Genomic DNA, 71,087 nt, shown 5'->3' on the forward strand with positions numbered 1-71,087 from the left:
TGGGAGGCTGAGGCAGGAAAATCTGCAAGTTCCCAGCCTGAGATACATAGTGAGTTCAAGGCCAGCCTGAACTACATAGCAAGACCCTGCCTCAAAAACCAAACAAACAAACAAGAGGCAATACACTGTAGCACTGCTGCAACAGCTGAGCATTGGATGACAGCACACATAATGGCTGTGGACATGGTTGGAAAGGAGTAGCAGCACCAGGCAATGATGTCACATGCTGAGACTCATTAGCTATGACTTGTCTGAGCTTTCCCATTGCCAGCCAGTATTCAGGTTTACTTGTAGTGTTGGCACTTTCTGATAAATAAGTGGGTTTTAGGTTGAAGTTTGGGCACTCAGTCTCTAAAAGCTTTGCCATCACTGCTATGGGTCTTACTTATTGGGGATTGTGTATTTTCTGACCACCTTGGAATGTGGGGGCTCTTCAACTGAGCTGAAAAGAACCTGTCTGAAGACAATGAGAAAATGAGTTAGTGCTTATATGTCAAGAATTGTTGGGCCAGGGATTTAGCTCAGTGGCACCATTCCCACCTCACAAGTGCAAGGTCTGAGTTCAATCCCTGGTACATTGTTGAGCTGCCTGTTCAATGGGAGAAAGCTTGGTGAATTTGCAGGACAGTCATGGACTGTATAGTCTGGATCATTGTTTGAAAGTGGCTCTTTAAGCCTTGAATGGATAAAGTTTACTATTAGGTTGAGGAGGTGGAGGCCAAGTATGAGAAGCAGCATGTCAGAATATTTTCTGGTCTGTCTTAAAAGGTGGACTATGACAGATCTAGCAATTGTAGTCATTATTTTTCTGTGCTAATTTTCTAAGGAGTTTTATTTCCATGTTCCTTGTGAAGAATAAAGCCTGGTGAAGAGGGCTATTAAATAAACTAGCAAGAGCCTGAGAGTTGTAGCCCTAGCAGAATTACCTACACTATCTATTCAATTAAAAGCAGGAGTTCCAATATATGTTCCCATTGAAGCTGCAGTGGATCAGGGTCATTAATGATTCTACTTATCTGCACCCAGCTCAGTACTGAAGCCTTGCTTTCTGAAGAGGAGCCTCGGGTCTTCCAGTGGTCCACAGGAGTAGCTTTCTTCTTTTGGGTGGTCTTTTGCTTCCAACAGTTCAGGTGAGGCTGGCTTTATCCTAGAAGGATGAATCCAGCTATCTATCTCTGCCACATGTGCCTCAGTGGATATGGCAAGGATCACTGAAAAGGGACCATCCCATTTTGGTTTTAATTGATCTGGAGGAGTCCCTTCTTTCCAAATTTTAATGAGCACTTCGTCTCCAGGGCTGACGCTAGGTGGGCCTCCTGGGTCAGGAGATGTCAGGACTTTGTTCCTATACAGTTGGATAGCCTGGATATCAATGCCTGTTATACTTGGCCCAGATTAATAAGATACTATAAGAGTCTTGTGGCCTCTGGGTCCACTATCATATCAGATCATAGAAAAAGTCTCCCATAGAGCATCACAAATGGGCTCATATTTAGCCTGGTTTGGGATGTGTTTCAAATTCTCATGAGGACTATTGGCAATAATCAGAGCTAAGACTCAGAAGTCTCTTGGCAAAGTTTTTGCCAGAGTTCACTTTAGTGTCAGGTTCACTTTTTCAACCTTTCTGGAGGACTGAGGTCTCCACACTGAATGGAGATGGTATTTTATTCCTAAAGGCTTTGCCACAGTTGGAGAACTCTCCCCAATTTTACTAGTAAATCTGTTTCTAGTAATGGAGTAGGACACCATGGGACAATTAAAAACTCATGGAAAGATCAATTAGTTTTCCAAATGCTACCAAAGCCCCTTTTTAATTCTTCCTTGTGCTAAGGCCCATTTATCTTCCTGGAGGTACAGACTGGTTTTAATGGTTCCCCAGGAACAGGGAATAAGTTTTAATAAGTTTCCAAGTCATTAATGATACTACTTATCTGCACCCAGAGCAGTCCAGGAGTCTTGCTTTCTGAATAGGAGCCTCAGGTCTTCCAGAGGTTTACAGGGACTTGAGGGCCTGTAAGGTTGCCCTTTTTACCTATTAGCCTTTTGATTTCCCAAGGAGACTTTAAACATCTCTTTAATGTTCATTGCTTGTTTGTTTTTGTTTTGGAGACATGGTCACACCATGTAGTTCAGGTTGGCCTTGAACTCACTATGTTGCCCAGGCTGACCTCAAACTTGGCAATCCTCCTGCCTCAGCCCCCCAAGTGCTGGGATTGCTATGCACCTCCATGCCTGGCTATCTCTTGCAATAAAGGACAGCAACCTGCCTGGGAATATAGACTGACATTAGGAGTTGTAGAATTACTTGCTTGTGTTTTATAGGTGATTGTTTATTAGTTAGCAAGTTCCTTTCTTTCCGGATTACTGCATGAAGATGTAGAATCAAAAAGGCATATTTAGAATCTGTGTAAATATTTACCTTCTTACGTTTTCCTAGTATCAATGCCTGAGTAATGGCTATGAGTTCTGCTTTTTGAGCCAAGGTCTCTGGGAGAAGGGGTTTGGCCTCAATGACTTGTTTGAACTGACAACTGCATAACCTGCCATTTGATGTCCTTCTTGGACCAAACTACTTCTATCAGCAAACTCTTCTTCCTTGGTCTTGGAGGGTCAGGTCACAGATGTCCTGCCTACTTGCATAGGTCTAGGAAATCACCTGTTCACAAGACTGGCTAGTCTCTGAGTCAGTATGCATCAGTGAAGCAGGATTAAGAGTAGTGTAAGTCCTGTTTCTTTTACATCAGGAACTGGAGCTGGCTTCTCTTGAGAGCAATGTCCCCGTTTTTCAGAGGTATATCAGAGTGTTTATGTGCACATGCCAAGTTGCATGAGAAAATTCCAGACCATCTACCAGAATCTTTAATGGAAAAATACTTGCTCAAAACTTGACAGTCAAACCAGTGTCATCAGTGTTGATAAATGATATTGAAGCTATAGAGATCACTGGCCAGCTATTTCATTTTAAATCAGTAGTAAGCATTACAATGTGCCCAAAAGCCATCTCACTAGGAAGTGCCTAGGGTGGATCAATTTCTGGATGGTACCATAATGGTTTTTCCTGTTGTATGAAAGGCTGATGAAAACAACCAAAAAGGCACACATCAAGACCACTTTGAAAGTTGGGATTGTATTAGTTTTACTTTTGCTTGGTATTGGAGATCTGTCAGGCAAACAGTTCAGTGGTAGCTGGTAAAATAGCCTGGGTTTCTCAGGCATTCTTAGCTAATCATCCTCTGTGAGAAAACAACTGAATCTGAGTTGCCCAGTTTGAGGATCATCTAACATGCCTTTAAATCATCTGTTTGGATTAAAAATAGTTCCAATTAAAAGTGAAAATTTATACAATTAAGGGGACAGTCTATGGCATATTTGTAGACCTGGCCTGGTTTGTTCATTGATAAGCAATGGCTAGTCTGGTTATTGAGTTAATACATGAAATTTTTACATATCAAAAAAAAAGTAGTGTAAGTCCTTCTGGTAACCTCAGAGGCACCTAAAAGCATGGCCTGGCACATGGTAAGACATTCCTCTGTCAACCACAAGTAACCTTTCATCTCAAGAATAGCCCTGACCTGATGGGGAGTCAGGACTTGTGGTTTTTGTCCCAAAGTTTTGTGGCTTTCTTCAGTTAGCATTGATGTAGCTGCTATTGCTCTCAAGCAGGGTGGCCATCCAGCAGCCCCTCCATTTAACTTTTTTTTAAAGTATGCCATTGGGCAGGGTTCCTGTCTCAGCTGTTGGGTCAAAACACCCAATGTAATTCCTCTCTTTTCTGATACATGGAGAAAGAAGAGCTTTTCTTAAATTGGGCATTCTTAGTGCTGTAGCCTGAGTGAGAGCATGTTTTATTTCTTGAAAAGCATTGTCAGTCACTTTTGTCCATTCTAAGGACTCAAACTCAGGATCTTTAAGTCTTATATAAAGGCTTTGTCATTAGCCAAATATTGGGTATCTAGATCCAGCAAAAGCTGGCCATTCCCAGGAAGAAATGAAGGTGTTTTTTTGGTGGCAGTGGGCCTGAGATCACAGATAGTCTGGATCCAATTCCTAGATATTCCCTAGATCATTACCTGGGTGTAAGAATGCATCCCAATTATTGCCCTTTCTGATGGGAAATCTGAGCCTTTTTCTTTGGGAAAAAGGCTCTTTTAGCTAGAAAAAAGGCCTCTTTTAGCTAGAAAATTGTGAGTTTAGGTAGTATTATGGTCGGATAGCTCTGGATTTGGGCTGCAGATTACAATATTATCTACATACTACCAGATCCCCTACAGTAGGTCACCTGTTTAAGCTCAAGGTTTCTTAAGTCCTTTCCCAGTTCCTGAGCAAAAAGGTGAGGGCCAGCTCTAAAGCCTTGTGGGATGACTAAGTATATTGTTTTTCCTTTGAGATGAGATCCTCCCATTCAAAGGCAAATGGGAGCTGAGAGTGGATGAAGAGGAATAGAAAAGAAAACATCTTTGAGGTCCAAGACTGAACAAATTTGTGTCTCCTGGAATTTGGGAGAAGGCTGTATACGGATTTGTTGTTAGAGGGAGGATTGGGAGTATAGCCTCATTAATGAGGCAGAGGTCTTGTACCACTGGGCACTCTCCTGAAAGTTTTAGTATGGGGAGAACAGAAGTACTGCAAGGGAACTGACAAGCACACAGAAGTCCATGTTTGAGAAACTGGTGTATGAGAGGCTGGAGGCCTTTATGTGTTTCTTCTTTGATTGAATATTGGCTTTGGTTGGGAAATTGGCTAGGATCTTTTAGTTTTATAACTGTCAGGATTGCTGAATTTGCCCTCCCGGGTACAGTAATACCTCAATCCCCGGATGCTTCTGTTTGCAAACAGTTCAGTTCACAAACGAAAGTGTTTGGCAAAATCTTGCTTCCATTCACAGTCTCCACATCGGGTGACAATTACAACCATGGCCATCTTCCTCACACAAACACAAATGCAGCCATCTTCTCCAAAATCATAAAACAAATTAAGTTCATAAACTGAGGTACCACTGTATTCCATTATACCATCAGCAGGATCCACCTGTTAACTAATTAGGTCAGGGAGACCTGGTGTAGTCTCAACAGGTAAAATCTGCTATGGTCTTTGTCAGTATTGGAGAACTACCCCCAGTTTTACTAGTAAATTTCTTCCTAGTAAGGGAGTAGGAAACTGGGACAATTAAAAACTCATGGTCGAACATTTAGTCTTTAAATTGACATGCTAAAGCAGAAGTAAAGAAGCCTCTGCATGGCCTGGGAAATTGCTTAGGACAGTCACATGCCCACTGTCCAGTTTCCTTGCATTTAAAACAGAAACTCTTTCCTTCAGCGGGCCTGGGCTTTCCCTTGGACAAGTTGGATGTGCTTAAAGCACTGCCAATTGCAACAACCACAATTTGTCCTGCCTTTTTTCTCAGATCCTCTCCTTTTTATTCTCCTACAAATCCTTATTGTTGAATACAAAAAAGGCTGTGTCTAGCAACTGAGTCAAAGGGGTCTGGGGGCCCATCTGAAGATTTTTGTAATTTGTGCCAAATATCTGGGCTTGACTAATAAAATGTTGTCCCATTAGTGCCTGTCCTTCCTTGGAAGTTGGATCTAAGTTTACATATTTATGGACAGCTTCTACAAATTGGCTATGAAAGACAGCTGATTTTCCTCTTTGTCCAATGTAACTTTTCATAATTATCAAATTTCTTAATGCATCTTTTTATTCCCATGATAAGAGCAGTCTTCATTTTAGACCTTATGTCTAGTCCATCCCCAGTGTTGTAGTCCCAATTTGATTCTGTCAGAAGGTCAGTAATCTCTTCGGGATGATTCTTTTCTCTTTCTGTAGCATATTGTTCATCTGCATATCTCCTAGCCTCTTCTAGGATTATTTCTTTTTCATCTAGGGTACAGCAAATGGCCAAGACAAATTGGACATTTCACCATGAGAGGTAAAAAGCAGAGATCAAAGTTTTATACCCATCTTAAAAACCTGCTAGGATCTTCTAAAAATTGGCCTAAATGTTCTTTGCATTGTTCGATATCTGCCCCTAAAATAGGAACCTGGACTTTAGTAGTCACCTCTACTCCTGGGAACTCTTTTGGAGGCAAGATGATCTATGAGTTGGAAGAGTAAGAAATTCCACTTTGAATATGTTCTATGAGGCTTAAAGCTGTCTGAGGAGCACAGGGAGAGAGCTGGGCAATATTGGTACTCTATGGGGAGCTAGCCTCTGATGGAATTTCTGAGTCATCTGAAGAAGGTAGTATTGTTTTACTTGCCTAGTGATTTCTTTCATTAAACTTGCCTAGTGATTTCTTTTACTGCCATTGTGATTTCTTTCATTTAACAAGTGGAGGAGGCCTATATCCCTGAGATACAGGTGGGGGGGGTCTAAGGATGGGATTATTAATGATATCAATCTCCTCTTCAGGGGCTTCTTTAAGTATTATATCTCTTGGGCCTTTGCAGAAGGATGGTTTCTGATAAAGAGCCATAAAAGCCTAAACATAAGGGATTTCATAGTACTTTCCTTGCCTTTTGCAGAAAAGATCTAACTGAAGAATACTATTCTAATTTAGACTTCCATACTGTACCCATCTCTTGCCATTTCCTACTTTATTTTGGATCCAAATAGCATTGCAGTAGAAGATAAGTTATTTTTTTCTCAGATAGTCACGTCAAATTTTTTCCAATTTTTAAGGATACAGCCTAATGATGACATTAATAGGATCTGCATGGTACATTGTGGGGCCTATGGAGAGGAAGATTCGACTAGGCTTGGGTCCTTCTGAGGGTATCCCCATACCAGTGCCTATTTCTTTAGAACTCTTCATAGCCCTTGGCCTACTCAGACTCCTTAAAGGCCAGGATGAAGCCCCTGTCTCTCCATCTAGCTACTTGAAAAATAGTATCCCTTTCACTTAGCTCAGTAACAAAAGGCTTTGGTAATTATTTCTTAAGGCAGTAGAGATAGAAGCCTATTTTTTCAGTATTTAAGGAAAAAAACCTTGGAAAGTTCCAAGTACAAAGATCAGGTCTATTATCTATTGACTAAAATACTCCAGCTCTACTTCTGCATACTTACAACCAGTTGGGTTGACCTTCATTGTCTGTTCCTTTGTTCCGTTCAGACCCTCAGGCACATGTTTCTAAATTACTTGAATTTCTGTTAGAAGAAATAGGGAGGGGAACTAATCAGATTTAGGAGGGAGGTCTTATCTATGAGGTTAAGAGTTCCTGAGGTCCACAGGGACAGTTGTGAAAATGGCAGAAAGGTGAATTGGGATGCCTCCCTGAGGTTTTAGAAATGGGACCCTGAAGCAAGTGATTCAGTAAGGATACCTAGAGATAAAAGTCCATCTAAGGGAAAAACAAAAATGAGACTTTGATCATGGTGAGCATAAAAAGGGGCAAGATGGAGTAGGTGGCTACCCAAGCAGGAGACCAAGTTACTGATAGCTATTCCCCCCTCTCCTCTGGAAAAGAATGAGAAAGTTAAATAAAATATTGGGAAGAAGAAAAGTGTGGAAGCAAAAGAGGCATAGTAAATTTTAGCTTGCACACACATGGGACCTGCATGGTGCATAGAAGTTTTCTTTCATCAGGTGGAGCTTAAAATAGTCTGTTCTGCATCCAAGTTAGCATTGGTGGCCCTTAATCGTCTGACTTGTGTCCACAATAAGTGACCAAAAAACAAAACAAAACAAAACACAGGAACAAAACAAAACAAAAAGCAGGAAAGAAAAAAGAGAGAAAAAAATTCCCCAAAGGCATCTTACCTCTTGGCTGACCCACCAAGAAAATAATGGTTGAATGGCTCCCAGGGGAATTCTTTCCAGGTTCTTGGTGTTCTGAACAAAGAATTGGACAAGACACACATAAAAGGTAGCTAGGATGTATATTTATTAAAGGTAGAAAAGAAGTGCACTCCACAGGGTGAGAGTGAGCCAATGAATAGACTAACAGCAGCAGTCAGGATAAGAGACAGGGGTCTTTTTGGTTTGGAACTCCTGGATTGTTCTCTCTCCCTCATGCAAATAAGGCATTGGAACAGTTGTCCTATCAAAAACTCACTTTGTGCCAGATTTAAGCTGCCCAATTGAAGGCTCACTTGGTTTCATAACCAAGGTAAATGAAGAATTGAAAATAGCACTTTTCTGATTGGTTCCATGTACAGTGCTCCGGACCTGCAGTGTCAACTTGGATCCTGTGTTCTGTGAATACACTCTGAGTTTCATGACATTGATCAATTCTGCCCAGCTGTTTGACTGTTTTTTTTTTGTACTGGGGATTGAACTCAGGACCTTGTGCTTGTGAGGCAGTTGCGGTGCCACTGAGCTGAATCCCCGGCCCTGTTTGACTGGTTTTTCCCAAGCCCTAATCTCCTACATCAATTAGGTAAGGTTTTGGATGCTATCTTGGTCCATTTTGTATTGCAATAACAAAATGCCTGACACAGGGTAATTTATAAAGAGTAGAGCATTATTTGGCTCACAATTCTAAAGGCACAGAAGCCCATGAGCATGGCACCAGTGCTATAGTTTAGAATTGGAGGGTCACCCAAAGGTTCATGTGTTCAAGCATTTGTTGCCAGCCTATGTACTATTGGGAGGCAGTGAAACCTTGAGGAGGTGAGGTCTAATAGAAAGAAATTAGGTCACTGCTTCCTCTCTCTTTTTTCCCTAGTCATCATAAGGCGAACAGATCTCCTCTGCCACACACTCCCTCCATGATGTGCTATGCCATCACAGGTCCAAAGTGACAGGGCCAAGTGATCACAGACTGACACCTCTGAAACCATGAGCCCAAATAAACCTTTAAGTTGACTTTCTCAGGTATTTTTTTATCAGGACAGAATGCTGACTAACACACTAACTGCTTACCATCTGGTGGGGCCTTCTTGCTGCATCATCACATGGCAAAGGCCATCTCTTGGTGAGACACAGCAAGTGGCTCTCATCTTCTTCTTATAAAGTCACTAATGCCATTGTGGGAGCCCTACTCTCTCAACCTCATGTAATCCTAATTACATCCCAAAGGCTCCACCTTCAAATACCATTAACATATGAATATGAGGATTGCCTCCAACATATGAATTTAGGGCACGGGGAGGGGCACATTTAAACCATAACAGATGCTGAGCAGAAAATAATCTGTATATCTACCCACACAAAGAGGGAAGTCATATTCCAAGTCCTGCCTTTCTTCTGACACCCACCCTTCTGCCTCCACATCTGTCTTCCCTACTTTCACCTCATCCATAGGACCTGATTATATTTCCTGGAAGCTGAACCCAAAAAGCCAGGGATGGGTTTTAGAGTAAAGTTTAACTTTTAAATATTTATTTATTGGCAGTGCTGGGAACTGAAATTAGGGCCTTCACACTGAGCTACATCCCCAGCCCTTTTTACTTTATTTTGAGACAGGTTATTATTAAGTCTCTAAATTTCCCAGGCTAGACTTGAATTTACAATCCTCTTGCGTCAGCCTCCCAGTGTGCTGGGATTGTAGGTGTATACCACCTGGCCTGCATAGCAAATTTTAGAGCAAAAGAAGACAATTCCTTTGTAACACTATTCTCATGTCTCATACTGGCCATGGTGGGACAGCACAGAGCCGTCACCTGTGTTGTGGGCCTGTGTGAGCTGTGCCAGCTTTAGCAAGGCACACTGGAGCACAGACTCTTACTTGCTGTCCTTTGTGATGTTCTTCTTTACATCTGGCCCTCCAAGGCTTGACATGCTCTATCTTCATATGGCTCATGTCTTCACTCACTTCACCTTTGGCAAGTAAATGCCATAAAAGTGAGAGTCACAACTGCCCACCTTTAAATTCCTTATTCCCTTTTCCTGTTCTAGTTTTCCCAACCTTGAAACATACTATGTCATTGACTTTCTATGTTTTTTCTTCCCTCTAGAATGCTGGCTCCAAAAAGATAGGAATTTGTATCTATTTTGTTTACTTCTCTATACCTACAGTATCCTACAAAAGTGCCTGGCACATAGTAAATATTCAATACACTTTTTTTTTTAGAAATAGTACCATTAGATCTCAACAGACATGGGTTCCATCCCTGCGCTGCCTCTTCCCTCCTAGTGACCTTGAGCAAATGTCTTCATTTGTGCAATTGAGAGATAACATGACAGCGAGTCTTCATGTGGAGAGATTTCTTATTCCATAGAATGAACAGGGAAGCAGGCAGAAGTTTAAGGGCTCTGTGATGGAGAGAAGAAAGAGCTGGAGAAGAGCCGAGGGGACAGAAGAAGGAACTGTAAAAGGGAATGGACAGACATCAGGTGACACTGACAAGAATTGGAGGCAGGGGCAGAGGATGGGCTTGAGTCTCAATCGATTCCTGTTTCCCTGGGCCTACATTGGCACACAGAGGAGCAGTGCCCTCTTGTGGACTCTACCATGGCCTGCTGGCTGTGGGCTGTTTCCCCCCTGTCCACTAGAGAGATACAGCTCTCACAAAGGCTTTCTGTATACTTTCTGTGTACTTTAGTGTTTGCAGCCCTGAGCACAGTTGCAAGCCAAACACAGACATCTCCTCCTTTGAGAATCTTCTGCTTCACACCTGTGTTTGGGTTACTGTCTGTGCCACCTCCCTGGGCAGCCTTTCCATGAAGCATGTGCATTCCTGCTTGGTGCCTGAGTACAGTCCACATGCCATGCTCCTCACAAGCCTGAGCTGCGAGTGTGGGGTGGCACTGGGCAGCCCCTGACCCCATGCAGGGCCTGGCTCAAGAAGGAAAGGATGCCTGGTTATGTCCATGGAAGAGCAACACATCATTTTGCAAAGATGGTCCTAGAGTAGAGGGTGCAAACCAGTGGGTATTCATATTTGCATGTTTGGCTGTTGTGTTTTATTTTTAGAAGTTTTTAAATTTAATTGCCAATATTTAAAATGGAAAGATTTCACATTAAATATCTGGATTTGTAGATTCCCTAGAAAAAAATAGAAGTGTAGCTGTCTGGATTTAGACTTACCTTTCCACCTGTCTAGAAGGGAAGAGCTTCTGCCCCTTTTAGATGGGACATGCATTCTCCAATCACCGTGGTCTTTAACCAGCATGCTTTGCTTATCTGGCTACCTGCCTGGCCCCTATAAGAACTTCAGTTTAATACTCCTCTAGTATTCCAGAAAGAGAGTGGGTAGCCTTATTAAAATGAAACACAGTCAACACTGTCTGAGCAGAGGAAGGTCTTGGAAGGAGAATCTCCAGAAGAGAAGACTAAAGAGTGATACAGCTTGGGGCCAGGGAGGATGTTCCAGAATAGGCACCTTTTCTGACCTCCTCTCCTGCAGAATTTCCTTCTCAAGCTTATCTGCCCAAACCTAGCAGTGGGCTCTGTTCTATGCAACAAATGAAGATGTGCATCATTGCTAACAATAGAAATAGCATGAAGGTGATGTATCACTTAGTAATTGTTAAGTGGTGGCTATTCATAACCTTCTTATTAGATAGTATTACTCCCATCTTTAAGGTGAGAAAATCGAGGCTCACAGAGGGAAGTAAGCCACATGGCTAGAAAGGGGTAATGCCTTTGAGCCCTTGTGTCCCTGCTTTACAGAAACTGCACTGGAATGAGGGGGAGCTTAAATACCTACTTCAAATTCAACTGGATGAAACTTGTGTCGTTATCATCAGCCTGCTCACTTTATAGGTCAGTGGGTTTTGAAGTATGGTCCCTGAACGAGTGACATCATCCTCACCTGCGAACTTGTCAGAAATGCAAGTTCTCAACTCCCATCCAGACACACAGAGTCAGAAACCTCAGGGGGCAGGCCCAGAAATCCATGTTGTAGCGGGCTCTCTGGATGATGCTGAGGCTCACACAAGCTTGCACCCACTGGAGTAATTACACACACATGCTTTGCTATCACGCAACTGGGTTAACTAGCTGTAAGGTCACCCAAGTTACTAGCTACACAACTACTTGAAATAATGACATAGAGAGATAGTAAATGGTGATGCCGAGTTACTATCTCCAGAGCTCAGGCTCTTAATCACCACCCTATACCCTCTTGTTGTAATGAGGCCTGACCTGGGCTTCCTGATCACTGGCGGCTGGTCCAGTCCAGTGCTGAAAAGTTGGGACAAATTCTCTGGCTTTCCCAAGAGCCCCCTCCTAACTGTTTCCTAGTGACATCACCCCCTGGATGGTCAGTCTCATAGTACCCATTATCAGCATGCTGAGCCCCAGTCTCATTACAGCCTCTTTCCAGGACAGGGTGGGACAGTGCTGTGCCAGAAGGCCCCTGATGCCTTCTTGAAAAACAACCAGAGCTGCATACTTGTGTCCATCAAGCCCATCACTGCTTATGCTAACTCCTACCCAAAGGCATATCTGGGGTGCCTCTGTCTAGCTTTCCCTAAGGTAAAGGGCTACCTAGTCCACACTACTCTACCTCACTGCCTTCCAGGGTACACATGTCCCCTCATCAATAGCAGTGAGCACAGGCCCAAGGTATGTAGGGTCAACTGAACCCAGAAGGATAATGGAAGGTGATAGAGGAATGAGATTGACAGGTACTCGAATCTGTTTACACTGGGTGGAAGTACCACTGACCTCAGGAGGCTAAGAGACCGCATGACTTGCTCGCATGGGATACTGACAGCACCGAAGGGATCCAAGTTCCAAAGCTTGTACAGTCATGTACCATGTAACATTCCAGTCAACAATGGGTGGTCTATATAGTAGTGGTCCCATACAGTTATATACCCTGGTGATGTTGTAGCCCTTTCAGTTTGTATAAAAACACTCTATGTTGGTTTTGCATCATCTAACAATGCATATGTCAGTGTGTATCCTGTCTTGGTCACTTTCTCATAGCTGAGACGTAATATCCAAATACCCTCCTCAGAGAAGTAGAGGTATATTTTGTCTCAGTTATAATTCATGGTCAGCAGGTGCCAAGGCATAAAATGGCACAGAGGGACATAATAGAGAAAAAGCTGCTCAGTGGTCAAGGCAGCCAAGGAAGTGGAGAGAAGGGAGGAACCAGGGAAGGAGATACACCTTTCCAGGCCACGCCCCCAGTAACCTGCCTTCTCTGACCAGTTATGAGTGAGTATAGTGCTCCCATGATCCAATCAACTTCCAAACACATGAGATGGGGGGGGGGGCGGAATCCAGATCTAAACCATAACAGATCCTCATGGGGACTGTACATACTAACCGCTCCTTAAAACGTAGGAATTTCATGGCTATAGCAGTAAGGCAAAGGAAACCTCCTCCCTTGGGGAAAGTCAAGATAAGGGCTCTTCCTTTGGCTTTGCTGGTCACTGGAGGTGGGCCAGAGTTCAGTCTCAAGACACTCAGATCTCTCTTAGGTTGCCTTATTTGTAAAACAAAGCCTAAGCCTCCTGGAGCTGGGTCTCCAGTCTTTATCCTTTGCATAGCCTGTGTGTGGGTGGGGAAGGAAGAAGAGCTTGGCCGGGCCCGTCTCTCCCTAGGGTTACTGTTAGGGGCACCTGAAGTCATATTTGTGGGCAGTATCTGGGACCCTGGAGTTATGGTTTATGTCTAGATGTCCTCCCCAAAGCCTCAAGCAGTCATAGGTGGGGCTTATCAGGCTGGATCTAGAGTGTGTGATAGTAGGATTAAGAGCGTGTGATTACTTAACCAGTACACTGATTAATTTGGCATAGTTCTGAGTGTGGATAATGGGAAGGTCCACCCTTCGTGTGAGTGCTACCTACCCTAAGGGTACGTAGCCTGGATAGAATATAAGGAACAGAAAGAAGGCTGCTGTAGTTACTTGCTACTTGCTGGTTTTGCTGCCTTCCACCTGCCTTGAACTCTGTGATGCCCCTCTGCCATGCTACCCTGCCTTGGAGCCAGGTAACTATGAACTGAAACCTCTATAAATTGTGAACCAAAAATAAATCTTTCCTCCTTTAACTTTGGGTATTGGGTATTTTGTCTCAGCAATGAAAAAAAGTAACTAAGACACCTGGTCAGATCATGGAATGCACAATCCTTGGCTTTTCCACATTCTGCCTCTCCTCACCCAAATTACCTCCCCAAGACAAGCAAAAGCTGAGGTCCTCCCCATTCCTCCCTGGCCTCACCATAAGTCCTGGCAGCAGTGAGCTAGGATTCAGGAGAGGGCGAAGTGAATGCTCACCATCTCTTACCTCTGAGCCTGAGTTGTAAGCCCTTTCCCTAGTCCCTAGCCCATTGGCTCAGCAAAAAGACAACCATAGAGCCCAAATGCATCTCTAGTAATGCTTTATTGTTCTGCTGAGAAATCCTGCTGTATCTTGCTCTCCACCTCTTTGCTTTCATCAGAAGTGTCCTACCTCGAGGCCCTCCAGATCAAGCTCCCACCCAGAGATTATTATACACTCAGAAGAGTGCACATATGTGTGTGCATATGTATGTATGTATGTATCTTCATGCACACATGCAAATACACATATACATTCTGACTGTACAGTATTTATAGGTACAAATAAAACAAGCTTAAAAATTACAATAGTGGCTGGGACACACCTCGTTCTGTTTTTTTCAGCAGAAAGAACAATGAAGCACCAGTGTGCCTTTGAATGGCATTTAGATTTTTATATAAACAAAGGTGGCCAGTGTGTAGGCTGGTAAAGACGGCTTTTCTGTCTTCCTGGCCCAGGGACCGGGTCTCTGCTCCAGAGATGTTATGTCAGGCCGCTATCATAGGCAAAAGGGTCAAGGGGACAGATTCAGGTCTCTCCTCCACTATGTGCTTTTGCTTGGCCTAGGCATGAACTCATTTACTCTACAGACATGGCAGCGCATGGTCAAAGGCTAATCGGGAGCCTAGAGAGTGGCAGATAGAGACTGGTTCATTGGTCTCTTGAGACTTCAGAAGGGAAGGTTCCCCTGCCCATATCCCAAGCTAGCCCAAATCGTCATGTGGCCTACTAGGGACTCATCAGTGCCCTCTCTAAATCAGCCTTATAAAAACTGGTATTGTAATTACATAAATAAAAAAGTGGCTGGGAATGCCCTCTGTTCTGTCCCTGTGCACATCCACTCCAGTTCCATTTCTGGAAAAGCCAGTTCAAGACTAATGTTGGCTCCCAAGGCAGGACCAGAATCTCCTGTCCAACCTCAGAAGGGCCTTAGCATCAAAAAGGATGGCTTGGCCTCTTAGCCTGGCAGAGAGCTGTTCCCTACCTCCATTCCCCTACACATTGGGGGTTGTTCAGGTTTTGGATTGAGTGAGGCTTCACAGGCAGATGGCAGGCAATGTTGATTTTCTTGCTACTAACATGACTCTGCTTCTCTGAAGATGAAGGTGAAGTACAGATGAGACACCTAAACTCTCTCTTGCCCTGTATGTGCAAAGGAGCATTAGAAGGTAAGAGGGTCAAACAACTGGAGCCACCTGGGCCTGACTCTGCCGCTGGCAGCAGCCTCTAGGGGACTCTCTAGTCCTATTTCTGCTCATTCTCTTGGTGTCAGGGGACCTGGGGAATGTCAGCCTGAGGCTCACAGCTTTGTCTCAGGGCCAGCTGCCTGCAGTGTGGGGAAGGAGTCCCGGATCTTGGTCACTTCCATGGCACACAGGTGCCCGAAGACTTTGTTGTACCAGTCAGGAGAACGGCCCCTGGGGAAGCAGAAGAATCCAGGCATGAGTGGTGGGTTTTCCCCTGGGGCCTTCACCAGGGAAAGGGTAGAAAGGATCCCGCCCCCTAGTATCAATGGCATGGGGTAGAGGCAGGGGACAGGTCAGAGCCAAGGAAGTAAAGCAGGCCATCCTAGGCCTGGTACCTGAGGTCAGCACGGCAGATGTGAGTGAGGCGAGAGCGACCCAGGCCGCAGGGTTCCATGAGGTACTGGGAAGTGAGCATGAGGGCCCGCACCCCTGACTCTGGCACAGGCTGCTCAGGATCCAGGGACTGGGAGACAAGCAGGCAACCCCCTCGAGGCAGGTCTGAGCGCCACATCCTGTGGAGGAGAGAACATACATTCAGATTCCTAGTTCTGGCTCCCACCCCACCTCTCTTGACCCCCCTAACAGCAGGGTGGCAGCTGCATCCCCTCACCGGAGCACCACAAAGTCGCGGCAAGGATGGGGTGCCATGCTGTCAGTGACGTAGTGGTACAGCTCTACCCCTGGCATCAGAGCTTCCAGCACCTGGGCCCGCAGTAGGTCCTCATCCCAAAGTGCCCGCTCTCGTAGGACACGATGTAATACCACAGCTGGTGGGGCTGCCACTTCTGTGGACACTTTCCACATCTGCAAGGGGTGCCCATCTGGTGCCTGCAAGCCATGGCAGTGGGGACAGGGCAGTGGTCAGGGCCGGAGAACTCCAAGTTGAGGCCTCAAACTGTAGGGCTAGGGACTCCCTTTGTTCCACCCCGGCAAGGGAAGGCTGTAGGGCTCCTCCTCTAACCCTGGACAGTCCCACATAGGCCCAGCCTATGCCCTCATCCTCCAAGAAGGAACATGACCAGTGCCAAGACTGGTACAGAGAGAAAGCACATCCAGTTTGGGGCATGGCAGAAAGCTGAATGGAGGAGGGGCCTATGATATGGAGGCTAACAGTGGCTTGGTAAACATCATGCTTAGGGGCAGGCAATTCAAGGGAGCAGGAGCAGAAGCATAAAGGTGGAAACGCAAGGGGTTCTGCCTGACTGTAGTACAGGGAGAGAAGGTAGCAATGTGTCTGGAATGGGGCTTTCAGAAGACAAATCTGGAAGGTAATCCCTGAGAGAGATCCCTTGGTCTCATTTGGTTCCCTCCCTTTTTTTTAAAGTAGTATATGTTTGCAATATATACTAATTACATTCATACTGAGGAATTGGTATACATACACATCACATGTTACACATTACATATTGTATCTTGATCATTTTTACTCCCTCCCCACCCTCTTTTCCCCCTATCCCCTTCCCAAGTCCACAGAGTCTACCTTTCTGTTTCCTACCATTTCTCTTTTATTTTGCTCTTCAAATTATTTATATTTTGGAGTCTCTCATAGTAGAGAAACCATGTGATATTTAACCTTCTGCATCTGATTTATTTCACTTAGTGTTATGATCTCAAGATCCATATTCTCCAAATATCCAACCCAGGCCCAGTGAGACTGGCAGAACAGTTCTTATGGGTGCTTCCTTTGGTTCCTTGGCCCCCTTGCCTGCATCATGCCCTTGCCCAGGCCTATGGCAGTCATGGGTATGCAGCACTCACCTTCCTGCAAGCCAGCTCTGTGTACTGGGGCCCCGGCACGCTCATCCAGCCCTTGAAGCGCTCAGCAGCATCATGGAGCAGCTCCTGCACGCTCTCCTCCATGTAGAGGCTCAGGCTCACCCCTGCGGCCTGTGCCTGTCGCAACTCAGCCAGGGCTGGCCCAGGAGGGCTGAGTTCAGCTGCGCTGTAGGAGCCACACAGTTGCACCACCATGTCCTGGGGCACCTGAGCAGGAACATACATACTAAACTGGGGGCCTTAGGGAGCAGGACACCCCATGGTCTTTCAGGTTCATGTTCAGGACAGTGAAGCAGATGAAAAACCTCTGGGAGAAAAGCTGGGAGTAGGACTTTGAGGGGAGTCCAGTTGGGCCCTGTTCTTGACTTGGGGTGCAAAGGTCAGGCTTGATGATTCTTGTGGTCTGATAAGTGGGCACCATGGCCTGGGCTGACTCACCTGGAAAAGTTTCTTGCAGTCGCTGATCATGTGCGATAGGCCCTGGGTGGCAGCCATGTTCTCACTGAGGTCCCTAGGGCCTGGCCGGCCAACCCGGCTGCGTTTGCTCTTGATCCTGGAGGGATAGGGTGAGAGAAGAGGATGGCACCGCATTAGAAGACAAGATGAATGACAGGCTGTCTTCCAGCTCCCAGGAAGCCAGTTTGCCTGTCCTGACCATAACACTACCTGCTGTCTTTTAAAAAGGCCTTGCTCCACAGTAGCCAATGAGCCCCAACTGCTGAGGAATCAGGCTGACTCCTTATGGTAAGGCCAGAAAATAGCAGTGCCAGCCACCAAAAGCCTACCCCACCCTCACCCCACCCCCTCCCCACCCGCACCCCGTCCCAATGGGACCAAATCCTCCTGGCCTGGACCTGCCATGCTCTTCCCCAGTTCACCTGGGCGACAAGCTATCCTTTTTGGAGACATTAAGGTGGAAGATGGAGGGGGCCAGGCACACTGCCAAGTTTCCAGCTGTCATCTGGTTTTCCTCAGCAGATGCAATGTCACTTAGGAAGTAGAGCAAGGTCTGTAGCACTTCTCGGTTCTCATCAGGAAGAAGCAATGTGGCAGCTTGTGCTGCTGCCAACCACTGATCCTTGGGGAGGACTGTGGGGAAGAAAGGGCAAAAGGGCCTTCCTTACCTCCCCAGAGGCACCGGCAGCAGACCTCCTACCTCCAAGAATGCACAAGGCACAGCAGTCCCCAGGGGAGCCAAGTTCAGCTCTGGGAGGTCTCTGGGGGCTCAATCCAGTTCTGTTCCTAATATGCAGTGTCACCACAGGTAAGTCCCTTCTTTGCCTCAGGGCTTCAGTCTACCCTTCCATATAGTGGGAGTAGAATGGTCTCCAAGTGCTTTTCGAACTCCAGATAGTAAGTGTTTTCCTGAGCTCATGGGTCTGGCCCCAGGCTTTGCCCTCACAAGCCCTAAGATTCAGGAAGAGTGTGAATAGAGCAGGTTTGGGGGGAGAGGTGCAGGTGACTCACGCTGGTAGATCTGCAGGAAAGTGGTGGTGAGCTTGCTGGTAAAGATGGGCTCAGGCAGGTCCCGGAAATACTGCTTCAGCAGGTCAGCCACATCATAGGCAGACTGGCCCTCATAGCACACATTGTCAGGGGAGTTCTCATTCATCTGGCGCAAGCTCTCGATCCTGGACTTGACACCAGACTTTCGGAAGATGCCCACCTGGCTCATGCAGAACAGGGACAGAGGACAACATGGGGGGAGGAGGGAGACTGTGAGCTTAGGCCATCATAGAGACTCCAAAGCCTGGTGGGCTTCCCACTGGGCTAGGTGAGAGGTAAATGGCAAGACCAAAGCAAAAGCTTTTTACAGCCCAGGGGCCAAGGAGAAAGATGGGTTTCTTAGAGGTGAGGTGGAAAAGATGACCTTTGGCTAAGGCAGGCTCCTAGCAGATGAAGGCTATAGAGCCTGGGCCAGAAAGCAACTGCCACAAAGGTGGACTCAAGGCTCCAGCCCTAAGGAGCCTGGCTGAGGACAGGAGGTCTCTGCTGGACAGTCCAACCTAGGGGAAGGCAGATCAGCTCCCTCCCTAGCTCCTCAGCATGGGCCTCCTGCCCCAGTACCATCTCTCCACAGCCCACCCCAGGGCTCACCTGGTCCAGGCATTGGCTGCGCAAGTAACGCATGGCTTGCTGAATGCTCTGTGGCAGTGGCTGGCCTGTGCGCTGCACATGGATGAGGGGGGGCACCCCAAATACATGCTGTCCACGGTAGTCTGGGGTCTTGTTCCTTTTCATGAACTTGGGCACTGACCTGTTTGGGAGAGTTACAAGCAAGGAGGGAAGGAGAGCAGTATACTCTATCTATGGTCTCAGGGGGCTGAGGAAACAAGGATGGTGAAGTGGGGAGGAAGACACCATAGCCCAGAGGCCAGACTCACTGAGCACCTGCTATGGACCCAGCCTGAATGAGTCCAGGATACGGGGAGCTCTTGGTCAAGGAGATAACTGTGTCAACAGGCAATGACAAATCGTGTGGCCAGTAGTCAGCCAAGAACCCAGGGAGCCCCATGAGGGAGGAGAACTGTCAGGGAAGGTTCTAAAGAGGTGGTAACTCATCAGGCTCTTGAGGGACAAGAAGGCTTCTTTCAGAGGAGAAGTGGGGCAAAGGCATGCCAGGCATAGAGAACAGCGTGAACAAAGGCAGAGAGGTGGGAAAAAGAGCATGGCATATTCAGAGAAGGGCAACTAGTCCCACTGCTGGGTAAGATACGGCTACTTGAGAGTGGCAGGCTAAAGATGAGGGGGATAAGAACATGAAAGGATCATGATGGAAAGGAATCCTGTCAAAGGGGAGACACAGGGAGTGGGGGTATTTATTTATCTGGAGTGTGAAAACCACAGCTACATTTTTGGACAATCTCATCAATGGCAGCATGGAGGCTAGATGGAGAAGGAACGGCTGGAGAACCTACAGTCCACTATCCCATACCCACCCTCACGTGGCCCCTGCAGCCTCCTGGCACAGCACACCCCTCCACAGGCCTATTGGTTCTGCTTGCCTTTACCCCTTGGGGGCTGCCTACCATGGCCTATGTGCCACTCACCAGATCCAGCCCTGCTTGTGGGGCACAGTGTACTTCTCCATGAAGGCAGTGAGCCGCAGCAGCGAGCCCTTGTGTAGGAGCTTGATCTGGCCTGCAAACTGCCGGTTAATCTCCAGAGACTCTGAGTTGAGGCTGGGCCGGTGGGAGTTCTGGAAGCTATGCCAGCGGAGCTTCCTGGTGGGGTAGAGTGTGAAGAAGGCCAGAGAAGCAGATTTGGTGAACACTTAGAAAAGGATGTGTACTTTTGGTCCCTTTTTTTCATACCCAAAGAAAGAAAATACATGAGGTAGGACTACGCGCAGTGCTGCTGCTGGGCCCCATGGTAAAAAAAAACCTAAGTCTCAGCTGCCAGGTCTACCCAGGGGCCAAGTAGCTCTTGGGCAGAAAGATGGCATTGATCTCAGGCCCAGCCATGCCAAACCTCTGTCCATTCCAAGACTACTGTGGAGGGGTCACGCCAAGAAACTCTCAATGGCAAAGCTGCAGGGCAGAGACTATCTCCTCTAACACCCTCACTGCACTAAGAAACCAAGGTTCTGACCTAATATTGTAAACTCCCAGGTCTCATACTTTCTGCTTCTCTCCTGGAATTGGCCACTTGGAGGTGATCACCCAGTCCCCAAAAACCTGCCCCTGGGCCTTATGACTAAGAAATTGGAGAGGGGACAAGCAGAAACCCCTGCCCCTAGTCTCACCTGCAGGGTCTGGTAAGTGAGGCTCCAACTCCTGAATCACGCCGTTCCCGGGGCACTGATGCCTGGAGTCCTACCAGGGACCCTGCAGCCTCGGTCTCATTCATGGAGTTCCCACTACTGTCAAGTTCACTAGCGGAGGCCATAGTGTCAGAAATGGAATGTGCTTCTTCCACAGACAGGCTGGAGGCAGAGGTGGGTTCCCCACCTGAGTTTGTCTCTTGCTCATTGTCCTGGGGCTCGGCCTCTGCTTGTGCCAACCGTCCAGCATCTGCTGGGCCCTGAGCCAGGATTGTTGGTTGAACTTCTGCTTGGACCTGGGCTGGGAACTCTCCACAAGCTGGAGCCTCTGATGGGACCAGAGCCTCAGGCTTGTCTTCAACCTCAGCCGTGGCAATTTCTACTGATGAAGTGGCCTCTTCCTCTTCCTCCTCCTCTTCCTCTTCCTTATCTCTAGGCCCCAGTTCAGGGTACATAGCCTGAGACCAGAGCTCTACCCGTTGCTGCAGGCCCCACACATGCTGAAGGATATCATCCAAGTGGGCATAGCTGTCCCCACCTTCCTCCTCTTCTTCAGCTTTGGCCCCAGTCAGTATAGGCTCAGCTGGATATAGCTCTGGCAAGTTGTCATAGGTGCTGGCATGGCTGCCTGTTGAGCCACAGGAGCCCCGGCGTCCTTCATAGCCCCAGTGCCTACCTGGCTGCCAATCTTCCAGGCAGTGTCCATCCTCTGGACACAGGCTCTCAATGGAAAGAGAGCGAGGGAATGTGCCTGGTTTATGGTCCCCAGGCACATGTACCAGGTAGTTACCCCGGTATACCTGCTGAGGATGCCGGAATGTGGCCACAGGCCAAGCCTCCCAGGCCCTCTGAGTCTCACCACCACTGCCACTGGCTGCAGTGGCTGCCTGGTTCTTAGCCCTATAAAATCCAGATGAGAGGAAGCCACGGCAACTTCGAAAAGAGGAGGCTTTGGTGGCCTTCTCCAAGGTGGCTGTCCTACGCTGGATCTCTGTTTGCTGACTGTCACCCTTTTCCTTCCGCCTCAGAGACTCAAGGTGCTTGAGGAAGCTACGGGTATGGTGCTTCTTGGCTTTGTCCTGGGGACCCACCTGACCTTGGGGAAGGCTGAGGAGGGGCTGGTCACTTGAGCTAGGGACCCAGGCTAGCAAAGGCAGGTTCACTTGCTCAGGTGGTAAGCTCATAGAGATAGCTGGCAGAGAGGTGGCACTAAGCTCAATGAGGACACTTTCACAGCTTGAGGTCACTGGCAGGCTAGGGTTTGGTGGGGCCAGCAGGTCAGAGGAACCCACATGAGACCAGGGTTTGCTTTCCTGCTGGAAGGTCCAGTAGCTGCTGATGGTACACTGTTCTTCCTCTTCTGAGTCTTCATTCTGGGGAGGGCACCACAGGGAGGGGTCAGAGAGGTTCAGCCCACAAATTCTAGCTTGTGCTCCATCTCTACCTCCAAACTCCTGGGGAGGCTTTGAGGTGAAGGGCCTTGCTTTCTGGTCTGGAAGTGCTAAAGGAAACCAGGAGTCATAGTTCTAGATATATGGTAATAGTCACCTAATTAATTTAATGCCTCATTTTACAAATAGAGAAAGTGACACCTACATATGTGAAACCATTTATCCAAGGTCATACAGTGACACACAATGAGTCAGTAACAAGAGCCTCCTGAATGTTCAGGCTGTAATCTTAGACTTAAAATGACAAGATTACTAGAGCTGGAGGGGACTTTAGATTTTCTAATTAATTTCCTCAAGGTGAGGAAACAGGCCCACAAAGGGGAAGGAGCTTGCCCAAAGTCACTCAGCAGTCAGTGGCAGAGCAGCAATTAGGCCCCATGGGTCTTGTGCTTCATAGACCAGGGCTCTGGCAACTTAGCTGGCCTACCTGACTGCAGTCTTCTTGAGCAAAGCCCAGAGGAAACCAACAAATTTTGTACCCAGAAAACAACAGGGTCAGAAGGCTTACATTCCCAGAGACAGAGTTGGAAATGTGCTTGGAGGCTATTAATTCAGCCCCTCAATTCACTATAGAAATGGGGAAAATGAGGCTCAGGAGGGTAAGACCACATGAGGGTGAGGCTGTGGGGATGCTGGCTTCTGAAGTGACAGAGGCCATGATCTACCACATTATTCTGTCTCTGTCATCTATCCAAGGAATTGTAACCATCAAAAACCAACCAGTGGGAGCAGATGGTTTTTCTTGAGGAGAGGCTATCACTAAGTCAAGTCATTGGTAAACTCCAAAGGGAGAGGTGGGCTGTGGCCATGGCCAGGACACTTGCTCTCACACTCTTATCTAGAGATGAGGTGTGCCAAAACCTAGTTACCTCCCAGAGCCTGCGGAACAGGGGCCTCCTACATTCCTACCCAGGCCATTCTGCTCTGCTCTGGATACTCCAGATTCCTGCAATACTGCAGCTAGTTTCACAGGTAGTTTATACATGTCATGGGTTTTCTCCACAGTGCTACAGGCCAGAGACCCCATCCCTCACAGGGACTCACCTGCTTGCTTTGAAAATGAACCTCCAGCTGCATTGAGGCACAATTGTTCAAGGTCATCAGCCTCCTACAACAAAATGTAAGTGTTCACCTACTGGTCCCAAACCCAAAGCCTATCAAGATCCTCTCAAGATCCCACCCACTACTTCATACGGTCAAGCCATAAAAATTTCTCTCCAAAGCCCCAGTGTCCCTGAACACTTTATCATCCCAAACAATGCTGAGATTATGGCCTCTGTCCTCCGGAAGCTTACAAATATGGAAATAAAGCATTACAGAAACTAGATGAGTTCAGGAACAGAGTAGACAGAAGGCACAGGCATACAGAAGGCCAGGAACTTCCATGAAGAGAGAGTACAGTGAGAACAGGCATCTGGAGGGCAGAAACAGGATTCTGAGGGTGAAAGGAACAGGACTGCCTATCCTAGGCTTCCACAGGAGCCTGTAACAAGATAGAGATATGGTCAGCAAACAGACCAGTGGGAAAGGATGAGATTGAGGCCAATCAGGTAGGTCAAGGCAGATGGCAAAGGGCCCCGAGTGTTATGCTAATAAAGCTTTGCAGTTTTGCATGTAGGCAGTGACAAATTTTAAACAGAGAAGCATCCACTTGGAGCTTTAAAAAGATGGTTCTAGTGGCTCTAAAGAAGAAGGATCCCAAGGGTGTGAGAGCAGAATACAAAGACAGCCAGTTAGGAGAATAGTTTGATAGATCAAGAAGTCATGGTTTAGCTTCAGACAAGGACTGAGCTGCCATAAGTAGAGAATAAACCTGAGAATGTTTGAGGAATATAAATTAAGGAGAAAAGAATCAAGTTCAGGTCTGGGCTTTCTAGCTAGAGCGACTGGCTGAGGCTGTCACAGACACAGAAAACAGAAGGAGCAACATGACCGCAAAAGAAGAGCCTTCTTAATAAACTGGGCTCCTCTCTTAGGAGGTACAGGGATTGTTTATTCCACGAGGAAGTCCCAAGCTGGGCTCTCGGCCTCCAAGGCCTGGCCCCCTACCTGCACAAGGCCCCCAGAGAGTCTTCGTCCAGAAAACCGTGATCCTTCTTCACAGAGCCAATGTCCAGGGGAAATGAACCTTCTGTATGTCAGAGAGAAGCAAAGATGAGTCTGGCAGCAGAACAGAAACTCATTCTCAGCAGCCCTTGGGCTGGAAGGGGGAGGCTAGGGAAAAGAGAAACCAGGAAGGCCAGAGCCAAAGCAAAAGGGAAAAAACCAGATGTAACAGTAGGCAACCTATGGAGCTCAGTGTTGGCAGTGGGGGAAAAGCCAGACTGAGACTAGGAGGGTTGAGTTGAACTGAAGCTACCGGTCAGTGAAGTAGGTCCATGGGGAACATTGTGTGGCTGCCAAGACCCATCCAGAGTTCTTCTAGTCTCCTTTGAATCCTGGGCTGCTCCCACAGGGAACCCCCTCCCTTGCCCAGCTGAACTGAAGACAATAGGGAGGGAGCAAGACTAGAAGGGACTGCATGTAGCCAAACAATTCCGCAATTCCCTCTATTGTCCAGAGCAGTGGGGGCCCACTCTCTGGATCTTAGGGTACGGATAGGAAAAAGAAAGAAGTTGAGGCAAGAGGACAGAGAATCTGAGAAGTTCCACAGCTCTCTGCCTTACAGATAAAACAAGCTCATTCATTTAGCAACCCATTCAACACATACAGATACTATTTCATGGCAGGTACTGTGCAAGGGGTCAGCCACACAACAATGAGCAAAGGAAAAATGATCTCTACGTTTAGGCAGTTTACACTCTTATAGGAAACAGATAATACACAATATACAACATTAAGACAACTCAGTTACAAATACAATGAAAGACATAAGCCAGCGAGATGGGATAAAGAGAGGCTGGTGGAGGTGGGGCTGGGGGCTTCTTGGAAAGAGAGTGTCAGTAAAGGCCTTTCTGGGACAGTGATTTTGAGCTGAGTCTTGAAAGATGAGAAAAGGCTGGCTGTACAAAGCAAGTGGAAAGAAGTTGGGTGTGGTAGCACACACCTGTAATACTAGCTACTCAGGAGATTGAGGCAGGAAGATAGCAAGTTCAAGGCCAGCCTGGGCAACTTAGCAAGACAAAATCCCTGTAGTTCCAGTGTAGAGATATGAATACAGGAGGGCAAAAGCAGAGGAGCGGAGATCAAGGTACAAGGCTGGGGCACTAGTGCAGGCAAGCAGTGAAGGCAGGTCACACAGAATGTGGCTGTGGAGCTGGTAAGAAGCCATCCAATTTAAGACATTCTAGAAAGAGAAAGAGCTTGCAGAAGGGTTAGATATGGGAGACAAGGAAAAAATAAACTAAGGGTGATTTCTGCCAGTGGAATGTGAGCAAAGGGCCACAATGGTGCCATCAGGAGTTCAGTGTTAAGACTTGCTAAACTCATAGGTGCCTATTGGACAACAGAGTGGAGATACTTAATTGGAGGTTGAATAGATGAGTTGGGGGCTTGGGAATGAGGTGTGGACACAGACATCTGGGAGTCATCAGAGTACAAATGTACTTGGACAAGGATCTCATGGGAAAGAAGTGTTGAGAGAATAGAGGGCCAAAGCTGAGCCTGGGATATCCTAATTTAGATATCAGTTGGAGGGAGCAGAGTCAGCTAAGAAGACTGAGAGCAGCAGAGAGGCAGCCAGGAGAGGGGGGTGTTTCAGAAGCCAAAGGAAGGAGTGGCCACCTGCTTGTTGTTGATAGGTGGGGTTGAGATGAAGACTGGGAAGTGAACACCGAATTTGACCACATGGAAGTCACTCATTAGATTGACAAAGTGAGGGGAGGGTCAAGCCAGAGTGTAGTAGAGGTGTGGGAAGAAGAAGGGAGAAGAAATAGCAAATATAAAAAAACCTCTTAAATAAAAATGAAGAGAAATGAGGCCCTCACTGCAGACAAAGTGAGGTCCATCCAGGCTGGGCCAGCAGGGTGCACAGTTCCAGAACATCCTTCACACTGCATCTGTGAATGGTTATCCTAGGAGTGGTACAGAGCAGTGGCCCTGGGCAAGACGTGGTCTCTTAAGATATAGCTAACACCAGAGCTTGCGGAAGCTGCTGAGAATGATCCAATAAAGAAATAATAATGTAGGAGACAGGAGTTATAACTTCAGCAGTAAAGGCTCTGCAAAATGTGAGCAGGTCCAGGACACACAGCTTCTGTGTGGTTGGAGAAAGGATCTGATTTGCCCATTGTACAAAGAGAGATTTGGAATGGGGAAGGGCAAGCAATTGAGTAGCCTTACCCTCAAAAAGCTGAGCATACTGAGGAAATCCTGTAGCTCGGAGCCATTCACATGCTCTCTTGGCCTCTGCTTCTGGAAGAGAACAGGGAAAGAAATAGGCAGAGAAATGAGGTTAGCAGGGTGCTGGTACCCTCTGGGTATATGCTGCCGCATCCCCAGGAGATGGGCACATTTAGTTTTGGTGGCCGAAACATGGCAAGGGAAGCACAGAGGGACTGGTACCTTTGCTCCAGGTCATGCCCAGAAAGACACACTCTGCTTCCTATTCTGGCCACAGTGTTCATGAAAGAAACTCATTCCATGCCTGCCCTCCTCGCCACACTTCTGCACCCCCTCCTGGAGAACAGAACTCAACTCCAGCAGCAACTCCTGGGATCACCTGGGGTCAGGGAGTACTGTTGCAATAAGAAGCCATACCTGTGTCCTCCCCCCTAGTCTTCCTCAGAGAGCCATTCCTTTCCACTGCCCCGGGGAAGAGTACCCGAGTCCAGCCAGAAGACAGAAAATACTTAACAGTATCTATTCCCTTTCTCGTCACCATACTTACCATCCTCCAGCATTTTGATACCCAGACCTTACTTAAATACACAGTCACTTACAAAGGTTTCATTGTCCCCAGGGCATATGTAGATGTATAAACAGTCTCAGAAAGGAAGAGACTTATCTATGGTCTTGCAGTGGGCAAAGTAGTAGTAGTTCAGTAGTAGTAGTTCAAAGTAATAGTAGTTCAGTCTGACTCCAGCATGGGCTTCCTGTACTGACAGCAGTTTCCCCAGTGTTCTTCCCCAACCACTCATCAACACTGCCCCACCTCTCCTCCATGCCTCAGCCTATTTGTGGCACAATCCAGTGCTGGCCTGTGGGGTATTGGTGGGCAATACCTAGGTCAGCTTCCAGTTTGTGCTCTGGGACTGCCTGGCACAAAGCCAGGCCCTGCTGTCAGGCTCAGTGGAGATGTGTGGCTGGCCTGAAGCCACAGAGGAGGTCCTCATGGTCACCAGCATAGGCTGAATACCAAAAGTGAAGCTCTGGGAGTGCCCAGGCAGCTACTTGCTCCCAACCCAGGTGGTACAAAGGACCAGTGGGGCTGGGACCATGGATTATGGCACTGAGCAGTTGGCAGAAGAAGGCTGCTGGCTTCAGCAGAGCTGCTTTGGTCATGAAGTCCTGTTCTCGACACTTCCTCCATTTCCTTAGTGCCTATGGCCAGCATCTTGCCTGACCCTGCTGACCCTGCTGACCAGAGGACTCCAAGGAGACTGGTGGGGGTTTTCCAAGACAGGAAGTGATCTCTCTTTCCAGTGCTCTGCTCACAAGGAAATCCAGGAAGAGATTGTAGCAGTCAGGACTGGTGAGATAAAGGACTCTTAAAACAGTACTTCAGAGATCCTTGGCAAATACACAAGAGAAGAAAGAGTAGAACAAAATGGAAGGCAGTCAGAAACTATCATAGGGCGCTCAAGGGTCACATACTGATGAGGTCTAGAGCAGAGAGGAGAGAGAAGACAGGGGTCAGGCAGGGGTTAACCTCTGTGTATTGCCAGAGTGCATGAATCAGGTCAGCACCCACCCTAGCATCTGTCTACATATAGCTGTAGCCAATTTTGCTCAAGTCCATGAGCCATGACGATTGGTGTGGGATCACACACCTGTATACACCTACAGATGCCTCAGTCTGTGCATGCATTACATCTGTGCGTGCATACACACGAATGTGCACGTGTTCTATCTTACTGCACCTTTCTTTCCTATGAGATGATTCAGGAATCAGCAGGACCTCTGAGAGCCCTGGAAAGTGTCTGACAGCCCTGCTAGTAATACCTCAGCCTATCTGGCAGGGGGCGATGAAGGTCTGAGAAAGGATCCACCTCTCAGGCCAGGGATGGTCTGGATGATGTGGTGAGACTAGCCCAGAGAGGATTTGAAGCATAAGATTTTGCTGCTAGGACAGCTAAACTGAATGCCAAAACCACTTCCCAGTCCCCAATTCCTGCCACACCCCTGGAGAAGACACTTCCTCAATCTCAGTGCCCCTCCTCTCCTGGCACTCAGCTCAGCTTTCCCGTCATTAGGACAAAAAGGAGACACCAAAGGATTGACCAAGTCAGAATTTCCAGACAGGTGAGCACAGAAAGTGTCAGAAGTCTGGTATAGCCACTCCAGGCAGGGCAGTCAATCCCCGACACATCTGTAACACACTTGTGAAATGACACTGCAGGCTTCACTCATTTGTGGCTAGAGGCTGAAGAGAGGAGAGGTAGGGAGAGAGGTACCTTTCTCCTCTGTTCCTCCCTTTCTGTGCCAGAAAACAATAGGAGGGTGCAGTCATGAAACCCCAAAGCTTACCCATCTGCACCATCTGTCCAAGTCACAGAGTTCACAGGAGTGTACAGGCTACCTGCTCCACTGATGCCAGGTAGTGGCTCTAGCCAGAGGTGGTGGGAAGGGGACAAGGTCACTCAGGTGGATGCCAAATTTGTTCATTCCTACCTAGAGCCCTCCAACACAGTGCTACTCAAAAGTGTGGTCCCGGGCCATCACATGGACACTTGTTAGAAATGTAGAATTCCAGATCCTTCCCCTCTCTGGACCCACTGAATCACAATTATACCTAACAATTTACACACACATTCAGGTTTGGGGAGTGCTGGTCTAAATCACATAGCTCAGTGATTCTCACTCCTGGACACATATTAAAATCAGCTAGGAAGCATTTTTTAAAAATACCAGCACCCCTCTCCCCCAGGAGGGGGCTTCCCAGAAGGCTAATTCAATCAGTCTGTGCTAGGACTCTACATTAGTATTTTTTATAGTATGGGCATATGGAGGCCCAAAGGACTACTCCAAGGTCACTCAGTTAAGTTTCACAGCTGAGACTACAGCCCTGATTTTTTAATCCCACATTCACTGTTTTCCTCCGTTGTATTAGTCCATCTGCTCTCAGACTCCAGAAAAGAAGGGAGCTCAGACTCAAAGAAACCAACTCTAAGCCCCATAAAGTGTTTTTCTGCTCCTCCAGAAGTACTACAGTCATAAGCCTGGGTTGAAATCCTGATATCAGCCAGAAGAAGTGGTGCACATCTATAATCCCAGAGGCTGGGGAGGCTGAGGCAGGAGGATCACAAGTTCAAGACCAGTCTGGACAATCTAGCAAGATACTGTCTCAAGCTAAAAAAAAAAACAAAAACAAAAACAAAAAAGGGCTGGGGGTGTAATTCAGTGAGAACAAAGGCCCTGGGTTCAATCTTCAGTACCTAAATGGGGAAATAAAATGCTAATGTCCTCAGTGACTAGCTCTTTGACCTAGGCAAGTTGTATAACTTTATGTCGCCATTTCTTCCTCTGTAAAATGGGGGTCATTGCATCCAATTCTTAGAGGACTGAGATTATTCAATGAAATACTAGACAATACAAAAGTCCTTGACACATAGTATGAAGCACTCAGCAAATATGTCCCTCTCGACTTTGACTCCGAAGGGTTCCACTGAAAAAGAGAAAGTGGAGAAAGAGGCCCAGCCAGCATTCCCCTCTGGGTCTGGGCAATGGCTGCACCCACACTGCTCTCAGAATCACAGCCAAATGGCTCAGGAGAAGTGAGGTTAGGAGGTACAGAAGTACAAAGAGTCTGCAATTGCTCCAAAAGACAAAGGAGCAAGGGAGTTCGGAGGAGGCGTACAGAACGAATTCTCCAGCAGCCCTCCTTAGCAAGAATCTAGAGAATGTAATGGGTTATTACTGAACAGGATGTCAGGGACACTGGCTCCAGACAGTACACCATCTCACAAAAGGCTGGGAAGCCCTGGGGCTCCCTCCTAGATGGAACAGTCAGGGACATATGTCTTGGCGATTAAAGGCTGAACTAAGGTACTTTGCCTTTGTCCCTCTAACTTGTCCCAGCCTGCTCAAGCTGGGGCAGGAGTGACCCAACCCCCACCTACAATAGAGTCAATTCCCCTGAGGCTGGAGCCCAGACAGACAATTGGCTTATGTGCCCAGCGGCAAGCGTGACACTGGGCAGGCTGAGGCAAGTGAGGTAGGAATGTGTGGCTCCTGGCCCTAACCTCTGTGTCCAGATGTGCAGATTCCAGGGCATGGCTGCCAGCATTTCCAACTGCTATATTCTGCAGGCCATGCTCTGGTCAGAGCTAAGGTGATGTGCCATGGCAAGCCAGTGGTAGCATTCATCTGGCACAAACTGGATTCCACGGAGATTGAAGTCCCAACTCTCTCTGGTACGGGGCCCAGCTGATCTGAGCCCTCAGAATTAGGGGAAAGGGCATACTAGAAAGTTCTGGAGAAAAATTTAACCTCAGATCCATACCCACAGGTCTGGAGAGAGTGTCAAAGAAGGAATGGCTGAGCAGCAGCACATGGCTTTACAGGTCAGTGACAATATCCACACCTACATTTATATAAACCACGTACCAGAGAGTCTCTTAGCACAGACCATTATCTATGCAGAGAAGAAGGGAGTGAGGAAAAAAAAATTGGCTTCTAATTTTGAAAAGCACTATGTGAATGAGAGTAGGGTTTACAGATCCATGAAAAAGGCAGCAACATCTCCCATTAAGGAAATGTAATAAAGACCAAAGATGATAAGTTGAGGAAAAATCTTTTTCCAATCAAGCCAGCTTCCTTCTCGCTGCTTAAATCATCTCAGGCCACTAGCTCCCTTCTCTAAATTATAGTTGCTGTATCTACACAATGGGGATTAATAACTCTCCTGTCAACCTCTGTGGTTATGGTTACCATGGGGATGTGATCGAGCCTATAGCTGTCTCTAAAGTGGAATATGAAAGTTATCATTAGAAAAGACTAGTTCGGTCAGCACTAGTTGAATTTTGTAATCACATGGTCTTTAAGGCACATTCAGATCTATACTAGTTATAAAGTAAGAACAGAAAGCTAGGGGGAAGAAAGAAGCAACTAGACTGCAGGAGGTAAGACCTTACCCAGCCAATGTCACCTACCTCACCCCCAGGCTGAGTACCCTCTCTTCACACCATGATTGGACAATCAAGTTCTTGTGCCTTGTGCTCACTCAATGGGTTGTGAGAGCTACCCAGGCCCCAGGTTCAGCCTGCTCTTTCCCAACCAGAAAGCTCAGGCCTGGGAGCCTTGTAAGACACAGGCCCCAAGGCAAACAATGGGGCCCATGTGAAAGTGTCCCTTGTTACTGCTCTTGGGTATGCCATTCCATTTCTCCTTTGCTCTCAATTCTGGCTGCACATTAGCTCCCAGGGAGCTTTAAAAAAATGACAGGGCCCAAGCCCTACCCATGACTAATTAAATTAGAATCTCTGGGGATAAGGCTAGTGTTTCATTTGTTTCTTTGTTTCTGTGAGCTCTCCAGGTGATTCTAAAGAGTAGCCAAGGCAGAGAGCTGCTGCCCAAACAACCATAGCCAACTAAACAGCCACAGGTATAGGAACCTGGAAAGAGTAGCCAGAGGGCAGTCTCAGGTCTGAATACTTGGGGCAGCAGAGAGCAGTAAGCACTAATACGAAGCTGTGTTATGTACAGTACCTGCACCCACTCCTTAAGATGAAGCCCTCATGAAGTTCATACAGTGAACTTCATGTACTGTAAACTTTGTACTAATAAAATTTTTAAAAATAAGCACTAATGTGAATGCATGTTATGGGGGGCAGGTGTAAGGGTGTTTGTGAAAGTAATTTATTCAAACCATTAGCTGACCTGTTCCATAAGGCAACTTTCAGTGAATGTACTGGTCTTTATTTTTTAGCCTCCTGTTTGGAATGGCATCTCCTCCATGGCCCTCCCTGGAGGATGCGTGCCTGCCAAACAGGGTGTGATATGAGCATTGCACTCTCCCACATTCGGCGAGCATAGGAGGAAAAGCCAGTGTCCTGAGGGGCAGAGAAAGACCTGGGATGCCATTGTCTATGTGACAACCCAAGTTTCCAGGATAGGCGCTGGGAGGCCAAGCCAGGAGGTAGGCAGAGGGGCTACCTTACCACTGCATCTGGGAAATGCTAGGTCCTGGCCAAATCCTTCTCACATCATTTCCCTTGGTTCATCCAAGGCCCATTTCCTTTGTGCATTCCCCAACCCCAGGGACAGAGCCTTCTCAAGGAGGAGATGCTGGACTTTGGGAGAGGCTTGTATCTCAGAGACTACCGTCCTCAACCCTAGGCCCCAACTGCTTAGGACCAGTTCCTCCTACCCTCTCACAAGGACACACTAAAAGGGATAGACCAAAAGAAGCCACCTACTCTGGCATTGGGCTGCATCTCTCAGAGGAATGTGCTTCATTCTAATTTGTATAAAGGTGTCCTCTTATGTTTGCAGCAGTCTTGGCAGAGATGCTACAGCACGGGGACTAGCTTTGCTATGTCTCTCTGGGGGGACACAGAGAAAGGGGCCCTCACTGAGAACTAGTAGTGCCTCTGAGACTTCCCTTTCTGACTATGGAATACATACTCAAGGAGTTCTGCAGTATCTTGACCACTGGGAGGTGGGGCACACTCACTGTCTCTCTCGCTCCTACTGCTGCTGCTCCTAGCTGAAATTGCCACTCTAACTTGATTCCTGCAGGGGCAGGAGGCATAGGGAGAAAGGGAGGCAAGTCCAAAATAGCTCCCATACCACATTCCAAACCTCACTGGAGGGGCACCCGGGCAAGGCACTGTTTCAGCTGGCCTAGACTGGCAGTTCTAGAATTGGCTGGCCTCCAGCTTGTTAGGTCGCAGGGCAGAACTCAGGCCCTGCCGCACCTGTTAGGATGCCAGCCTCAGTCTCAGCGTGAACTACAGCTGGATGCCAAGCTCTGGGGCCCATATGAACAACACTTCTGGATTCTCCCTGTCACAAATGAGGCACCACTAAAGCAAACAGCCCAGGAGGGTCCTGTGGGATTAGGCGGCAGCAAAATTAAGCCACTGAATCTTTGCTGGCTGGCAGCAGGTTTGTGTGTGTGGCTCTACCCTCTAACATACCTCTCTCCTTAAAGCTTCGTCTACTCTCTACCACAGGGATTCCCATTCAGGGACAATTTCTTCTCCACAGGACATCTGGCAATGTTAGGAGACATTCTCAGCCTCCTAGGAAACTGAAGCTGAGAGGGGACTGAAGTGTGAAACCATGAAGGTCAGCCTCCACTTAGCTGGTGCATCAGATGTCTCAGGCAGCTCTGCTCCACATTGGCAATGTCCTGGTGGATGAGGTAAAGAATGGATGTAACAGTCAGTAGAGGTCCTTTGCTTTTGTAGATACCTCACAGAGTCAGCCATGGAAAGGCTGGCAGTTTTAGTTTGAAATTTTTGTAAATATGGAAATTACACAAGAAACACCTAACTGTGGCTCCCTACCCCAAGCCATGAAGTCGTGGCCTGAGTCCTTTAGGCAGATGTAAATGAGGTAGAGTCCTGAGGTCAAACCAGACACCTGGCCCACTGGAGTACCTGAGAATCTGGGTCCAGAGACAGCCCAGCCTCTGGTCTTCTATGCTAGCAATTGATACAGCAGGGACCAAAGCAGACAGCTGACATTCCTGCCCGGCCCAAGGCTTCAGTGTGACAATGAAGGTCAAAGCTGCCACCTGCTCTGCTGCAGCTGCTCCATTAGCTTTCTTGCCTCCAGGGGCTCCTCTCCCCAACCCAGTCCCAGGTACTCTGACAAGGTCATGGTGACAAGGAGAGACAGGTGTTATAATAAACCATGTGCTACTCCACTATCTCCAGTCTCCAGGCAAGAGGCAAGAGATGCCAGCCAAACTGGTCTGGGGCAGATGTTCAACCGGCAGTGACTGCTCTCTATCGTGATTTGGGTCCAAAGTATTGCAATGAAGGTCAAGCCAATTGCCCTTCTCGCCTGAGCTCCACTAGTGACTGATGTGCAAACTTAGGCAGGCCACTACCCCTGTCTGAGTCTCAGTTCCCATCTTCTAAGAGCCATTCCCAAAATCTAGAGCCAGAACAGAGGTATGTGTGACTGGCAAGGGCTGATTCAGTAGAGGGTGCTTTTCTCCCCCTCCACATTCTCTTCTGGGGGATCCAAGTAAGGGTCCACATCAGCAGGCCAAGACCAAGCCCATCTTCTCCATACTCTTGATATTACTGTTTCCAAATATACCAACCACCCAGGTCTCATGTCATCCTCGTCTTCCTCTTTTCTCACATTTACTTAGTCACTGACTCTTAACAACTTTTCCATTGAATAGTCAAGGTTTCCCATTTCTGCCTTCCCTGTTCTCAGTCTCCAACCTCTTCTTATAATAGGCTATTCTGCCAGCTTCTTCTCCCAAGAGACCAGCTCTACTACTTTGCTACCTAACAGGCTCTCCATTGCCCACAGCCTGGGACAGACAGCACACTGCTTTCTACCTGACACGCAGGGGTTTGCACATCCTAGACCCCCTATCTGACTGAAAAGTACTGATTCATCAAGACATAGGGCAAACATCCCAACCCATGAACCTTCCCCTGCCCTCCCTCTCACCAACCCCACTCAATGGCTTGTGTCAATAAGTAGCCTCAACATTCCATTATCTTCTCAGCAGCATGTGGGCCTTTCTCCCCCATTTGACTGAGAGCTCCACTGCACTAGGTTCTATTGGTCTCAGTGTCCCCACAGCAGTGTGGTAATGGCTGCTGAATCTTCCGGCAACACATAGTCAGGAAGTCCTGCCTCTCAACTAAACAGCTTGCAGGCTTCGGGCTCCAGTCCCTTGTGTGGTACCACTACAGCACAAGACACAGAACTGAGTACACATCTTTCAATGGAAGTGCTACTGCACTGACTGGCAAAGATTTTGCCCCAGGACAGAAACCATAGGCCCAGGAAACCAGACTCAGGTGTGAGAATAGAATACAAAGTCTGTCTATCTGAAGGTAGAGGCATTCTGACCTGAAGAAGCACTCAGCTCTGCCACTCAAGCTCACGTAGGGGTATTAGAGCTCACCTGAGAGAAGGGGTATATGCTATCTCCTGCTTCCCTCTCTTGGCCTGCAAAGTCTTGGTTATTTTGACCCCATGCCACCACCTCTGTCCCCCCCCCCTTCCCTACTTCCTTTTCCTTTTGCTGAGGCCAAATATAAACTCCTGGCCAGGAAATGCCTTGAAGGAGCCTGGCCCCACCCTGAGATCTAGAAAATATTGTCTTTGACAGAAAGGAAATGGGCCTTAGAAAAGTGGCCGCCTCACAAAGCCAGCAGACTCAACCCCTCCCCTAAGCCCTGCACTGAGTCAGAGAAGGGCTAAAATACTTGAGCACATAACAGAGAACAGAGGTGACAATCCTGAATCCTAGGGCCACAGGAGGGCCAAGAGAAGGAGAACCCAAAATGGTAACCGGCCAGTGGGTAAGGCCTACAGACAGAGGTTGTGAGGTACAGGGAGAAAAGTGAAAGGCTAGCAATCTGAAGACAGTTTTTAGTTCTGGGGTTTTTTTAATGGTGACTGTTCATTAATGATAATATTATAATACTGGATGCAATTATTAATAATAATAACAGACACTAATAGTTATTGAGTCCTTATTCTGTGTCAGTCCTTGCACCAAGGACCTTGCACAGATCGTATTGGGCAAGTTACTTAAATTCCCTATGCTTCAGTGTCTTCATTTGCAAAATAGAGATATAACCCTAGTACACCTACAGGAGGTTTTTGCAAGGATAAAAATGGGATAATAATAGCTTAAATATACTGGGCCATTATTATGTCCCAGGCATTGTCTAGGTGCCTTTCAAATGAATTATATTATTGAATGTTCACATCAACCCTGTCAAATAAGTGCTCCAATATCTCTAATTTAATGACTAGGAAACCGAGGCCCAGAGATGTGGATTAACTTCCCAAGGTTGGTAGCCAAGAAGTGATGGGCCAGGATGCAAATCTAGGTGATCGGGCTACAGAGTAAGAATTACCAAATTCAAACTGACCTCATTAAATGAGAGGAAATTGCCCAGTCTGGGGTCTGGCACATAGCTCGAATGTGTGTGCCCCCCACCCTGCCCCATCAGGGTTTTGCACTATGAACCTTTAGCTTCAAGTTTCCATCAGGAGGGAAAGCATTGACCCATCTCATATCTTATTTAGTCCCTGCAACAACCTCTCCAAAGCAATGCCTACTTCACACATGGGGAAACTGAGGCCATGAAAGGTTAAGGGGCTTCTACTGAAGCTCACATGAGACCAGAAGCTCACCTAAATGCCAAGTCCCCTCTTGCCCCTCCAGAAAGACTCAGAAAGGTGGCTAGTTCCCATTTCAACCTCTCAGCTCTTCTCTCAAAAGCTGCTCCCCATCAGCTGTGTGTGTATCCAACTAACAGGACCTGAACACCTACTCAGTACCAGGCCTATGCTGGGCACTAAGGTCTGAAAACACAACAAAAGCTGAACTTTCTCAGAGTACTTAGTCAGAGATGCCTCCAGACCCATTCTGAGGCTGAGGAAGGAAGCTTACTGCCCCCAAGGAGCCTGAGATGAGAACACTGGGTGGGAAGAGATCTTCTGGACAACTCGCCCACCTACACATTTCCCGATTTGAGCATGGAACACATGAGCTGGAAGAATCACAAGTATTAATCCAGCTAGCCTCCTGTCTGCCTTTGCCCACCCACACCTTCTAAATAATGCAACCTGGTTGTCAAGACAGCACATTAAAATGTCTCCTTTTCCCTGATACCACCCAGCACCCTGCTCTCCTCTTTCCATTATGCTGGAAGGTGCTAATCAGGCAGGCCTGGTGCTGATGCCAGAACCAACCCTCAGTCTAAACTCCCTCCTGCATGCCCTTTCCCCCACCCCAATGAGGCTCTACTTTAGAGCATCAATAACCCACTCCTTCGTTTCTTCCTGTCTTGTATTATCTGCCTACCCTGGAGGAAGTAAGGGGGCACAGTAAGCAGGCAAAGACCTGGAGGCTGGCTTCCCAGGAATGACTGGTATCTCCTAGGTGTGATGAGCACTAGGGGAGAGCAGGGAGACCCAAATCTCTGTTCTCTCCTCCTGGTCAGGCATCTGGAGAGAGAGGGCCATGGGGCATTAAGGATATAGGAGGTAGAGTCAGGCATCCTAGTCCTGATCCTTCCTCATCACTGGCTGTGTGACCTTGTGCACATTCTTCCTTTAGCCTCTCCTTACTCAGTTTCTTTATATGGAAAATGGGGAAGATCTTCCAGAATCATCTCATCACAGGGCCTAAAGATTAAGAAGAGCTATTATTACTACTGGTGTTCTTATCATTATGACAGTCTCTTATAGTGTCATAAATATCACTAAAGGCAGCCACCAGAAGGAGCCCTGTAGGTGGGCACAGCTAGGGACAGCTTTTCTGGGTGAGGTAGAATTGGAAGTGACAGAAAAGGCCAGACCTAATGCCTAGAGGTGGCAGGTCTAAGCCCTGCGTATCCCAAGGTCAGTGTAAAACATCAAAGTGACATGGTTGCAGAAAATACTATTAAAAAAAAGTACTGGAAAGAATTTTACTTGCATTTGTGGATCACATACTCGACCCTATAAGTTAGGTACACATCTCCATTTCACAGCTGACCAATGAAGGCTCAAAAAGGTAAAGTAATTTGCTCCCAGTCACCCAGAGCTGTGTATACGAGAACTTGTGCTCTTCACCATGACAGCCCCACCTCATGTATGCCTCTGGATGTGTTATACTTCTGCCGCACGCTGGCCCTTTTCCCACATCCCCCTCTTTGTTTTCCCTCATTGAAAAGGCCTTGCTGGGGTGGGGGCTGCTCACACCAGATGTTTGGGGTCAAGTTTTTCCTACCTCAGCTGGAGCAGAACAGGAAGCTTCCAGGTACCTTCCTATCTCACACTTCAGACAGGCCAGACTCTGGCCAGTCCAGATTAAGGGCAGGAAATCCTAGGCCACCTCCCCTGGAGGTCAGTCCTGTTACCACGGGAACAGAGTTACAGCCTGGGCAGAAGTTCCTCTATGGTAGGGAAGCTGCCGAGTCAGCCCCAGCTGCCTTGGCTGCTGGGTGTGGTTTGTGGAAAACAGGCCAGGCTGAGTGTCAGGAGACCTGGGTTCCAAATCCTCCCCACTGGAGACTGTCCCCCTTCCTTCCATTCCCTGACCTCAACTGGGGATCACCAAGGATCACACTGCGGGGATTTTACTGTCTATTTTACTGGGTTGTTCTGAGAATAGAGTGGGATCATGGAAGTGAAAGTGCCCTGGAAGCTAAAGAAATAGGAGGACTCATCGTTGTCATTGTCATCAACTGCTAGGGGAAAGAATGACTGAGTTGGTGTTTCTCCCTGTCTGATTCACTCTTGTAAGCCCCACTGTGGGCATGGGTCACACTCATTTCCAGCTTCAGTACTCCCTAAAATATCTTCTCTCCACCCCCATCAGCTCCAGAGATGAAGGTAAGTGGCAGAAAAACAGAGTATGCTGGAATCAAGGGAACTGGCTGGACCTGAACAACCAACAAATCAGAAAGTGTTGTACTGCGGGGGTTTAGCATCTATCTGGCACCACCAGAAAAAGCCTATGTAGATGTCATCCTAAAAAGTTCAGACTAGAAATAAATGGAGGAGAATGAGGAGCTTCCAGTGCCTCATTTCCTGACCCCACTAGTTCAGGTGCCACAAAATAGTAGCATGCAGAGGGGACAGTGATGAGGTTGGGAAGGAGGCTGTCCCATGTCTGAGAGAAACACTTGGAAGAGCTGAGAGTGTTTAGCCTGGAGAAGACACAGACAGACTTGAGTTCTATCCTCAGACCTCTGAAGGTCAGAAAGAGCAGACAGGGTCTCAGTGGTCTCAGAGGGCAGAACTGGGACCCAGGAATAGAAGCCCTGGGAAGACACAGTTAAGTCCAACATTAAAGAAAGCTTTCAGACTCTCAACAGATGGAAATTACTGCTTGCAACAAACATATGGCACACCCAGGTACTGAGCATGGGTGAACAGGAACTCCACAAGTATAGGGCAGAAAGGCTAGAGCTTCAGAAGGAGGCTTGGACCTAGTATCCACTAGGCATTCTCCCGTTGGCTCTGTCTCCATGCCTACCTCTAGGGGGATTGTAAGAGAAGACATTAAGGAGACCAGAGCTAGCCAGGCCTTCCCTGTTTCCCAGAGATCTGGGATCCCATGAGCACCTGTGGGCTGGTACTACCCAGGAGGAACAGGTCACTCATTAACTTGTGGCTGAATGGGTCAGAAGGTGGCCACCTATAAGAGACACAAGCATAAGAAGGGGCTAGAGAGAAAACTGCACAAAAGCCCCTTCCTAAGAAGAACCCAAGCTGTGGCAGTTCAGGGCTCAGTCAGCCCAAACTACCTTAGGCCACTGAGAATATTTAGTGACTGAGCTTGGCTAAATTTGAAGTCAGGCTTCCATTGTACTGTGGAAAAGAAGGTCTTGGGTGGAAACACATACTTGCACAGCTAGAAGAAAACCCAAGAGACCCCTGAGTCTATGCCACCTTCCCTGTCCACTTTACAGATGTAGAAACTGAGGCCCAGAGAAAGCAAACGTCTTCCCTAAAGTCTTTCATGGAGAGGAAGAATCAGAAGCCAACTTTCCCTACTCTGTAATAGGAAACTCTGTAGTGAAGAGGCCCTAAGGATTGGTTCCTTCTCTTCCCACTGAAACAACAGAGAACTGCTTGTGGTCTAGAGCTTTCTAAATTGGGTCTGGGTTCGGGTATGACCTTTTCCAACTCCCACTGCTTGTCTAGATACAGGCTGTCTGAAGAAGGCATTCTCCTCTGACACAGAGGTCCTTGGTCTCTTAGCTCCTCCCCACCCCAACACACACACAGACACAGACACACACACACACACACACACACACACCCTATCCCCAACCACAGCAGACCCTTTGGGTGGGCATTTCTTGCTCTTTTACACTCTCAAATTGAGATCAGAGAGTCAGCTTTCTGGAAACACCTCCACCCCTTCTGACTCTGATGCTTAAAAAAAACTTGCCCATCCAAATCCCCATCAACTCAACTCCCCTGCAGTTTTTAATGCCATCCAGGCCAAACATGTATCCTCCACACAGTGTGAATAACTAGCCAAGCAAAGGACAGAGGGATAGAACTTCAGTTGGCCCCAGAAGTTCCTGTAACTGAATGTCTGTCAATGTCTCCTTGGGGGAAGGTGGGGGAAGGTTTAGGATGGGGTTCCTTTAAGGCCTGGAATGGATAGGGAGCTAGTTAATGGCCATCCTCTAGAGGTGACTTTCCAAGGTGATTATTATGTGGCTCAATCATTAACCAAGCAGTGGCAGGACCCCAAGCTTGTTGGAGAGGGGCCACTCCTTTCCCAAGGACAGACCAAGTGCAGGAAGCTGCAGTCAGGGAGAACATTCCTGGGGTCTTTCTGTCTCTCAGACAGGTTGCAGGAGGGTGGGTGGGGGCAGAGGCCTATACTGACAAAAGTCTTCCCTCAGCCCCATACAGAGGTGAAGGAGGGCTGGCCCAGAAAAGGCAGAAGTCAGCACACCCTTGCTGGGGCAGGAGGGAAAGGAGAGACAGTGAGGCGTTTTATCATGAATGAGAGAGGAAGCTCCAAGCTGGGCCTTGGTGATTAGATGACAAGCTGGGAAAGAGGCTCATCCTGAATGTATCCTGTTTTGCTCTGGACTGGGGTCAGGGGAGGGGCCTGGGTGGAGATCAGCCTCCCAGGAATTCTCCCAGGCCTGCTGACCTCAAGCTCCTGGGTGGCCCTGGAACTCAAAGGCATGTGGGAGAGTCAGAACTCTCATTTACCACTGGAGAAACAAAGGCTCAAGACAAGACATTTCCACAGGTCAACTTCAGGAATAGGAGCCCCAGAGGTGGCTCACATCTGCCTGAGGTGCTGCCACTAGCAATGTAGCATCTGTTAATGAGGGACTAGGACTCCATAATTCCTCTAGCTTGGATCTTTCATGGGCCTCTCTTCCAAGGTTCAGCTCAAGTATCACTGCCTCTGGTTAGTCACCTTCTCCTCAGTCAAAAGCAGTCATTTCTTGGTCACAATTCCCAGGGCAAAACCTCCTCCTCAGTGACTGAAAATATGAACACTGACCAGATATTTGATTATATTAAAGGACTGTTTTGGATGTGACAATAATAGAGTGGTTCTTGAGTCCCTATCTTTTAAAAATGTATGTTGAAATATTTTTACATGAATTGATAAGGTGTTTAGGATTTGTTTCAAAATAAGTGGAGTGAAGGAGGTAGGGGTGTGGTACCTGAGTCTTCATTTTACTGTCTTTCTTTTTAAATATGTTCAGAATTTCTTTATATTTTTTAGAAGCCCTCACTGAGGTAAAAGGTCTTAGTGAGTTATGTATTACTCAAGGTCACTAAACCCCAAACTAGATGGAAGATTTCCTGAAGGTGGGTGTTATTACTCTGGGTCCTCCACAAGACCTTGAACCAAGCCTGAACTTAATGACTAATAATTTATACAGCACGTAGTAGTTTACAAAACACTTAGCTGTGGATCCTCTCATTTAATCCAGTGAGATGAGACAACCAGGGAAAAACTGAGTGTCTGAGAGGTTGAGAATAACAGAAGAACCTGGAATTAAATCTCCAGTATCTAGCCCCCCAGGCCCCCATTTTTTTGCTCAGTGATACCCTGGACACAGAAGGAACTTAACTTTCAGTTCTCAGATTCTTGCGTGCAGTTGAAGCAAACAGGAACAGCAACTGTTCAGCATGCAAGTTGCCAACATGGAGGACCGCATAAGAGGAAACAACATACAAACCCATGTCAGACTTGTGACCAGGGCCTAGACTATGGCCTCCGGTCCACTGACAACTATCTACTCAGACTATCCCTTGACACAAGTGTGAGCATGCAACACACAATCCAAGACCCCAAATCACAGATGTCATAAACACCTGACACCAACAATTGCATGCTCAGCCCACAACTCAACCACCCCAGTTGAGGCTGTAGCCTATAATTTCCATCCCCAAACCCTGGCATCTCTGACATCTCCATCCCTATTTTGTCTGCTGAAAAGCATCCCCCAGGCCCAGGGTCATGAGACATGATCCTACTCAAACTAGGAGCCCAAGGAAAAAATTTCTCTTCTATTCAAGCCAAAAGCAACTCTCTCTTCCAGCCAGAGACCCCTTACCTACCTTCCCCAAGAAGGTGAGGGCACAGCTTACCTTGGTTAAACCTGCCATCCACTAAATCCAAAATTTCCATGGCTGGAACAAGGAGTTCCAGAAGTCTCCTAGCAGAAAAACTATGAGTGCTGGGGATTTAGCTCAGTGGTGCCACCACCTGCCTCACAAGGGCAAGGTAATGAGTTCGATCCCCATACAAAGAAAGAAAGAAACAAACAAACAAAGACTATGTGGCAGCTATGACAGCATCCCAACTACCATAGATACCATCCCTTCCTCCCTTTCTGACCTTGTTGCTTCTGCGTCCCTGATGCTATCCCTGTGAGTGGGCCCAAGGGCCCTCTGCTCCCTCTCCAATTTTTAGTCTCAAGAATGGACTTTTTTTAGTTTTTTGATTGTTTTTTGTTTTGAGAGTGAGTCTCACTCTGTAGTTCAGGCTGGCCTTGAATTCACTATAGCAGCCAAGGCTGCCCTCAAACTCATGGTAATTCTCCTGCCTCAGCCTCCTGAGTGCTAGGATTACAGTCATGTGCCACCACACTCTGCTCAAGAATGGATTTTTTTTTTCTTTTTTTGGTACCGGGGATCGAACTCCAGTCCTTGCACTTGCGCAGCCAGCAGCGAAACCACTGAGCTAAATCCCCGGCCCAAGAATGGATTTTTAAAACTTCAAGAGGACAGACAGAAGATCAAAGTTTGGGTCTCTTCATGTCACTTTCTTTTGCTCCTCTGCTCAAACACAGGAGGTGTCATCCTCCTTGAAAACTCACACCACTCACTCTCAGCACTCACACAGAGTACTCAGCCCTTTTGCCTATCTTTGGCTCCTCTTCTTGACCTTAAACCTCCAGATATCATCTCCTGGCAGCCTCTCAGGGATGGCACAGGGGATCTGAGAGGCACAGTGAGGGTCAACATATTTTTCCAAGAGTTGCCTGAGGTGTAGGAGGAAAGCAGGAGAACAGGGCAGAGAATTTGTCCAGCCTGGTGTTTCCTAACCCTAATTCTAGAGGTCCAGGAAGCAAAAATTCTAAATCTGAAGTCCAGAATCTAGGATACCAAAACTCTGAAATACGGACTGGCCCAGAATGCCCAGCTAGATGGCAACTATAACTTTAGGATGAAAGAGCTTCATCTTCATCCTTCCCAAACATGGTCCTTCCCCATCACAGTCTTCCCACTGCACTAGCCAGCCAGAATCCTTCTGCGGTCTTCATTTTCTTCTCTACCCTTGGGATGTCCACCCTCCTGTCCCCAGACAAGATGTGTCCCTCCTTCATTGATGAAAATGAGGGGAAAATTCAGACAACAAGGATACAGATGGTGGGAGGGGCTGCAACCTCACAAAGTGGGGGCAGGACCTGATGGCACAGGATGAGTCAGGGTTTGAAAATAACCCTGAGTGTGAATACCTCTCCTCCCTGGCAGAACTGGGTACTCTGAGACCCAAACAAGTCAGGGCCCAAGGACTCGGGTGACCATTGATTCCAAGTCAGCCCAATCTCTGGGGTTCCCAACCTCTGGGACTCCAGGCTCTAGATGTAAACTCCCATCCCTCCCCACTTTGCCCCCCCCACAATTTTCCAGCTGGTTTACCTATATAATCACCACAAAACTTTCCAATTGCATAGCTCCTGTGGCCCCAAGCCTCTCAGAGACAACCTTTTACCTATCAATTAAAACACTGGCCTCAGGCACCAAGTACCTAAAGGTTTGGGCAGTACAGATTGGGCCTGTTAGATACTGAAATCCAGCAGACAACCAAGGTGCAGTAGAGAACACTGAGGCTCACAGAAGTAGTGTGACTTGCCTTAGGTCATATGAACTGGCTGAGTCCTAGTTTTCTGGGTCGTTATTTAGCACTTAACTCTAACAAGTTGTGGGAAAAGAGACAGAGAAGCCCAGACTGTGTAATTTGTAACTCCAAAGAACTTCTACTAAAGCGCCTGCCTTTCCTCATTAGTTTGCCAGTCCAAACCCACGCAGGACTTCATGAGGAAACTGAGCCCTAGAAAGATGTGAATTAGCCAAAGGCTTTTACTTGGTCCCCGCAGCTACCTTAATTAATACCAAGAAATTCCTAGGCGTCTCTCAGAGGGAAGGCAGTGAGGCAGTGGCCGACGGGAAAGGCCACACAGCCCTACGAGGGCTTCCTGGAAATGCCCTCGAAAGCAAAGAAGCGGGTGAGAGCAGCGGCTTGACCTGGCCGCACAGCCCAGAGCCCTGCCACCCCCGTCTGGTCGCAACCCTCTCCGAAGCCCCGGAGTAACTGTTCCAGGCTCCAGCCAGCCCCGCGAGGAGCCTGTGGACAGACGCCTTCCACTGCCCCATTCGCGTGACTTCCTTCGGCGACTCTGAACCCAAACCGTGGTGGTGGAGGTGGTTCGGCTCGCCTCCTCCCCATCTCCGGCGTACGCCGCTCAGAGGAACCGCTGGGACAGGGGCCCGAGCGGGAACGCGCCAGAGGCGAGGCGGGGCGAGGGAGCACAGGCGCCCGCGTCCGTCTGGGTCTCCCCTGTGGTCGCCCCAACTCTTACCTGGAGGCCACGTCCACCCCTTTGGGTTCGGGCCCTGACACGGCGTCAAGCGGGTGGCAGGCGAGTGGAACTGCTCCCTCCGGGTCACGCACAGAGCCTGGGGTCGGGAGAGGGTAACGGTGCCAGCCAGAGGAGCAGCTGCAGCTCCTGCTTGGCCGTTGTCAATCCGAATCCACCAAGCAGCGCAGGTGGGGAGACAGCGTTTGCTGGTCCGCTGTAGGGACGCCCCGCCCACCTACAGGACCCTCGACCAATGAAGGTGCAATTTAGCCAACTGCCCCTCCCATAGCCACTCAAATTGGGGTGGGCGGAGCTTGATACGCTGGCTCCCCCAATCCCCGAGTCTCTGCCTTTCCCTCGGGTCACACCGCTGGGAGGGAGGCGGTGCAAGCCCAGAGCCAGAGACTAAGGGTGAAGGAGCCTGTTGGCCGGGAATTCTGAATGTGCCTGGCACGATGTGGATGTGGGGGTTTCAAATACCTATGCTATGTGCACAAGAGGGCGCAGTGACTTGCTCAGGATACTTTATGGGAAGTCCAGAAGTCAGCTTCAGATCTTCAGTAGAGACAGCCAAAAGACTAATTTGGCATTTGAGCAGAAAGTTGCCATCCTCACCTTGCTCTACCCCAGCACTCTGCAGTCTCACCAGTATTCCCACCCTTTTGAGCTTCCCACCTCCAGTACAAACTCTACCTCTGTACAGAAATGCTTAGCAAAGGGCCCCGGATTTAGCTCAGTGGTTCCGCCGCCTGCCGCACAAGGTCCGGAGTTCGATCCCCGGTACAAAAAAATAAATAAATAAAATTTAAAAAGAAAGAAAGAAAGAAAGAAATGCATAGAAAGCCAGGTGTGGTGATGCACGCCTGTAATCCCAGCACTGAGGCACAAGTTCGAATCCAGCCTGGCCTACATAGTGAGAGCCTGTCTCAAAATTTAAAGTTAAAAACAGGCTGGGGGTGTAGCTCAGTGGCAGAGCACTTCTGGGTTCAATCCCAGAAGGGAGAGGAGGGAGAAAGGAAGGAAGGAAAGACAGGTATGGAAAGCTGAGGCATAAGGGCAGGAGAGGGCTTCCAAGAGCTCTGACAGCAAGCATAATCAAACACAGGTTCTTCGTAAGAAACACTAGGATTTGATTTCTCTCTTGCCTTTCCCCACAGGTCTCAACACAAATTCACAACCTTGATTTCACTGTTGAATTGAGGATTCTTAACTGCCAGGGATGGGAGTAGGCAAGACCTCATGTAACCCATATTCACAATGAAAGCAACTGAGGCTCAAGCTCAAGGCTAATCAGCGATCCATGGCAGGGACAATACCTACACTCTGGTTATTTTCTCCGTAACTAACAGAGGGGAGAAGTGAAGCTGAGATGCTTGGAATGCAGGCTGCAATATCCAACACACGAGAACAAAAGCATCTGATTTTTAGGACAGCAACTCTCTCAGGTCACCCATGGCAATGACAGAACCAGACATAGAGCCCCAGGTGCTCCCCCTCCTGTCTGGTCTTCAGTCTGCTACCAGCAGGTCAAACGGAAATTCCCCATTTGCCTTCCCCGCTGGCTCATATGAGAAAAGGGGGAGCAGCAACGAAGCAAGGATGCAACCCTCCATTCCTCTCAACAGCAGGGCTGCTGCTAGTATCCTCTGGTAATTTGTTTAAGGCATGGTGTCTTGAATGTGGATGAGCCTTGTATACAAGAACTCACTCCCAGAAACAAAATCCTGCCCAGAGTCAGGAACCCTTATGATGGGTGGGAAGGGATATGATCTCCCTCCCGAGGCTGGGCTCTAGGACTGCAAGAATCCCTGAGGCTTGAAGTGGAAGCCAAATGTATCCTTCTTGTGTGCAATGCTAGAAAGGACATAAAAGTGAGCGGTCCTGCCATGATCCTGACACTTCTCCTAAGTTCAATAAACCATGCCAGAGATGATTCCATCCACCCAAAGCACCAACACAGGGCCTACAGTAATTTCTCAGTAATGTGTGCTAGTAGAGGAATAAATGCCAAAGGATATTCGACAGATAACCATGAAGAAATTATAAGCCTATGAATAATGAGCAAACCCAACTTACCTTTAAGTGGGTATATCTAGCTGAATCAGATATGATGGGTTCCAAGACATAAGTTATATATATATATATATATATATATATATATATATATATATATATATATATAAAGGCAATCAGGCATGATGGCACATTCCTGTAATCCCAGCTACTCAAGAGGCTGAAGCAAGAGGACCTCAATTTTGAGTCCAGCCTGGGCAACTTAGTGACACCTTGTCTCAAAAGAGAAATATATAAATAAAAAGGGCTGGGGAAAGGGAAGTGGTAGTAGTAGAGGAAAAGAAAGAAGGGAATGGAATCAATATGAGAAAAAGAAAAAGTGGAAACAAAGTCTTTGTAGATAGGGAGGGGTGGAGGTGTTGAAGGGAGGGCAGGGGAATGGGGAAAAATAAGAACCAAGATGGATTATGTAAAGGCGCAAATTTCCAATGATGAATGTCATTATATTGTATACTTTAAATGTACCAATAAAATTAATTTTTAAAAAATTTAAAAAGGGCCGGGGATGTAGTTCCACCTCTGTGCTCCCTGGGTTTAATTTTCAGTACTAAACACAAGAAAGAAGAGAGAAAGAGAAAGAAAGAGAGTAAACAAAAGTTAAAGTAAAAAAAAATACCTAAAAAGTACAAAAACCAGAAATTGCTATAAAAAATAGAATGATAACTTCAGAGTGCCTGGCATAGAGTAGGTGTTCAATACTAACATTTATTGAATGACTAAACACAACAATCAAGTAAAACCACAATCGTAACTATAATCGATATACATTATGGCATTTTGAAACAGCCCAACTAATGTAAGAGCTATTTCTTTGAGTTTTTTTTCTTTAAATCTCCCTCTCTTATCTCATGAGTTTCAGAAAGGCAAGGAGAACTCAGCCCCTTCAGAAGGGGGAAGATAGGTCACCCCCCTCAATACCGCCAGCAGCAGTTCACTGCCCCAGCCTCAGCCTGTCTTGCACAGGACGGATATTTAGTCATAGTGCCTGGAATGGATGAGGAAATGGTGCCTTTTGGCAGGCTTCTTTCCAGGCTGCAGCCTGAGTGGCTCTGGAGATAACTAGAGGGTTCAAGTCTTCAGCTTCTCTTTTTCCACAAGTCCCAACTCACATTTATGTATTTTGTAGTGACTCTGCTGCTATGCAGGATGCCAGCTCAGACATCAGGCAGGAAAATATAGAGTACATGAAGCAGGCAAAAAGTCTCTCTCTCTCTCTCTCTCTCTCTCTCTCTCTCTCTCTCTCTCTCTGTGTGTGTGTGTGTGTGTGTGTGTGTGTGTTTCTATGCCTGCAGCATAAGTCTTCCCTTATTTTATCTATCACCACTACAACCCAACTGATTCACATATAACAAAGTATAATGGACTCTGGAACCAGAAGACTTGGGTACAAATCTCAACTCTAGATGCCTCAATTTATTCACCTGTAAAGTGCAAGTGAGAGTGGCTACTACATAATAAGTGCCAGATATGGGGACAGAGGCACTGAACAATGGTGGAAAGAGCCCTAGGAGAGCTAGGTGCTAGCCCTAGTTCTACCTTTCAGGCCATGTCACCCAGGACAAGTCATTATGCCACTCCAATCATCAGTTTTTCACCTATAAAATGGGAGTAGAGCATGAAACCCAGTGGGCAAGGTGGAGATGTAAGCTTGTCTTATAAAAGCCAGTAGTAGGACACAGGATGACACCAAAGATGCTGTAGAGCTAAGCTTTTTCAGCGCTGGTCAGCCTTTTATGCCCTAAGCTGTGGCTGAATGAAATGCCATATGCATTTCCTAGAGCCTCTCTTTGGGGTCACTGGGTTTCAATAAGGGCCCACCTGAAGACTCACAACAGTCTCTACACTCTTCCCTGCCTGGGAATGTGACTTCACCGAGCTGTTGCAGGCAGCCCCGTGGTCCCTCTGCAATAGCTGGGGTCACCACAAGGAAGGCCGCCAAAAGAGCCTTCCACTTCTCTCTTACGTGGAAGCTAAAGGCACAGAAGCAGTCATCCCAGGGAACTAGCAGAGGAACACACAAAGGCAGAATAGCAGCCTTGAGGGGAAATGAACTGCACTCAGACAGTCCCACCCAGACCCTGACCACTGGTGCCCTCACACTCAGGCTTCCACACTTGTACACACATTCCTGCAGGCCTTGCCAAAGCCCACCAGCCAGCTCCCAGTGGCTTGGGCCCCACCCAGCTGCATGAAAGGCAGCTATTGAGCAGGCTCTCACAACATGGAATAGTCATGGTTTATTAAAAAAAATTTTTGAAGGAGCCATGGCCGTGGCAGGGGGAACTGTACTAATGGGCAGTCAGCGCAGGGGGTTAGATCCAAGGAGGCAAATGCAGAGGTGGGACTGCAAAGGCGCAGGGCACACAGGCACCTCATTGTGGGGATGGGGTATAGACAGCTATGTCCTTGGAGGAGCAAAAGGACCCCTCTCAATCCACAACCCAGGGTCCCATCATGGCCACGCCCACAGACCACTCCAAACAGCCTGGAAGGAGCAGCTCTGTGTGGGCTAAGAGCCCCGGATCAGCAGCAAGGGAAGCTAGAGCAGTGAAAAAGCCAGGATAGGACAGGACAGGAAAGGGGTCTCAGGGGCCACTTAACCTCTCTGTGCTCCCCCTCCCCCAAGCTGGGACACAGAAGTGCTTGTTCTCTTTGCCCAGAAGCTCATAGGCACAATTCCAGGCACTGCCCTGGGCACTGGAGAGGTAGAGAATCCAGGCCCAGCTCTTTCCCATCCACCCAAGAGCTGCCATCACCTCCAACAAACACCAAGCAAAGGGCCAGCCTGATGCAAGGTCCCCAGGCACCAACAGCATAATAGGCCTCATTGAACACCAGGGATGGGGCCTGGCCTGGCCTGACTGGCTGATCTCAGAGAGGCCAGAGGTTTGCTGCTGTGGCAGGTGTAGCACAGAAGAACTCTGTACTTTCCAAGAGGTGCTCACTGTGAACACAGCACTTGGTTGGCCCCCACAGACTCCCACGGCAGGATGTCCACCCCAGCAACTCACCTCACTCATGCCCTACAAAGGAAGGTCACAGTGTGCCTGATGGAGATAAGCAAGAAAAGCCCACCTAGCACTCAACTTTCACCTGACACAAATGCAACCCCTCACCACACACATGGTCCACTGAGGCCAGGTGAACACTCCTGTACTCCCAACCCTGCCTTCCATCTGATTCAGTCTCAGACCTCAAGCTTGCTCCTCCTGGCTGGGCCCTATTTCCTTACCTAGAAAACAGGAGCTGGGCTCCAGCTTCTAGATCCTCTTGTTTCCAGAACATTATCTGCCCTCTGAGCTTCTCTGTGCCCCTGAGGGGCTAGGGTTTGTGCAGAGGAGCGAACTGGGGTGCTGTGAGCGTCCTCTGAGGACTGAAAGAGCAGGAAAAGCAGAGAAGGGAAGAGAAAAGAAGGGCAAGGGGCTGAAGAAAAAGGCTGGGAAGGGAGGGGCTGAGGCCAAGCTGGTTCCTAAGGTGGAATGGGGTCTCTGCCCCAGCACTGCCCTGTACCCACCCTAGGGCTGGGGGCACCCAGAAACCCTGAACAGTCCTGGGCCCCCTGCCCCCTTGCCTGTGGCCCTTCCGTGTGTCCCTCCAGACCTGCAGCTCCCAAGACAGAACCCAGAGGGTGAGGAGGAGATGAAGGGGGAAGGAGAAGGGGGCTCTTCCTTCCCCCACCCACTCTCCCACCAGCCCACTGAGGCCTGACCTCACACTGCAACCAGACCTGGTGCCCAGTCAGTTGGAGCACTGCTTGGGGAGGGCCACGGCTTTCACAGGTGCTGTCTGCCCTGAGGCTGCCAAGCCCGGCTCTGGGACTATGGGTCCTGAGGGCTTGGCCATCTCAGTGCAGGCCCACTGAGCCCAGTTCCTGGTCAACCACCTCCTCTGCTGCCCCAGGAGGACATCACAGCGGCATGGGGTGCGTGTTGAGGCCTGGGGCTACTGGACAGGGGTCTGGGCTCTACATGGCCTCGAATCCCTGTCCCCTCTCAGAGAACCCCCACACCTACACATACACACACACACACAGCACCACCACCACCATAACCGTCAAAACACAGGCACGCTCACTAAATAAGAGCTCTGATCTGACCCTCAGCCAGGGCTGAGACCTCCCACAGGAGCATCAACCGGTCAGGTGGCATGGGTTTGTGCCAGGTGCTGGCAGGGTGTAGGTGTGGGAAGTTGGCAACTGACCCCAAAGAGAGGTCTCTGCTTTTCTGGAGCTCTTACACTGGGGTGGTACTGGGGTAATGGCAGCCTCAGCGAATGCGCATCCCAGGCAGGTGGGCAGCAGGAGCAAGTCCAGGAAGACAGGGAGGGAGGGGCAGCAAGGCTTCCACAGTGGGCAGGACTTGATGTTCCCGGATCAACAGACCCTCAGGAGAGTGGCTTCTGGGTCAGAGGCCAGCATCTGTAACACTGGCTTCTACCCTGCTTCTTCCACAGAGATGCTGTGTGACCTGGAAGAGAATCTTGCCCTCTCTGAACTTCATTCAGTGTTCACATAGATGCAGAGTCTCATCCAGGGATCTCAGAAGGCCTTATCATTTCAGTGTGTTCAAACTCCACGACCCAAACTAGTTTGCCATTTGGGTAAGATTTAGATAGATAGAGTAAAGTACCAGGCAGTGCTTGGACTTTTAAAAACTGTCCAAAACTATAGATAGTTTTCAATTTTTAAAATGAAGCACCTGGCACTTCAGGAGATCCCTCACAGTACAAAGAGGCCTGAAGATGGAGCTTAAAAGTACTGGGAGCTGGCAAACAAAAAAGTGCTATTAGGTACACCTGAGGTGCAGTATGAGAGCTAAGAGACTCTTGAAATGACAGGGGGATGGAGGAAGCTACTGTCTAGGTGTTAGACCTGAGCATATGGAATCCATACAAGGGGACAGAAGGACAGATAATAGAATGACGAAAGGAAAATGTCGGTCAAAGTTCAGAGGTACAGAGGGACAGGAAGACAGGCAAGAGGATGGTTAGGCATATGTCACAGGCAGAAACAAAGACAGTCTCGGAGCAATAGGCAGTAAAGGACATACTGTTTACTGAACGCCTACTAAGTGTTAGTAGCCGAAGGGGTGCTTTTATGGAGTGGACAGTGAAGGCAAAGATGAGTAGGGACGATCAGGTAACAGGATGGGGCAAGTACGGGACAGAGTGAGAGCTGGCTAAGAATTAGAAGAAAGGAGGCAAGCAGAGTCGAAGGTCTGAAAAGGCAGCCCCTGTGAGGTGTCACACAAAAGGCCATAGGGCTAACAGATGTAAACGGGATGCAACCAAAGACTGGGAGGTGAAAGGTCCGGGCGCTTTGCGGAGCAGCAGAAGGCTGTGAATGGACAGCCAAACCCTCACCTCCCCGCTCAGGTCTGCCGGCCTCTGTTCACCTGGTTTCCAGCGCAGCGTGTCCCACCGAGTGCCCTTCACACGCCATGGCATCCATGTACCGGGCTTTGGGAGCCGCCAGGCCGACCCCCAGCTCCGCGCCTCGGCCATCCGTCGGTGGCGCTGCGCCTTGCAGCGCCCTGGCCGCGAGCATGCGAGCCTGGGGTGGCTGTACCGGGACTGAGCCGCTGCCTGGGAAGAGCCCAGGGCGGGCAGGAGGGCTGGAGGGAGGGGCTAAGCGAAGGAGGGCTGCCTCTGCCCCGCCCCTTTAGTAGGGACTAGAAAATTCCACACTCCTGTTTTGCGGAGGAAGTTCCTCCTGCCTAGCTACACTGCCTCAAGTCATCGACTCAGGGTGCTTGCTCCCCATCACCATTGGACCTTCTCTCCTGGGTTGGAGTCATTTCTCACCTTTTGCACCCTGGCCCCCCGTTTAAGAGGTATCACACCACTGAGCCCCTTCCTGCCTGCTTTTATACCCCAGCACAAGATTGGCGGGGGCGGGGGGGGGGTGTTTCTTAGTCACAGATTGGCTCCTTCACCTCCTGTCTGCCTCAAATCTCACCGACCATGTGACTTGTGTAAAGCCAGATGGAGAGAGGAATAATGGTTCCCACAATCTTGGCGGACTGATTCACTCTCAGCCTCTTTCACCCTCCTGCTTTTTACACTATCGTCACCCCCACCCTACCCCATTTTTATTTGTCTGGTTTTTTGTTTGTTTGTTGCTTTTTTTTTTGAGACACCCTCTTATGATGTGGCCAGGCTGGACTCCAATGTACAGCGATCATCCTGCCTCAGCCTTTGGAGTACTAGGATTACAGATATGCCCTACCACTCCCGGCTCCAGCAACTGGACCAGCTGGATTCCAAGAACGCACTTTGAAATCCTTCTAGTAGCATGAATCTCCTGGAGTGGAAGCAGTCCTTAGAGACTCCTTTATATTACAGATGGAAAACTGAGTCTTGAGAACACAGCTAGCTTGGCCACCACCTAAGCAGGGACAATTATCTCTCTGTTGCAGGGCTGCAGTGTGGATCTGAAGGGGTAAACAAGGTGCCTGGCAGAATATAGCCTCCGTAAAGAAAATATAGCTTTTGAGCTGGGGGTGTGACTTAGTAGCATTTGCCTAGCATGCAGGAGGTCCTAGGTTGGATCCCCACAGGATCACCCCACCCCCAAATAAAGCAAGCAGAAGGATTAGCTTTTACTCTCAAAGAGCTCAACACTGGGCATCTACTACAAAAAAAGCCTAGAACCCAGACTCTAGGATACATAAGGTCACCCACGGTAAGGATGCTTCTGTTACCTGACTGAGAGACAGGTGGGCGGGTCTGGCCAAGTTTGTTCACAATGGCAGGAACACAGAGCTGCCCGCTGTCAGACCCAGTCACTTCCACTCTAGTTCTCTTGGTGGTCAGAAAGGGTCCAAGACCCTCATATTGGCTCTGCAAGAGCTCCAGCATAACCTGGGCCATGATTCTTCTCTGAGCCTCAGTCTCCTCATCTGTGATGAAGATAAGATCATAATGCCATGGCATAAGGAGAATACTAAACATGCTTTGTCAGCAGTACTTCCTTTGAGCCCCTTATCATTTAGAAACTACATTCAATATACCCAATTCAGCATTCCCACTGTGTTACAGGTCCCAGCAGCTCTTCTCTATCCTCTCCACACCTTGTTCCTCTAATCTAGGAAAGCAACCTTATTTATGAAGGATATGCTGGGAAAAGGAAGAGGAGTTTGCAGTTGATGTGTGCTGGTTGGCATGAGATTTGAACACATTTTTCATAGACTCCATGTCAGACCTGGGAGGGAAATAGATGTTAACATGTTGATCTCCATGCCATTCAACCTGTGTCCCCAAGGGTGGTGCTGCCACAAATAGACATCAACAAAATATGTACTGATTGAATGGAGGTATTTTTCATGTGGGGTGAAGACTTGGCCAAGGTCACACAGTACATCCATTTTAGAACCAAGGCGGAAGTCTGACCCTGTTCCTCCTTCCACTAGGCCATTCTACTTCATAGAATCTCCCCTCCCTTGGTCATAAATTAGTGGGGAGCCCATTCCTCACTCCCAGCACCTTTTGGCTTGCCACAGATCACCAATCTGGACCTGATCAGTCAGGACAAACAGCCACTGGGATACACCTCTGCACCCAGCTTGATGCTGCCAACTCTGTGACTTTTGAGTCTCCAATGGCCACTTCACTGTCCCTGCCACAAGGCCAAGTTCCAGCCTGAGGAAAGGAAGGCCACAGTGAACTTCCTCTGAGCTAGGAGTTTCCTTTTGCTCTCTGGTTGGGCGAGAGTGCAGGACACAGCCCCTGGGAGGCATCAGCCATTTCCTACCCTGCTAAGGCATCTCCCTCCCTGACCAGACTCTCCCGTTTCCTGAGTTCTGCTGCTGCAGCCCCAGCCAGAACAGTGAAATGAAAGGGCTCTGGAGATTAGCTTGAGCCACAGAACCTTGGAACTGGAAAGGACCTTGGGGATCATTTATTGCCATGGCCTCCCCACTGCAGGAATGCCCACCACTGGCAGATGGGGTACCTTACCTATCCTCTTATAGATTCAAATTATTCCTTCATAAAATGGGCAGTATGACACCTAGGTGACAGTGTTGCTGTGAAAGGAGAATCAAGAATGGATTCGATAAAAGCTAATGTGTATTGAGCACTAATGATTTTCCTGTCATTGTTTTAAGTGTTTTCCTTTTTGAGTATTAGTTATTAATATTAGTGTTTGCATACTAATGGTTAGCACAACCCTCTAAAATAATAAACTTTTATCATCCTCATCAGTGGAGAAACTGAGGGGTGACAAAGTTAATGCAGCTTGCTAAGTTCACAAAGCTGGTAAGCAGCAACATCAGGAGATGATCCCCAAATCTCAATTTTCACCCACATAATAGTGAGGATCTTTCTTGCCCTAGAGAATGATTGACAGGTTATGGGGGGGTTCAGAGAGCTCACACATCTGTGTTGGTGTAACTTTTATATTCAAGTGCCCCTAAGGGCTGAGGAAGATGAAAGTGAAGAAACTCTAGAGGTCAAAGATGTAACCTGAAGCTTTGGTTCTAAGCAAGGAATATCTTTGAAGTCCCAGCTCTTATCTTAAACATCCACTTGAATTTTCCAGTTAATTCCCATTGTTTTCCTACACAAATTGATGTTTTTCTCCTTTAAGCCTTTGAGGAAAGTTAACACGCCAGGAAGATAGGCCACATTGGTCCTTTGGATTCCTATGCCTTCAGACCACTTCCTTGTACCCTAAGAGTTTCTGACACCTGGCACAGGAGAGGCTCTCAGTCACTGAGAATACCTCAAGTTTATGGAACACTTGTCACTTGTAGTGTGAGCCAATATTCTAAGCACTTTCTGTGTAGGATTTAATAATCAACACAACTCTATGGGGAGGTCAAATTATTACCATCACTTCCCCTTTAAGTGAGGAAACCACAGCACAGAGAGGTTAAGTGATTTGTCCAAGATCACACAGTTTGGACAGTCAGCTTTGGCTAGTAAGCATCATATATTCTGCCTCTCAGGTCACATGAGAGCTTCTCTTACCTTCCAGCTTCCACCACTTCTCACTAAAACAGTTGATTTGGTTCTTGGGAGAAGCAGGCCTATTCCAATTAGGTGGGCACCTCCTTGAGGGCATAAATGTGACATCTCTCTCCTGACCCCAGCCTCCTCAGATGAACACTAAGCTTGGGGCTGGGCCATGCACAGGGCTGTTTCTCCATTCATGTTCGGCAACTATTTCCTGGTGGGTGACAGTCTCGTGTGCCTATGGTAGCATCTGTTGGCTGATGGATACAGGACGAGCATTTTGCACAGGAGTCCTCTGCCACCCTCTTTGGCAAAAGTCCCACTGCAGAAATGGCTGCCTGTCACCTACAAGAACAAGCCCACACTTCTGAAGTTAGCATTGCCCAAGTTTGCCCTGCTGACTTAGACAGCACTCCCAGAGTACACCATGTTTCACTGACCCTCCCAAATGTGTTCCATACCCTCCTCTCTCCAGGAAATGCTCATCCTTATTTCCTTTCCTTTCAATGCAAACACATGGTTCTTTCAGTGCACCTGGCACTACTCTGATCGGTTTGACCATTTTAAACTCCAAACTCCTTTAAGAATCCCCATAGGTACTTTTGTTATCCCATTTTACAGTATACATATGTGCAGATTTCATCAGCTCCAGAGAAGACCTGAACTGCAACTCTCAAGCAATCTTGGAGGGGAACACCACCTCCAACACTTACTAGGTGACATGTCATATCACTGGGCCTCACTTGTTAAATGGGGACAATAAGGCTGGTGATGTAGCTCAATGGTAGGGTGCTTGCCTAGAATGTGCAAGGCATCTTCACACTGCAAAGAAAAAAATGGAAACAAAAACATTTCCCTCAACTGCTGTGTGAATCGAATCCAAAAGTGTTAACAAGATGTATTTGTCAGTGGAAAACTCACTTCTTACTCCTTTACAGGCTTTGCTGCTTTGTTCCTGTCTCCATATCATGGAGGATACTCTGTTTGAATGCCCACAGATTCTTTCTGCCTTTATCTGGGAAGGAGTTACAGTGCCCACCCACAGCTGCCTGCCACTCCCTGGCCTTAGTCCTCATATTTTCGCCTCAAGCAGCACTTTCAGAGCCCCTTCCTCGTCTTTCCATAACCTGATAGGGTATAGCACCAATACTTGGTGACATACCGGCAGTAAGACTCAGGGTTCCAAGGCTCTGTCCACTTGAGCAACTTGCCTGGCCATGAACAAAACTACTTTTGTGTCAAAGGCACAGTTTGCAGCTTGTGGGTAGGAAATCTGCCTCCTGCATCCTCCTTCCCTTGTCATGAGCTTGGAACCTGCATCCAGCCCTGGGTTAAGTGATCTGTCACTTAATGTGTCCATTTAGGCCAGTGTACACAAGGGCGCTGAGTACCAAGGGCTCCACACAAGACCAGCCAGGAGTTGGCAGCCCTCAAAGAGCATCTGGCTCACCACTCGTGGTACAGGTGGAGCTCCTGAGGCCTGTCCACAGAGAGACAACAACTCAGGCCCTGTACCCGGGCCCCACCCTCCAAGGTTTGCCTGGCTCTGTGTCATCGGTCTTTCTGGACTCTCCCAGGCCTGAGTGGCTCAAGAGATCTGTTCAGGCACATCTTAGAGAAGCCATAAAGTTCTCTGAGGAAATTTTTTCAATAATTTTTGCTCAGTTTGTTTTCCTTAGGTAATCCATGTTGAAGTCCTGGAAACAAAAGTTGGCAACTCACAGGTTCTTAGATAAACAGTGTTGGCAGCAGAGTACCTTGGACAGATAGAGGTACCAGCACACATCAACTGTGAAAAGGGTGGGGTATCAGCCACACCTACTTACCCTGCAACAATGGTTTGGATGTGAGGCTGCTGTCCCAGAATCCTAGAGAAGGAGCCTTGTGAAAAATGCCAACTCAGGCCAACAACCCAATCAAAAGGCCTGGATGGCAAGATTTAGCCCCAGGTCAGTTGGACCTGTGGGAGAGGGGACTACATCCCTTGTCACAGAAGAGCTCCAGCCCCCAAACATTGAGAGGGATCACAGAGCTAGGGCCTTGTCTTCTTGTCTTGAAGCCTGGAATGGCCTCAGCAGGACATGAGTGTCCAGCAGGGCTGATTACACTCATGCACCTCCCATCCCTCCTGCTCACCCTCTTTTCTTAGCCCTTCTCTTCCCCAAGCCTGGGATGTTTGTTGTGTGTCCTATTTTAACCAATTTACTGTCCTCCTTGCTTGGTGGTGACACCCATACTCTTTTGACTTGCTGTGCAACTTTGGGCATGTTACTTGCCTTTTCAGTGTTATGGTACCTTCATTTGAGCATTAAAAAAAAGTTTAGATGTATTAAATCAGTGGCTAGGGAAGCACTTCAAGGCCTACCATGGGGGTGTTTGGGGAAAAGAGAAAAAGGGAAGGCTGAACCGGTAGGCTATGGGTCCCCAACCCCACCCATTCTAACCTTGCTTCAATCAGAGCCATGCTGCATATATCTGTTTTTTGTTTCAAGGTATTAGGGATTGAACCCAGAGACTTCACACTGAAGTCTCTGGGAAATTACATTCCCAGCCCTTTTTATTTTTTATTTTGAGACAGGGTCTTTCTAAGTTGTTCAGGAGAGACTCAAACTTGTGATCCTCCAGCCTCAGCCTCCCAAAGTGGTAAGATTACAGGCATGTGCCACCATGCCTGGCTTATACTTGTTTTATATAGTGGGATTTCACATAGAATTCAGTTTGGTGGAGATGGGGAGAGTCTGTATTTTTTATTAATGGATTAAACCAGGTGTGGTGGTGCATGCACATAATATTAGCTACTCAGGAAGCTAGGCAGGAAGATAGCAAGTTCAAGACCACCCTGGGAAACTTAGTGAGATGCTGTGTCAGAAAACTGGGGAGAGGGCTGGGATGTAGCTCAGTATAAAGCTTGGGTTCAAGCACTAGTACCAAAAAAAAAGTAGTGGATTAGATGTGTTCTTCTTGTACCTAGGCTTCAGTTGCCTTCTGAGAGATTGCTACATGACCTAGTACAAGTAAAATGCTTAGAACAGCACCCAGCATCTAACAGCAATGAGAATGATAACTACCACTTTTGAGCATTAACTATGTGCCAGGCATTGTCCAAAGGCTATACTTGTATAAACTTATTTGGTCCTTCCAAACCTTCTCAGAAGGCACTATAATTATCCTCATTTTACAAATAAAGAGACTGAGGCACAGAAAAGCTTGGCACACAGCTAATGAGGGCTGTGACTGGGCTTTGAATTCAGGCACTTTGGGCAACCTAAGGCCTATTCTGGCAGCCAGGCCAGGCCAGGCTGCACAGTGCCCTCATGTTGCTGTGCCAGATCTGCTGAGGTAAAGCTTACAGTCTGGGGTCACTTCTCCAAATAATGGGCAGTGGAAAAGTACTGAGTTTGCTAAGAAAAAAAAAATTAAGGATTGGCTCACGTGCTCAGAGCCTAGAAGAAATCAGGCAGCTGTGGTAGGAATTTTGAAGGTGGCTGGATACCTCTTATGGGATAGAGCTTTCCCCCTTTTTTTCCATTTCAGGTCTTACTGACCCTCTCACTCTAAATCTCTTTCATTCTCCTGGCTTAGCCTTCCTGCTTTTCTTTGTACTCTTTTTCTGGTCCTCTCAATTTTTCTCTTCTTCCTCTTCCTCTTCTTTTCCTCTCCTTGCTCAGCAAGATTCATAATAACTTGCTAAACAACAGCCCTCAAATTTCTTCTATTTCCACTTTCCAGGGAATTTTGCAGCTGGTTAGGATTGTTTCTCCCTTCTCTCTGGCTACATTCATCTCTCTCAGGCCCCACCCACCTTTCTTAGGCTAGTTCCCTCAACTTTAACCCCTCAGTCCACAGGTAAATTGCAGAGGCTTGCCCATGCCCCTTGGTGGTCAGAGCCACGAACTCACTGGGCCAGTCCCGTCCCTTTTCTAGGTCTCAGTCTCCCCATCTGTGAACGGTTGAAGGGTTGAAGGGGAGTGATGCAAGTTAAACTAAATGATGTCTGAGGAGCTTCTGAGCCGATTTCCAACAGTTTCGTGTCTGGATATCCATATCTAATCCGTTTCACACACACCACACACACTATTTCTGGCAGGAGACTTGGAAAGCATTCACTGTGGCCAGAATCTAAGGAACTTGACACTGAGAAAGTCAAATGGAAACAAGAGTCACAGAATTTTCAAAATAATAAAACTGCACAGGGACAAGGCTGAGCCACTGCCTACTTGGTGGAGGAGCAGCATTTTGCAAGCCAAACAACTTTTAAAAAATGGTCCTCTCAGCTAGCCTTGACTTCAAAGAACAGTCAAGAAGCTGTGTGTCCAGAACCAGGTGGGAGCAGAGCACCCGCACCCCTAGGTGTGTAGTGAACCCTGAGCATTCAGTTCCATATCTCCCAGCATCACCATCTGCCTGTCCTGGCCAAGCTCCTGGAACTAGAGACAATAAGGACAGGGCCCGCAATGGGCAAGGTTTCTGTTTCGAAGGTGTTTATGGTCAAAGTCACAGAGACAAGCATAGACATAAATAGGGGGCCCCATGAAGTTTCCAAGGTGTTTTCATCTTATTTTGCCTTTATAGCAACCCTGTGAGATAACAAGAAAACTATTGTCCTATTTACAGATCAAAGAGGAGACAGAATTCACTCAAGTTCATTTCACAGCAAGTGGAGAGCTGAGAATCTAAAGTTTATAGATTACAGAGGTAGTGCTCTATCCAAAAGACCATGTTCTTGCATTTTCAATAGCTTTGACAATAGAAAATTTCTGGAAAGCTACAACAACAAACCTCTCAACAGTGGCTAACTCTGGAAGTGGGAGTAAGAGGTTATAGAAATTTGATACTCAATTTTCTATCCAGATACATAGGATTAAATTGTTACTCAGAGTATGTTTCTTATTTTTAATCCATATGTAAGTAGAACATGATCCGTGCTATAAAACACAGTATGCTGGGAATTTGAAAGAGCAAGAGGGCAATATTTGAGCTGGGCTTCAAAGGATGGCAAAAGTCTAAACAGACCAGATGGAGGAGGGAATTGAAGAATCCCAGAGACTTCAGAAAGCAGCCATTTCCACTCAGCAGCTGTTGATGACTTTTGAGACAACAGGCCTGCTTAGGAAGAATTCTTCCTAAACAATTAGGTGTACAGAGAGGGTAGATTTCCTGTTTTCTTTCCTTTCTTCATTTTATATTGTGAGGAACCTGACCCAAAGCCCAGGGCTTGGGAAACACCTGCTTTTGTCCACATGCCCCTTACCTGGACTGGGAGCTGGGCTTGCCTTGGACACATCGAGTGGGGCCAGTTCATCCAGATGCACACAGAGGGAGCCATAGGCCTGGATGACTTACAAACAAAAGGCACACTACTGCTTTTCACTATTTTCCACCAGGGTCCAGGATTCAGTGATAAACCATCAGATGATCTGATTCATTATATTTTTGGAAAATCAAGGGCAAATCCCTTTCCAATTAAGGGCCATAGAAACATAGAACATAGAATACATGTCACCCAATCCAATACCTTCATTTTAATGGTTGGGAAATGGGAGCCCGGAGAGAAGGGATTTGCCCAAAGGTATAGTCTGCAGCCAAATCTACACATCCAGCTTGGTTATACTTTAGCCCAGTGATGAATGACCCTTGTTGTGAACCGGGCCTTTTCAAAGGGGTTCATAAGCAGAAGTGAGAAAGAAAGCACATCTGGTCTTTGGAGACCTGAGGTGTATGAGACACATCTGATCCTTCTATCACTCCCCTGAAATGCCCCTCTGGCCTGCATATTGCCTCCCTGGAGTGGGGGTGGGGCTTTCGAGTCCCATTCACCCTCTGTCCTCCTCATCCCAGAGGCCTGAGGGCTCATTCCTTAGGCCTCAACTCCTGCTTTCTTAACCTCAAACCAGATTCCTGGATTGGAGAAAACATGTCCCCCTTCCCTCCCAGGCTTCCTGGGCTAGTTATGGTGATAATTTTATCATCATTTAATAACTATCATTTATGTGTTGCCTGGGAGCTCATAGAGCATTCTAACTCCCATTATCATATCACACTTAGGTTCCACAACTCAGGAGTTGGGTGCTTGGACCCCCATCTTACAACTGAGAGAACTGAAGCTCACAGAGGTGATCACACAGCTAATAAGTGAAAAAGTTAGAATTCAGACCCAGAGCTGTCTGAATTCTCCAGAAACTGGGTTGTACCCACTTCCCTAAGACTACCTTTTTTGCTTGTTTCTTGAATGGGTGAGTGGGTAGGTGGGTGGGTGGATGGATGGATGGATGGATGGATAGATAGATGGATCAAAAAGTTCTCAAGCACCCTGTCTGTGGCTGTATTACATGTGAGGTAACAGACAGAGATGAGACAAAGTAGCTAACTTCAAGGAGCCCACCATTTCAGCCCATGATCCTCAAATGTACCAAACCATGTCCAAATGGCTGAACACAATGAACTCCTCCACACAGCCCCTATGAGCTTGAAGAGAATTTTATACAGCCAGCCACAAGTGAGAAACTTCCTTGAAATCTCCACTCTTATCTTACAAATTAATGGGAACTTTACACACAGGCTTTACATGCAGAACTCCCCAACAGTTCTATGGTTATTTAAATATAAAAGGTTTTGGCCCTATGTCTTCTTAGAACCAAGAAGAGGTTCTTCTTAACTCTGACCCCAGGGGAGACAGTGATATGTTTTTATTTGGCAAAAGTCTTGTTATACTGATAAAGAGGCTGTGTGTGTGTGTGTGTGTGTGTGTGTACGCGCACACGTGCGTGGCTAGGCCACACATGTGATATATGTTCATGTGTGTCTATAGAAGCCCCAGAGGTGGGTAGAGCTGAATTTCTTGCATAGCCATATGTTTCTCTGGCACCTAAGATGATTCACACTTGTACCCTGGCAGCTAGTTACCAACTAGCCAAGTTCCTCAGCCCAGAAACCAAAGAAAGACTCTATAGAAACTGAAGAAAATCCTGTAAGTTCTGGAAGATTATGATTTTTAAAAACACTTTTTTGCATTGACCCTTTAAGCAACAGTGATAGGAAATAAGATGGCAGCTACCTCTTAGAGATAGAGAGGAGAAAGGGAAGAGAGCCAGGCAAACTCATACAGTTCATTACAGGGATATTTGGCGACTGGCAAAGCACTTCCTTGCTTTTACTGGGCTTTTGAAAATAAGAAGACCATATTTTGTAAAGCCTGAATGTTGTGTCTTTGCTTGCATGTTCTGTAATTAATTTATGTCTGTTTTTTCTTGGTTTTAAAAGAAGATTCTGAATACCAGTCTACTTTGGTGATCCTCAGAGAAACAAGAAAGAGGGCTTTAATTCTCTCTTAGACCATAGGTTAAAGAGAACAGGACATCTCTAGGGGAGTCAGATGTGGCGATAACAGCAGTAAGATCAAAGTATGATGGTTCCAAGTGGTGGATTGAGGGGGTGGACATTCTGAAATGACTGCCCCTCCCATCTGTAAGCATTCCCTTTTGGCCTTTTTCTCTTTCCAAACCTTAAAGGGCTTTGTGTTTTGTTTTTAATAACGAAGGCTGTTCCTTTCCCCTGTGGAATGTATTCCCTGAAATATCCTGCTCTGAGGACAAATGGACACAGGGTTGGAAGCCTCTGTTCTCAGGAGCCCTACTTCCTATGTTTTCATTTTTCTTCTCAAAATGCAAACCAAACTAACTCTTCCTGTTTCTGGGTTTGGGATGTGGAAGGTCACACACCAGGATCCCTCTAGAAGACAGGTCAGAAGAGACCTCTGAAAGGTGCCCCTTGGATGCCCTGATATGAGTGGAGGGAGGTTTGAATGGAATTAGGTCCCATGGAAAGAAGAGGAAGAGGGATGACACTCTAACTGTGGTAAGTGATCCACTCTGCTTTGATGCTAGTTTATTCTCCTTTGCTTTGGGCCTTTCCCTGGGCAGACCAGACCCTGGGAATCCTGGAGCTTTCATAAAATCAGTGGCTGATCTTCAACCATTGGTTCCTACCCATTAGAAGTAAGTTTAAGAAGGTCATCAGGACTGTGAGAAATGATGTTTAGGAGCCACAACTCTTTACTCTGGGGAAAGACAGATTCTGGGGAGGAAACTGAAGATGAGTAGGGACATGGATTCTTGTCTTAGTTTTGTTACCTACTAGCTACATGCTACTGGAAAGATCATTTACTTTCTTTGGATTTTAGATTCCTCAACTGCAATGAAGCTTTGGTCTACATGAACTGTAAGGTCCCTTCCACCTTAGATTTTGAGAAATTCTAAATGCCAGCAATCATAAGGAAGAAGGAACACACCACTCTCATGAGACTCCAGTGGGTAACACAGGATCACCAGGTGGAAATTACTGTAAGGCCAATTCTGACTCAATATAAAGAACTTTCAATAGATCATAGAATGAAAAAAGATTCTTCACCATACCTGGAGAGTTTGATCAGAGCCCACATGAGCACAGAGAAGGAATAGTATAAAAGGGATCCAGTTAGCAACCAAATACTGGACTCAGGCTGTGGTCTCCAACATAAAATTGTATGTGGCAGACTCTAGTCTCCAAATGAAATCATCATGGGTTCTCCAAAAGGCAAAATGGATTTGGTTAAATAAAATGGGGAAAAGATACCCCTCAGCTCTCTCCTCGCATGTTCCCCAAGGAAGCCCTTGGGACTCTAGGCCTCCTCAGTACTTGGTTTGAAAAACACTGGTTAAACCGGGCATGATGATACACACACAACTGTAATCCCAGATACTTGGAAGGCTGAGGCAAGAAGATCACAGGTTCAAGGCTATCCTGGGTTACACAGCAACACTTTGTCTGAAAATAAAATTAAAAGGTCTGGGAATGTAGTTTAGTGATAGAGTGCTTGCTTAACATGAACAAGGCCCTGGGTTCAGTCCCCAGGGAGTGGGGGAAGGGGGAGAGTACTGATTAATATGGTTCCTACCTCCAAGTTTTAAGAATTTGGTGGAAGTGTGTTTTACATGGATTTGCACCACTGGCTGGAACCTCAAGACCCTGTCTCCAGACACTTTATCAACTGGAGCCAGTGGGGCTCTGTGTTGATCTGTAATAGCTACTTCAGAGCTGAAATGATAGGGAAGAAAGTCCACTGAGAAGAGGAATTCACCAGTCCGATTATCAGAAGTTCTTTTGCTATGCCATCAAAAATGAAAAGACAGTCCTTGGTAGATTTATTGTTTATGTAAGGCCCTGTGCTTTGCTCTGGGAACATCGGGGTCGTCAGATGTAGCCATTGTACAACAAGAGCTCATGATCTGTGACAGAGACAAGAAAGAAAAGAAGCCATCACACTGGCAGCACAGTGTGATTCGTTATCACAGAAAGATAGACAAGATAGAAAGGGAAGGAAGTCCAGAGAATGGTTTGATAAGCCAAGAAAAGGCTGGCAAAGATTCTCAGTAGGGAATCCAAGATGAGAGTTCATTGCATGTCCAGGAAATATTGAGTTGTTCCTTGTGGCTCAGAAATGTGGGAAGGAGCCCAACATGGTGGCACATACCTGGAATCTCAACTACTCAGGACAGTAAAGCAAGAGGATCACAAGTCCAAGGCCAACCTGGGCAATTTAGTGAAACCTTATCTTAAAATAAAAAAGTATGTAGCTCAGTGCTCCCCAGGTTCAATTCCCAGTACCGAGAGAGAGAGAGAGAGAGAGAGAGAGAGAGAGAGAGAGAGAGAGAGAGAATATGGTGGATGATGAAACAAGGAAAACAGCTTGTTTCAGCCATGAATGACCTTGAATGCCAATGAAAAGAAGTTGAACTTTTTGACCAGAGACAGGGACTAATCAAAGGTTTCTGAACATGACTAAACACTTCTTTTTTATTAAATATACAGATTAACAGGGCTCGCTGTAATATTTTTATATGTGCATGTATCATGCATTGACATTTCTACCAAGAACCGCCCCCCATCTCTTATTTTAAAGGCAGACCTCTCATGGCAGTATGGAAGGTGAACTGGAAGAGAAATCAAGGTTGGCAAGGAGACCAGCTAGGAAGTAGTAGTGACCAACCATCCATGCCAGACCTGCTATGGGCCTAGACAGAGGGTTATGACTGTGAGAAAGAAAGGGCAGACTTAGGAAGCATTGCAAAGAGATCTCATGTGCATGGTTTGGTGGATGAATGACAGCAAATGAGAAAGACGGAGGTATCCAGGTGACTCCCACGATTCTTGCTTGAGTATTGGGTAGGCGGTGATGTATTCACTATAAAAAGGAATCCTAGTGAAGTTTTCCAGAGTAATGTGAATAATTACTGTCTTCAGTATTGAGTTTGAAGGATCCACAGGACCTTCTGGTGAAAGCAGCCAATAGCACTCCCTAGATCCTTTTCAGACCTGGCATTCCATCTGGAATTTCCATTCCCTCTCCTTCCCCTGATCTAGACTAGACTGGTCAACTAGTCTGTGTCTCTGTACATTTGTCTGATTTAACATCTGCAAGACTGGTCTTGACTCTATTTTGAACTTCTGAAGACAATAATGGGAATCTGGGCTTCCCAGTGCCTTTATCCCCAAAGAAAGCCCTTAAACTCCTCCACAGTCCTGTGAAACCTTCCTCTATCCAAAGAACATCTTGAAATTGCCCTTTCCACTGACCCTACCCTGTCCTTTAAGTCTGACTTCTGGCAAGGGATCAGAAGGTGGGAGATGGGGGATGATATGGAGTTAAAATGCACAGGACTTTGGGACCTTCTAGTTCGAACATCTCATTTTTTGGAATGAAACAGACCCAGGGAGGAAAAGAAAAGTCACAGAAGGAGCTAATGGCAGAGATGAGAGGAGATCCTAGGTCTCTCAACTCAAATCCCAGTGTTTTTGTACAGGCTGAATTCACTATACATCATGATTGAAAGATTTCCTGTCTCAAATGATAATGAATTCCAGATACTCCCTAACTAAATAGATCTTCACACTAGTCCAAGTTTCTGGGTAAAATATCTATCAAAAGTTAGATATGCCAGGCTCTCCAATTGTTCTTTGTAAAATAGCAAATGTTAAATGACCAGATATGCCAAGAATTATTTATAAGAATAATGTGGTCATTTTTAAAGGAAAGGAAGAGGACTGAACTATGATGGCGATGATTTTCAAACACTAGTATTTTAGTCTACTGCTTTCCTGAGCCTCAATAGCATCTCAAACAAATGTATTTAATAAATGAATTTGTTTGTATTTTCTGCCTTTGAAATAGGTCTTCCCACCCCTCAGAGCTAGGGGAGGGGTCTGGGGAAGCTGATGGACAAAGTCTGGTGTGAAGACCAAGGTTGCAGCCGGACTGGAGCTAGTGGGGTTGGAAGCAGAGTCTCTTGTTACAGGCAAACTGTTACCCCCCAGGTCGTTTTAGCCACTTCAGCAGGAGCCTGGAAAGAAGCCCTGACTGTCTCAGCAACAAAAGGAGCTTTGTGCATTGGGAACCAGGGGCCTCAGGGAGGGTTTGGTATAAGGGCAGCAGGAGGAAAGGTCAGCAACCCCCTCACCTCTGCGGGCTGCAGAAAAGGGGAGCTGATGGGTTCAGCAGAACTGTGGGGTCTGCAAGTTAAGGAGTCATTGAATTTCAGAGCAGCAAGAGATCTTAAAGGTCCATTAGAGTGAATCTACTCATTTTCTAGTTGGGAACACTGAGGCCCAAAGTGGGGGAGGGACAGGCTCCTGGTCACACAGCTGGCAAAAGGAGGGGCCAAATTGGAACATAAAGATCCTGGCTCCCCTAGTCAAGTGTCCTCATTCCAGTACCTGAGAGGTGGTTTGAAATCATGTGTTTTGTGTAAAAAAAGAAGGTTCCCTTTAGGCTCCAGAAATTTATTTCCATCCTAGGGACAATTCATGCACATGCAACATAGTTTGAGGACTTGGAGGAGATATGAGGCAATGCAGGGAGCCTGAGAAACAGCGTGGAGTGAGCCCCTAAGGCCTGAACCACCTCCTGAGCTGCCAGTTCAGATAATCACTAGCTCTGTCTTTTCCAATGTTTGGTGTATATTGGCATGGGATGATTTAGGATGGTACATTGGCACTTTGAATCATAATGGATATATATTTAACTTACCACATATTAGGAAAAATACAACTTGTACCTCAAGGTGAGGTTAATGTTTAAAATTAGGTTGATTTAGGGCCGGGGATTTAGCTCAGTGGTTCCAGCACCTGCTTTGCAAGCTCAAGGTCCCGAGTTCAATCCCCGGTACCAAAAAAAAAAAAAAAAAAGAAAAAGTAAAATTAGGTTGATTTAAAGAAAAAGACTGAGTACATAATGGTATGGAATATAGTGATGGCAACATTCTGAGGATGTGGGCTGGAGGTTTAGCTCAGTGATAGACCACTTTCCTATATGTATGAGCCCCTGGATTTCATCTCCAGCAACAAACACACACACACACATAATCTGAAGTTGGCTCCCAAATCAGTGAAGTTTTGGAAATACTGTGCTAGTGGATTCTCAAATAGACTGAAATGGGGGTCCTCAAAAGTCATCCAGGTTGAGGCCGGAGATTTAGCTCAGTGGTTCTGTCGCCTGCCTTGCAAGCTCAAGGACCCGAGTTTGATCCCCAGTACCAAAAAAAAAAAAAAAAAAAAAGTCATCCAGGTCATCCTCCTAGATCTGGGCAGCACCACATGATCTGGGGCCAGTTGGATGCTTCTCACGCTCTCCTGTAAGATAGTGCCAAGGGATTCCATGCAACCCCTCCATGGTTTCTTGTGTTCGTGGGTCCACTAGAGAAGTCTTTGGCTGACTCATCCCAATAGGAAGATCATATATACAAATTATGTGCAACGTCCAGCTTTCAGTCAGTGTCTTGGTTTTTTGTCTCTAAAAAGTTCCTAGGTGGTCCTCTCCTTCACCTTTTCTATTCTGCTCTGGTGGCACATGAGAGCATGGCATGTGAAAGCACAACAGGCTCAGTGTACAGATGAGGTGTAGAAAGGGGAAGGCCCTTATTTAGCATCATGTGACCATGAGTGACAGTCAAGACTGGATTTCAAACAAATGTTCATTCCATGCCCCACCCTTCCTGCCACACAATTCCACTCCACTGCTTTAATGCATGCTCTCCTCCACCACCCCGATCCCAGTCAGGCAGTGACAGCTCCCACTGCAGTTCTGTCCAACACAGCACACTTTCTTCAGAACTTCTAAACTCATCAAGAGCCCAAGAAGGTGGTAACATTGGTCACCTCTAAGAGGATTGCTGGGTGGTTAGAGACAGGATGGGAAGAGTTTATTTTTGTACCTCTTAAATTTTGAAGCATATGAAGGCATTATGCATTTCATAAACACAATAGAATAGAAAAGTTTTGTTGTTGTTGTTGTTGTTACTGAACTCCAGAATAGAATAGAATAGAATAGAATAGAATTCTGCTCATTCCCTGAATGAAATCTCAGAAACAGACCCATCTGCTCCGCATTTTGATATTTTTAATGCACTATTTCTTATGCTCCATAAGACAGTCCCCCACAATAAGCCCCAGCTCATAGATCTGAACACTGGTCTAGAGAAAGGAAATGACTTGTTGGGGCTTGAACAGTAAAAACATAGCGAAATTTGGGCCAAAATCTGGGTGTTCTGGTTCTCAGTGCCTTTTTGCTAACTCTGCTACATCAACATAAACTCATTTTTGTCGGATTGTCCTTGAATTGGCCTAAGACAATGTGTTCATGTTTGCCCTTAAATAGACATTTTTAAACTTGAATGTGAAGAAATAGAGGAGAGATGAAGCCCATATCAGCATTGTAGGTGGCAACCTCTTTTCCTGGTTTCACTCCCCCCAAAAGATATACTCCTCTTTCCTCTGGAAGCCACAGACTACTCAGTGACTTGATGCCCACCCTCCCAGCTTTCAGCACTGGAGCCTCAGCCTGGCACAGGCACTCTAATGAGGCAACTTGGCAGCTGTGAATGCATTCGTCTGGAGCGGTCACTATTTCGAGGCCTCAGGGTTTCTTTTTAGCCTTTGCAGCTGGTGTCTCTGAAAAGGAGAAGTTTGTCCTTCCTCTAGTATGGGAAGTGCACAGACTTTGTGCCCCCAGAGGTCTTTGGTGCAATGTAGGAACTGTGCTCAGCAAGAAGCCCTGGAATGGCAAAGGGTAGTTGGGCGGGGAGCGGTTGTTGAAGAAGCAAATGTATGATATATGCTGTATGCTGATCAAAGCAGTGTTCCTGCTTCAAAATAGGTCCCCTCTCATCTGCTGTCATGGCAATGCAAATAAATATCTTGGCCTGCCAGTTCTTTATTTTAGCAGCCACCACCCAAGAACTCAGGGTCATAAGGTGGAAAATTACTTGAAAGGTCACCAGACACGCCGCCTCCCCCCGCCCCGCTTCCTAGTAAGACTGTGCCCAAACCAGCTCCAGCTACTTTGTGAGGGCCTCAGAAGCAAGGGTTCTTGTCTTCTCTCCCCACTCCTTCCCAAGATGCTTCACCCAAGCCCTTAGCATGCCGCTTAATTTGTGCCTCTGTGTTCAGTGACCGCTAGCCCTAAATACCACCTGGCAGCTAGGCTCATTCCAATTGTGAGCTCATCCTGGTGAAAAACTAGAGCCAATGGGAACTGCTGATGGGAGCAGGTGGGAGCCAGGAGGATGGCCTCACTGACCTCAGCAAAGCCTGGCCTGTGCCATGAATCCTGACCCTGGGAGTAAACTCTTTCTAGGCTCTTATCTGTCTTTCTCTTCTTCCCAAAGCAGTCTCCCCTCACTAGACAGCTGTGTCCTCTGCAAAAGGAAGCTGCTCACAGAGTGCCACTAATTTGTCCACACTCAAGT

At 47.3% G+C, this 71,087-nt stretch overlaps 1 protein-coding gene across 5 annotated transcripts; it reads right to left on the reverse strand.

Annotated features, from left to right (window-relative positions):
• Positions 1-14,203: 14,203 nt before the first annotated feature.
• Positions 14,204-52,923, reverse strand: Stard8 (StAR related lipid transfer domain containing 8). Of its 5 annotated transcripts, none has more exons than XM_087203249.1 (14): positions 52,749-52,923; positions 26,678-26,749; positions 24,446-24,527; positions 23,441-23,504; positions 20,928-22,318; positions 20,233-20,406; positions 19,280-19,439; positions 18,650-18,848; positions 18,061-18,271; positions 17,621-17,735; positions 17,165-17,389; positions 16,017-16,234; positions 15,742-15,918; positions 14,204-15,577 (listed from the first exon to the last, which is right to left on the reverse strand). In XM_087203249.1, the coding sequence occupies exons 1-14, from the start codon at positions 52,855-52,857 to the stop codon at positions 15,460-15,462; spliced, it is 3,315 nt and encodes a 1,104-aa protein (XP_087059375.1). In that variant the 5' UTR covers positions 52,858-52,923; the 3' UTR covers positions 14,204-15,459. The 5 variants fall into 5 exon arrangements, with proteins under 5 accessions (XP_087059375.1, XP_012923605.1, XP_004871830.1 ...); XM_013068151.3 differs by lacking the exon at positions 52,749-52,923 and adding an exon at positions 45,283-45,512 and having other exon boundaries at positions 26,678-26,746; XM_004871773.3 differs by lacking the exon at positions 52,749-52,923 and adding an exon at positions 45,283-45,512.
• Between the last annotated feature and the right edge of the window lie 18,164 nt (positions 52,924-71,087).

This window comes from Heterocephalus glaber, unplaced genomic scaffold (genome assembly GCF_053883595.1).
Source record: "Heterocephalus glaber isolate CG9 unplaced genomic scaffold, H.glaber_assembly_v1.0 deba00001790, whole genome shotgun sequence".
NCBI classification, from domain to species: domain Eukaryota; kingdom Metazoa; phylum Chordata; class Mammalia; order Rodentia; family Bathyergidae; genus Heterocephalus; species Heterocephalus glaber.

Excerpts from the sequence above, each read along its gene's own strand:
- Stard8 (XM_087203249.1), bottom strand. The coding sequence starts at position 52,857 with ATGGCCGAGGCGCGGAGCTGGGGGTCGGCCTGGCGGCTCCCAAAGCCC. Across the intron at positions 22,319-23,440 it reads TTCATTTTCAAAGCAAGCAG|AATGAAGACTCAGAAGAGGA; the intron begins GTGAGTCCCTGT and ends TGCCCTCCCCAG. Across the intron at positions 18,272-18,649 it reads TTTCCTGCAGATCTACCAGC|TCCTCCCCAAGGATCAGTGG; the intron begins GTGAGTCACCTG and ends TCTTCCCCACAG.